The 51,512-nt window shown below is 39.4% G+C and overlaps 5 protein-coding genes across 9 annotated transcripts; all 5 read right to left on the bottom strand.

The window, feature by feature from the left end:
- Positions 1-1,635: 1,635 nt before the first annotated feature.
- LOC102233918 (mitogen-activated protein kinase 12-like) lies at positions 1,636-8,969 on the bottom strand. The gene is made up of 12 exons (XM_005803253.3): positions 8,716-8,969; positions 7,838-7,967; positions 7,036-7,094; positions 6,804-6,915; positions 6,690-6,719; positions 6,562-6,609; positions 5,772-5,886; positions 5,157-5,228; positions 4,946-5,025; positions 3,647-3,725; positions 3,370-3,543; positions 1,636-3,217 (listed from the first exon to the last, which is right to left on the bottom strand). Exons 1-12 carry the CDS (start codon positions 8,832-8,834, stop codon positions 3,150-3,152), a joined length of 1,086 nt encoding a protein of 361 aa, XP_005803310.1. The 5' UTR covers positions 8,835-8,969; the 3' UTR covers positions 1,636-3,149.
- Positions 8,970-10,905: 1,936 nt separating this feature from the next.
- On the bottom strand, positions 10,906-17,511 carry selenoo (selenoprotein O). Its single transcript, XM_014470326.2, has 9 exons — positions 16,823-17,511; positions 16,463-16,666; positions 16,200-16,377; positions 15,750-15,880; positions 14,635-14,912; positions 14,390-14,558; positions 12,450-12,635; positions 12,055-12,211; positions 10,906-11,965 (listed from the first exon to the last, which is right to left on the bottom strand). The coding sequence occupies exons 1-9, from the start codon at positions 17,374-17,376 to the stop codon at positions 11,741-11,743; spliced, it is 2,082 nt and encodes a 693-aa protein (XP_014325812.2). The 5' UTR covers positions 17,377-17,511; the 3' UTR covers positions 10,906-11,740.
- Positions 17,512-18,462: 951 nt separating this feature from the next.
- trabd (TraB domain containing) lies at positions 18,463-28,087 on the bottom strand. 2 transcript variants are annotated; one of them, XM_023344074.1, is made up of 10 exons: positions 27,980-28,087; positions 27,406-27,447; positions 27,125-27,191; positions 24,946-25,112; positions 24,468-24,608; positions 22,455-22,565; positions 22,072-22,211; positions 21,102-21,274; positions 20,531-20,627; positions 18,463-20,440 (listed from the first exon to the last, which is right to left on the bottom strand). In XM_023344074.1, exons 1-10 carry the CDS (start codon positions 28,070-28,072, stop codon positions 20,251-20,253), a joined length of 1,221 nt encoding a protein of 406 aa, XP_023199842.1. In that variant the 5' UTR covers positions 28,073-28,087; the 3' UTR covers positions 18,463-20,250. The 2 variants fall into 2 exon arrangements, with proteins under 2 accessions (XP_023199842.1, XP_005803311.1); XM_005803254.3 differs by lacking the exon at positions 27,980-28,087 and adding an exon at positions 27,949-27,972.
- Positions 28,088-28,984: 897 nt separating this feature from the next.
- panx2 (pannexin 2) lies at positions 28,985-39,958 on the bottom strand. 2 transcript variants are annotated; one of them, XM_005803255.2, is made up of 6 exons: positions 39,388-39,958; positions 36,098-36,747; positions 32,466-33,580; positions 32,024-32,159; positions 31,114-31,299; positions 28,985-31,016 (listed from the first exon to the last, which is right to left on the bottom strand). In XM_005803255.2, the coding sequence occupies exons 2-6, from the start codon at positions 36,324-36,326 to the stop codon at positions 30,703-30,705; spliced, it is 1,980 nt and encodes a 659-aa protein (XP_005803312.1). In that variant the 5' UTR covers positions 36,327-36,747; positions 39,388-39,958; the 3' UTR covers positions 28,985-30,702. The 2 variants fall into 2 exon arrangements, with proteins under 2 accessions (XP_005803312.1, XP_023199830.1); XM_023344062.1 differs by lacking the exon at positions 39,388-39,958 and adding an exon at positions 38,939-39,325.
- Positions 39,959-42,715: 2,757 nt separating this feature from the next.
- Positions 42,716-50,359, bottom strand: mlc1 (megalencephalic leukoencephalopathy with subcortical cysts 1). 3 transcript variants are annotated; one of them, XM_005803256.2, is made up of 12 exons: positions 50,094-50,359; positions 48,470-48,750; positions 45,893-45,982; positions 45,701-45,754; positions 45,493-45,594; positions 45,290-45,391; positions 45,125-45,190; positions 44,923-45,039; positions 44,765-44,821; positions 43,999-44,121; positions 43,672-43,833; positions 42,716-43,475 (listed from the first exon to the last, which is right to left on the bottom strand). In XM_005803256.2, exons 2-12 carry the CDS (start codon positions 48,725-48,727, stop codon positions 43,395-43,397), a joined length of 1,212 nt encoding a protein of 403 aa, XP_005803313.1. In that variant the 5' UTR covers positions 48,728-48,750; positions 50,094-50,359; the 3' UTR covers positions 42,716-43,394. The 3 variants fall into 3 exon arrangements, with proteins under 3 accessions (XP_005803313.1, XP_005803314.1, XP_023198867.1); XM_005803257.2 differs by having other exon boundaries at positions 42,716-43,472; XM_023343099.1 differs by lacking the exon at positions 42,716-43,475 and having other exon boundaries at positions 43,740-43,833; positions 43,920-44,121.
- Positions 50,360-51,512: the final 1,153 nt, after the last annotated feature.

The following is a 51,512-nucleotide window of genomic DNA, read 5'->3' as shown; positions in this document are numbered from 1 at the left end:
ATCAAGCAAACGAACAAAAGTATTCATCTTATTTTTAGGAACTCAACCAAATAAGTGTAAAAAGTCTCATCGTTCAAAAAGACACCTTCAGAAAACTTTACAAACTTATCAGCTTTAAAGTTTATGGGATGCAAAACAACAACAAAAAAGTATTTTCCTTGCTTCTTGGCATGTTTTTCTTAGAGCTTAAATCCACTGAACTGTACAAATAGACTGCAGGGTCAGCAAACAAGAGGCAGTCACTCCATTTGCTGTTGCAGTTGAAAGGTTGTGGGGTAAAGAAAATGTACTTTCCCCCTTGTTTATCTGTCTCCTGCAGGAAAAAAAAAGAACTCTGTGACTCTTTAGTGAACCAGCAGCACCCTGACCCCATGAATGCATGTGCCTGTGTGTATGCGGCGAGGACACAACAGCCACGATTTGATTTGGAAATGCTCACCCCCAGGAAGGAAGCTCATCCGCTGGGGAGCCATCTCTGGGAGTCAAGGCTCTGGAGGTCACTTGAGACAAGACTGCTAAATTCAACACCCAGCAGTGGAGAATCGCACAGAAGAATGAGCAGAATCTCAAAGCAAACAGGCATTCGGCAAGAATGTTTAAACATTCGTTTTTTGAGATCATCAATCATATTCAGCGGGAACAAACACGAGGTTGTCGGGGGTGCCTGGAGTACGATAAATCACTGCAACAGCTGCCATGGCAGCTCATCTCTGACCAATTTAATCACATAAAATAGAAAAATAAAACCGGACACAAAGAGATGAACACAAGTTCGCTCCGACGCTCACAGGGCCAAGACTGGCATGAAAATGCTGTGTAAATGTAATGGCTATTGTGATCAATATTTTATTCACGTAATTATCTTACTGACATTTAGATAAAAAATAAATCAGGGGCTTGAGATGCTAGTGGGACCAGAAAGAAAAGTCAAATAACCAGTGGAATCTCTTGAGATTCATTCTTTGGCATTTTTTCAGTACAAGGGTAAACTTACATGGAAGAAAATTCCCTCTTTGACAAGATATTTCAATCTGAAACGAGATGGACTAAGAACTTTCAGAATTCCTGGAGTGAACAGGATCTTGCTCGTTTTGATGCTGCCACCTAGTGTTAATTTGAATTAAGCTTAGATACATGTCAGAATATATTGTTTAGTTCAATAATGTTTAATAAGCTACCAATCAAATAAAAATTTCAGGGATTTGCAATAAAAAGTATAAACATTGCCGGTTTTCAGTGAGAACTACCTTGTGTGTAACAAATATGCACATTAATATGTTTTCTATGAAGAAAATTATACAAAAATGACATGTCCTTTTCTTATTTTGCTCTGTGTCCTTTAATTCATTTTGTCTACACAGTTTAAAGACATACAACTGCAAAAGCGAAAGCAGGAAAACTGTAAATCCGCCGTGTGTTGCTACGTAATAAACGTCAAGAGCTACAATATCCAGCTGACTCAAAGTTCAGTATGTCGTCACTGAACAGAGTTTATCATTGATTATCCAATTAATGGATTGATTAGATAATCAATCCATTGATTATTATTATTATCTAATAAGCAATCAGTTATTGATTATTGGATCAGTTATTGTGTCCTGTGTAATTGATTTGACAAAAGCAGCAGAATCAGGAATGTTTTACACTTTTTTTCCCTTTAATCAATAAGTGGATTATTGCGCATAACCTGGTGAAACAATTCTTGTTCTGCTCAGCACTATTTGTGTTTGGTTACTATCTGTAAGGCACCTGGTAGAAACAAGAAGGCCACTCATACAAATGCACAGGTGTGAAAAAAATCTAATCAAATGTTTGTTTGAAAAGATATTGGAAAAACTCATTGCTCATGGGGAAGGTAAATAAAACTAAATATTAAAAATATTACATTTTAAAATGTGGTCACTCAAATTAATTCTTACATTTGTAATGTTCTGGTTAATTTAATGAGTTTTAGAAACCAAACATATACAGTTAACATGAAAATAATGCTGCCCAGTTTAGTAGTAATGCATGACTGATGAGTGTATATCAAATAGTTCAATGCAGAGGAGCTTTCTGCAGGAATGGTGAGAGCCCTCTTCCTGATCCCCATAAACAACCTAACAAATAAAACATATTCATAATTACAAGAATGATTTTAACATTTTTATGAAAACCAAAAATCCCCTCTTGCTCATAAAAATTTGACAAACCCCAAACTATTAATACATCCAAAATCAGTGATCAAATTCAGTCCAGGCTTAACCAGATAAACCTGGTTTTGTGACTATTTACTACCAAAACAAATTAAAAATGCTCTTTTTGTGTTTTTTAACCCAAAGAAAGGCACAATAAAACGTTAAATTGCACTTTAAAGAACCTCCATTCACCTCTGAATGATGAATGTTTATGTTTGGATACAGAGTACTTTAGATTTCAAACTAGAGTTGATCAAATTCATTCCACATCACTTAGAAAAAACAAAACATGAAATAATACTTCACCTGGGGACTGATCCACACTGCCCATATATTTTTTAAAAACCACTGCAAGTTAAAAATGTATGATTTCTGTTTTAAGATTGTTAAATCTGTTCCATTCAATGCAATAATAATAATGACAATCATAACAGTAATAACACTAATAATAATACCTTTATGTATTTTTTTTAAATAACCTTTAATTTGTAAAGGTTTTGATAAAAAAAATCACAAGTAACCTACTGAAATGGAGCAGAAAGAAGAAAATGAATAGTACCAGATATGTCTGAAAACGTTTGATACACTTAGCTATCACTTAGCTATCAAGAACAACATAAATGCAACGGAATGCTTGAAAATGGCAACTATTTGCACAGAAATTCAAATATTTAATAAAAATTCATGTGCAGATGTTTCGTTGTCTATAAAGAGGAGATGTTCCTTAAATTTCCATCAGTCTGAACTGAAGACGCCTTCTGATATCTCAAACACTTCAGAGCTGTTGGTGAGGGCAACGATAACACGGAGCTCTGTAGGAGTGACACGCTTGGAGATATCTCTTTAACAAATTACTTTAGAAAATTCTAAAATCTGCATCTGCAGCAGGCCTGTTGGACGTGTACTAATCTAATTCTGAACTCTTTGTTCAGAATTAGTTTGTTTTGGTCCTCCGCTGTAGTTCACTCATCTTTAAAGTGGCGTTTCCTTTGCATCCAACATCGTACGCTGGAAGCTCAAGATTTCTGTGAAGGCACAACCTACAGAAAGAAGCACAGCAGAAATGTATTCAGTAAAACATCATAGGTCATGTAGAACACCCCATATCCACTCCATCAGTCTGAAATTACATCCTCTATGCTGATTTTATTGGCCTCCTAAAGTACTGATCAGTGATAGGCTTCATCCTTACGTTTCCACTGGTCCAAAGTCAACTCCTTGTCTTCATGCGAGTTGTCGTACGGTTGAGCCTCAGTCTCCTCTGCCGGTTCCCGAAATACAGCAAAGTAAGGCAACGACAGAGACTCCACAGCTGTCACTCTTTCCTCAGGATCTAGCAGAAGCATGCGCTCCAGCACTGCCAGGGCTATATATATAAAAAAAGGAAGAATGCAGAAATGGCTGAAAATAAGAACAAAGAAGGAAGCTTTATAAAATATATGTTTAATATACAAATAAGAAAACGGTACCTTGGGAACTAGCTGATGGAAACAATGTCTTAAGATCTTTCTTCTCTATTTTTTGGAGACTTTTGAGGTAACTTTTAGCCTAAAAGCAAATACTTGATGTTAATCCACACATACACATGATACTGTGCTCTATACATTTCTGTTGGTGTCATGGTGTTGAATTTAAGAGTTTATGAACGATATTCCAGAAGCCTGATTTAACCACCTCAAACCCAGTTGAGTTGGACCCAACTGGCTCTGAGTTTTAGCCACCCAGCTTTTGTTTTAATGAGAATTTGCAGGCTGTCCAGCTTTAACTTTATCCACCAAGTGCAATAGTCTGCTGCCTCTGGTGCTCAAACAGCCCCACGGTATGATGCTATCGTCATCATGCTTTACAATTGGCGCAGGAGCCACCAGGAGCTTTAAAAGACTCCTAAAAACATACTTGATCATATGGGCAGCAGCAAGTTTCAGTCCACCTTAAAGGCTCCATTGTGAAGCAGTGGCCTATTTTCTCAGGTCACGGCAATATGATGCTTTCTTCTTTGGGGATACTGGTGTTCCAGCAGTTTCCAGTTCTCAGCAGAAGCCTTTCTTGTTCATAATCTGCCTAATCAATTTGGATCAGATTCTTAAATCTTGAATACAGTTGGGCAACACAGCAGTACATTAATTTCAAACACACATCCAAACTTGTTTTGAAATGACTAAATCAGGTACAACTACAAGTGGTGGAGTCTGGAGTCAGGGTGAAGGTTTCAAATCAAAAATCAATGTACGGGGCGTGCTGTGGTGGCGCAGGGGGTTAGCACGCCCCACGTTTGGAGGCCTTAGTCCTTGACGCGGACGTCGCGGGTTCAACTCCCGGTCCCGACGACCTTTACCGCATGTCTTCCCCCCTCTCCTCACCCTTCTTCCTGTCTGCCTACTGTACAAAAAATACGAGCCACTAGCGCAGCAAAAACTCTTCGGAGAAAAAAAAAAGGAAAAAAAAATAAATAAATCAATGTACCAACCGTAAAGCACAATGGTGCAGGATCATGCTGTGGTGATGTTTTACCAGTGGTAATGGTGTAAGAAATAATGATAAAGGTTCTTTCTACAATATCACCATGGACATTTTTAATTCACTGAAGATGTTTGTTGTAAATTCATTTAACCTTTATGCTCCTGGTGACAGCAAGTAGACATTTAATCAGCATGATGGAGGTTAGAGAGAAAGTATTTGATAATCTCAGGATAAACTTATATGTATTCCAAACACATCTGCTACATCACATATTTATAAAGTCTCATTTTTTAAAAATCTGAACTCACATCCTCGGAATCTAGTTTTGATATGAATTCTTGACTCGGCGTTCCTGTGACCTTCATGATCTGATTCAGCTGGTCTAGATCTAAGGAGAAATATTAAGGTTCAAACACCAGAAAAATAGCAGATGAGTACAAGCTGATCCTGAAAATAAAATAGAAAATAAATCCTCTGCATAAACCCTGAGGATGAGATTGGTAAAAAAAAAAAGGATACGGTCACTGCCTTTGAAAAGGGGTTTTCCTTGCAGCATCTCTGCCATGATGCAGCCCACAGACCAAATATCCACTGTGAAACAGACAAAGCAGCACCGATAAAGACATAGCATGATAAAATCGAAGGTCATTGATCTGCAACTTGAAATGAAATGTATTTGAAAGAACATTTACAGTGCTGGCTGTTAAGGCAGCTCCACCTAGTGGATAAACAGTGTCTTGTAATTTGGTTTTCTGAGACTAATCTGAACTTCAAGTGTGTTCCGATTTCAAAATCATAGCAACAGCAGAATGATGACCTACTTCTAAACTAACCATCAAGATTTATACACTCAAGATTTATAAAATATTAATCGCGAGTCTTTTTTCATGCAGTAAATATTTTCTCCAAGTTCAGACTTTTAAAAACTTTTTTCACAGGAAAAAAAAAAGCTAATGTCATGTGACAGCAGAAACCCTGAGAAAGCGAAGGATTCACACACCAAAAAAACGAGTTCATGCCAAACATTGAAACAATAGAAGGATTGTTTTTTGTTTTTTTTTTGCTGATGAGAGTTACTGAGAACAGCACACTGATAAGAAATGGCAGTATTGGGACCTTTCTCCACAGATTTACCTGTCTGTGTGTAGTGCATCCAGTTGAGGATGACCTCCGGGGCTCTGTACCATCGGGTCACCACATAGCCTGTCATCTCAGTGTCCGCCTGCCGAGCTAAGCCAAAGTCCAAGATCTATCAGGACAATAAATGCAGACAATTGAAGAATTACTTGAACTGGGTATCATAAAACACATCTACAGATTTGGGTACCTCAGGTAGAAATGTGATAAAAGCCTCAAGGTAAATTCATCTTTTACAGCAGTACAAACAATAACAGACAGCGTCCTGACTAGTCCTATTGTAAATTAGATTTTTAATCTCAATGGATCTTTGTGTTAGAGGGGGAGAAAACCAGAGAAACGTATAAAGAATGCAGGACGATGGGCATGCTTGAGAAAATGCTCTCCAAGTGGAGGAGATTTGTAATGATTTTCATACATAGCTACTTTCCCTTTTCTACTGTCAAAAGCAACAATTGACAGTTAAAGTTGTGCAACAAAAACTTAACTGTAACCACAAGTGTTTACTTGTGTCCTCGTCCAGCTTAGAGTTTGCTAAACTTTTCTGGGACTTTAACCGGAGAAGCACGGCTTCGTCAGACAAACCCAAGATTGAGTTTTCAAGGACGCCTAGTATGAAACATAGGTATGTGGAAAAGCACCTTCTGCTCAGTGTTAAGCCTAGTGCAGAATCGATGGGCCTGTTTCTCTTCCAAAAGTCCGGAGAACATCGTTAGAGTGCATGGCAGCATAAACTCTATACAACAAGACCAGAAAACTTTAAATAAAAACCACCAAGAAACTGTACCTTGAGCTCGCAGTCTTGGTTGACGACAAGATTTCCTGGTTTGAGATCCTGAAATTGTTTACATAAAAAGCCATAAATTAGCAACTCAGAGGAAAGAAAGTCTCTGTCGTAATAGGTAACAAACCCACCCTGTGAATTATACCAGCAGAATGGATATACTGAAAGAAAGAAATAAGAGCATTAATTTAGTCAGCTGAAACATACAAAAGATGAACAAACAGCCTGTGTGAACCGTATCAGACCTTGAGTCCTTTCAGTGTCTGATAAACCAAACATTGGATTTTTTCTTCTGATAGTCTGGTCTTCTTCATCAGCTTCCCCAGATCAGTTCCCATGAATGGCATCACCAGACAGCTTGAAAGGTAAAAGCAGATTGTGATCATGTCAGATTCTACAGCACACTTTAGTACATGACCAAAGACGTTTACATTTCTTTGACGGCGCCAGGAAGAGAGGCCATAAATGAATGCTTACAAGTCTTTGAATCGGTCCAAAGAAAGGTCTGCAGTAAATACATCTAGAAGGCCAATCACCTGCATGAGAGCAGAAAATATTACACACTGGAGTCTTTCATTTTGCTAATTAGATATCAGTACGTATCTGCTATGATGAGAGCCGACCGGCCACTGATCTCAGTTTTTAATTCTGCATAAATGAAACTGACTACAGTTGCATCTCCGAAAGCTGGAATATGCAACTAATATAAAAAAGTGTTTTAAGCATTTATTTCTGTCAAAAGTGATGCTCATGTGATGTTTTAATGAAAACACAATTTTATGGAAAATTAACTAAAGACCACTAATATCCTTCATAAGAATAGAGCTCTTATATTATGGTGTACACATAATGAGGGAGACTTCTAAGGTTATCCAGCAGATAGTCACTGACAGGCGATCAGTGACCACCCCAGTCCACACCATGTGAATCTCCACAAAACTTTTAAATGATTCTCATCTACCACACCTTTTCCTTTCAGTAAACTTTCCTTTAGTATGCTTGGATACAACCCTCTTTGAACAGTCAGCTTCTTTAGCAATGACTTTTCGTTTCTTGCCCTTCATGTGGAAGGTGTCAGTCATTGCCTGCTGTTCAAATGTTAATTCAATAACTTAAAATTTCAGTTTCAAAAGTACTTTTTAAAAATTTTTTAAATCGTATGTGATATTCTATTTTTTCTGGACTTTCATCGGCTGAAACCCACACTTACAAAATCAGCTGAAATAAAAGGTTTGGGGAAAAATAAGCGAAAAGAGTAAAGAGTGATGTTGTGCCTCACATTTTCGTGTTTCATGTGTTTGAGCAGCTTCAGCTCCCTGAAGGCCCGCTTGGCGAACACCTCAGACTGGAAGGGTCTGTAGAGCTTCTTGATGGCCACTCTGGTTCCCGTCCTGGAGTCCAGCGCTGAGCTGCAGGAAGAAACGCAGCACAACAACATCACCTGACCACCTGCAGCGCTGCCAGTATGAGGAAATAGCAGCTAGGTCGGAACTTTGCTGTGATACGGGAACAAGACAGAACACCGCATGTTTGCGGGTGTATCAAAAAGGTTTTTTGGGGGTTTTTTTTACCCAGTCGCACCTGCGCACTCGCATGCCTGTCATCCACCTGTTTTTTGTTTTGTTTGTTTGCTTTTTAACTTGTATTTTCCAGACTCGTTCAGACGTTATTAAGTCGCATTCAATGATTCGGGCGGAGCCGTTTGGTGCCGCCCACGCAGTTGTAGTCATTGATAAGGGGGCCCCCACGCTGTGAGACGCACAAAATGTGCACGAAAGGCGGCTCTCTCTTTTGCTGCTGTAAACTTCACTGATTACAAGAAAGCGTTTCACCCACCGATGCTCTTCTCACATTCTAGCAGATTGCCCCGCTGGTTTCTAAGTGTTGTCTGAACGGCTCCTGCGGAGGTGTCGGCGAGCGCGTCTTCATCATCGTATGAGGAAGTGAAACAGCGTGTGTTTAACCAAGCGTGGACACTTTTTCTTTTGTTTGGCTGTAACACCGAGTGTGTGCTTGGACTGCACCATCTGTTCGCTGACGCTCTTTGTTTGATAGCCACGCATCTCTCTCCCTTATTCTCCCCCCTCACTCCCTGCCTGACTGCGTCCGCCGCCTTATAATAAAATATCTTCTTCCACTTCGCCGGAGTTCACTTACCACACAGTTCCGTACGCTCCGGTCCCCACCTGAATCAGGTCGCGGTACCGGTCCGGTACTTCCCACACGCTTTTGTTTATTTCTTGTCGGTAAAAGCCAGGTCTGACCCGCTTTGCCATGATGCGTGATGAATATCAGTTGGGACGTGTATCTCAAACACCTTCCCCTCTGATCCTGTTGTCTCTTCCGGAGCTACGCACTCATTGTCCCAGATTCCACCTATGTGCTCACTGCGCAGCACAGTTCAGGGCGCACCCTGAGGTCACCAAAAAAAAAAAAAAAAAAAAAAGAAAGAAAGAAAGAAAGAAAAAGCCACTCCCGACTTCTGCGGGAGGTCAATAATTAAAGGTGAAGGGCAGTGTTAGTTGGAAACTAGAAAAAAAACAAAACAAAAACAAACAAAAAAAACACGGCTTTAAATAGGATTCCTGGGTGCATGAGGACAGTCAGTCAGTAATTATTTGAAGACGTGCTGGGACATGAACGTCACAGACGCCCAAAGCGAGGCTGTAAAGAGATCCATCACTGACACGCAACCAGAAATAGAAGGAACTGGAAACCTTTTCATGATGTTGTGTATTGTCAGCTTAGTCTGCCAACAAAAGAGAGTAACTATTTACACTGCCTTGCAAAAAAAAAAAAATCTTTCACTCCTCTTTTACATTTTGCCACAGCTACAAACTTCAAAGTATCTAGCTGGATGCTTCCAACACAAAATATTACATTACAAGTCACATTACTGGAGTTTGTTTCATATCAGATCTGAAACATGCTGTCTGCTTTCACTTGTAAGTGGCATAGAAAATCAGCTTTTAGTTCTGGACATTGACATTTCTAACACATATTTATGTGACATGATAGAAATGATTCCTTCTGGTCCTGAAAGGCAGATATCCAGCCCAGGCTAAAGCTTTTGGGTTTTCTTCCAACTGATTTTTGGTGTATTCATCTCCCCATCAACTCCCACAAGCTTCCTGCTGGTCCCCAATGAAGAAAACAACCCCACATCATGATGCTGCCAACACCATGTTTGGATGTTGTGTTTTGTGCAGCGCTGTTTTTCTGTCACATATGACAGTTTGCATGCAGGCCATAAAGCTAAATGTGGACATATCTGACCAGAGAGTCTTCTTTGTGTTTGCTTTGTCCCTTCGTGTTTTCCCAATATTTCAACACGACGACTTTCTTCTTTTCAGTTTTCATCAAAAGCCATGTTTGTGTCATGCCCAGCTATAGCCATCTACTGATACTCTGCAGCTCCCCAAAAGTTTCAAAGGGATTCTTGGCTGCTGCTCCTTGGCTGTGATGTCAGCGTAGATGTTTGTTCACGTCTTGGTAGGTTTGTGGTTGTACCAGTTCCAAAATTGAAACAAACCCTGATCCATATTTACACACACACAGCAGAACACAAAATATCAAAACATAATTTAAAACAGGATGAGAAAATGAAATGGAAATAATACAAATGTGAAATTACTCGATAAACTCTGAAAAAGTGATTCATTAATAAGCAAACCCACTATATCCTTAAATGTACGAGTGTTGAGCCAACTCAGTAGACTGCTATAAACTGCTGCTTACAGGAACATTCAGCTGTTCTGCTGCGTATTTAAAAGTGCTTTAAATTTCCTAATGCTCACAGAAACATTTCACTGTTATCCCCACCCCGGGCTTTTTCAAGAGAGAGATTTCATTGTATGCAATAATCAAGTTCTGCTTACTACATCGTCAGTAGGGTGGCCACAGATGGGAAGTAACCAGAATATGCAATGTGCTTTAAACAACGCATGCATGGCAGTTGTTTCATCTGAATATGTCACCATCATTCATTTGCTTTGTAATTAAATGATTAAGTTATTTAATCCTTTTTGAACGGTTTAAATACAGCAATATTTATCCAAATGTCCTGCTTGGTTTAACAAATCAAAACACTCACTAGTATTAAATCTCATATTATGTTCCCCACCTAATTGACCACATGCTCTGTTTGGGGGTCTGGGATTTAACGTGGCTCTGTGGCACCTTTAACGCTCGGGTGACTGGCAAAGGCTGTCCTGGATTTTTATTTAGAGGCATCAGATTAGAGGGAGAATACATATTTGTGCCACATTTTTCATAACTGCAATGAGATGCAAGAGAAGAAAAAAGTTAAATTCAAAGTAAAAATCCAAAATCAACACATTCTGCTGAAAAGTCTGTTTAATAGCAAAAACAAAAAAGGTTACAATTGAAAAAACGACTTTTTTTTCTCGACATTTTATAGATATATTTACCTGAAAGTTACAGCAATTGCAATATTTTTCTAAAAATACATTTTCAACACGAGCAGATACATCCAGATTTGTCATTCCTCATTCAAACCTACCTGTAAAAATAGAATAATAAAAGAAAATGATGGTCCGAACCTCAGAGAGAGGCGCGATCACAGTGAGGAGGATCAAAAGCATTTACTGAACTCATTGTGCGTGTTTGTGTGTGGAGGTTTTAGCATTTCTCTCGACTGCAGTCACTCCCTTTCAAACTGACAGTCCTCATAATATTTGGTGCACTCTGGAAGTGACAACCCACAGTCTGTCAGAGGCAGGCATGTCAATACGGGACTTGTTGCCTGAATCATCATAAATAGCAGAAGTGACACTGAACAGACAGGGTGGAGGAGAGCCAAGCTGAGTTTCTGTAAACCTGTTTCTTCTGCAACCTGCACATTACGTCAGAGCCATGACTTTACTCAACGCAGTTTTTGTCATCTTCATTAATGAAAGTCTAAAAATAAATCCCAAACTGTTTAAATTTGGAAATCTTAGGCAATGGAAGAAGAGAGTCACCTCGCATCCTCCCGTCTGTTTTGTGTCATCAGGCTAATCTGTGAAGAGCCACTTCTCTTAACTCCCTCACTGCTGCCTTGCCAAAAGCTAAAAAGAAAGTTGGACAGTGAGCCAAAGAGAGGATGTAAAAGGTAAAAGAGAGTGATCAACACTTTCCAGCTTTCTTGTTCTTTTAGGCAGGGCAGCAATTAAGGAAGCGTTTAAGAAGATCAGGTGACGCAGATTTGGCGTGCCCATGCTGGGGGCTTGCTGTCATACGGCACAGGGCTCATGTCTGTTGATGATGAGGAGGTTCCCTGCTGTGGCTCCTCTCCTTCATCCCTCTCCCCCTGTGCAGTCCTCCTGTGTGAACCCACCCAAGTAGGAAGCTCCAGCCCTGGCTGAGAAGAAAACGGTTTCTCCAGAACCTTGAGGACCCGTTGGACCTGCAGCCCAATGAATTGATCACAGAGAGACATTGAAGGAATGCGGAACATTCTAAAGTCACACTAGATTGTGAAAAATGAATCCTGACCTCAGAAAAGTCCCCACTCTCAGCAGCCTCTATTGCATTCTGGGCAATGTAGTTTCTGAGCACTACGCGAGGGTTGGTGCCGTCCATCACTCTCGCCCTCTCCTCCTGCACGACCTGAATGTCGCTCTGACCCTCCAGCTCGCGGGCCAGACGTTTCCTGTGCAGTGATGATAAGACGGAAACACTCAGTTACAGTAATGGGACGCTATCCGCCTGAAAACAACATTTCCTCCCTGTCTGTCCGCCCCCTTTATCAGTCAGACTTCCACCCATCACTTGCCACGAGAAAAAAAAAACAACAAAAAAAACTAAACTCCCCCACTGTGTCCTTGCACAGCCTTTTTCTCACAGCAAGCCATTTTCCTGTCGAGTCTCTCTCAGGTAAAGCGTCTCACCTGTAGAGGGCGATCCAGGAGATCCACTCCTGAGCCTGCCTGGCTCTCAGCTCGTCCTGACTCGTCTCCAGCAGGACCTTCAGTTTGCTCATTCTGTCCAACTGTCTCGCGATGGTCGCCCTGTCTGAGATCATCTCAAACAGAGCGGGGTTGCTCTGAGCCATGGAGAGCAGCATTGACAATTCACTGTCAACCAGACAAATAAAAATGAGTCACAACAGGGCAGAAAGTCTGAATGCTGATATACAGAAAGAAAGAAATAATCATCCGTGCAAAATCATAGATTCTCTATAAGGTTCAGGTCAGTTCAGTTTATTGGCCAGTCAAACAAAGTGACATCATGATCATTAAACATCAGAACCTTTGGCAGTATTGGTAGATTCATTTTTCATCAGAAATCCTGATGAAAAATGAAGTGAGTATATAAACAAAACAGAAGGAAGCATGAAGTGCTCTAATACTTCGCTGGTAGTCAGCTGCATTGACTGTTATGCAGGGAAAACCCAGTGGACCAATACCAGTAGATTATATGGCTTCACAAATCATCACTGACTGTGGAAACTTCAAACTGGTCTTCAAGCTACTTGGATTGGCTTCAAACTTTGACTAATATTCCTGTTTGTATGTAACAATGTCACACTGTAAACCAGCTCACACAATACATATTTGCGTTTATTATTTTTTAAGCCTAATAATTATCCCTGTAAAAATATAATAATTAAAATGGAAAGTTTGTTACTTCTGCAGCTTGTTGTTTTTAATATTTTTTTCTTCCACTCACCTTTCCATTACCTAAAGAGCCAACAATGAGCTTCAGTGGCTTATTGCCCCTGAGTAGGGTTTCACTGGTTGTCTTTTTTTGCAGCAATAAGATAAGATTTATGTTAAAAAAATATTTTATTATTGCCTGTGCATAATAATAATAATCATCATTTTTCATTTCAAATCTACAGAAGAACTGATTTTTTTATTAGCTGCATACCACAATCACCTAAATTAGCAGAAACAAACACTTGAATTTTAATTTTACTACACCTTCTGGAATTAAAAATATACAATACAAGACAATACTTCCCAGAACTTCTTACTGGTGGAACTTCCTCAGTTCCAGCAGTAAGAAATACATACCGTAATATATCACCACTGCCCTCTTGAGTCAGAAATGTGAACTACATTAAATTAAGTAAATGCATAGATAGTTATAAAACTAGTACTTTTGCCTTTTAATCAGGTCTTTGGAGTACTAGCTATGACAACTATGCCTAAATAGTAGAGCTAAGAGACAATGGCACCTCGATGTTAGCTCATAGTTTAACTATATTGAATTCTGTCAAAAGACTCTATCATATGCAATATTTTTAAACTGGGAGTACCAGGGTTTCAACCTCTCCCCTGAAGTCCCGAAAGAGGGTAAAAAGACCTGAGTCCAAACTGACGATTCTGATGGCTCAAATTAGCATCCCTTTTTCAATTGTAAACGTGGCCATTGACCGTCAGGCCAGAAAGGAGGAGTGGAAAATCATGCAAAACTGGTTATAGCTAAAATAACCAAATATAGCTAAAATCCTTCAGGTCGGTCGACCCGTCTCTGGGCTCCAAAGGTAGAAATGTTAACATAGGACCCTTCTCTGGTACTCACAGTAATATAATTCGCATTTAGAATAATTTAGCAATTCTTTTAAAAAATCTAGCATTTTTCTTCTTCACATTTTAAACAGGGTATATTACTGTCCTTGCAGAACATGATGGATAAATTTCCAAACAAAATTTGTTGATAATGTAATTGAGAACTATCTTTTAACAAGCAAAAACAGTTTTCCTCAGACTCTTAGTTTTAATCAGCTACATATATTCATCTCAAAATGCACGCAATTCTGCTGAACACGCCATTTTTAATCTAATTATTACTATTATCCTTGTTTGTTATCTGTATATCTCACCGTGGATCCATTGTGGGTGTGTTGGCTGACTTTAGCTCCTCTAAAGAAGCACACTGCTCCAGGAGGAGTTCTGAGGCTTTCTTAACGATTTCCTCGTCTCGCTCCGTTTCTCCCTCTGATGGACAGGAAATCTGAGCTAAGTTACGGAAGGTGTTCGTGAAGTCAGCGCCTGCAGGAAAGAAATGGAAAATTAGTCAATCAATACTCATTTGATTTAATGCAAACATCCCACGCTGCAGGCCAACCTGTGTCGTGCATTGTACGCAGCAGCTCGGTGATCAGGATCTCGTCCTCGGGTTCCTCCTTTCTCAGCAAACCCAGTTTCTTCCTCATGTTCTCCAGGTAAAAGCGGTTGAAGTGATCCAGGTATTCATCCGTCACAGCCTTTGCTCGATCTGGTGGCAACTCTGGAGCCAGAGCCTCTGCCAGCTTCACCAGGTTCCACCTGCAGATGGCCGGCTGGGCCTTGTACGAATATCGCCCAGAGTTGTCTGACGCATTGCAAATGAAATCTGGATCAAACCTGAAATGGATATGGAAAGCTTTTACCAACCTACGCAGACTCATTGTGATTGCTTATTTATTTGCTTTTAGTGATAGAGTTACAATGAGTCACAGAGCACAGACAGTGAAATTTAGAAGTAAGAGGACAGGAGATTGGCAAGAAGTTTAAGAGTCAACATTTTACTGAGCTGCAAGAGCCTGGAAAGCCACTGTCATAGTCCAAAATGCTGTGAGTTTAACAACATGGACAGAGACCAAGGAAGAAGTCCCTGCTTCAAATTCAACACCTCTCCGAACAGCTAATAATTTCTAGTCGCTGACATGTACAGGCCAACGCCTTCTGGGGAAATGTTTATTGTCAAATTGGACTAAGATTAAGTTAATTTCTCAAGGGATCAAGGTGGAATTTTCACATCTAGGAACACTGAAAAAATTGTCAGAAAGTGGTTAAAAAGAGCAAAAGATCCCTCATAAAACTGGTTTTGGGAAGGATAAACAAGCTAACAGCAGCTCTGGATTAGATCTAACTTCAAGACAACTGAAAGTTTATGAACTAAACATTAAGGTTTATTTATTTAGATTAGCGTTAGTTTCATATACTGACAGTAAAGTCAGAAGCTTGTCGATGGGGACAAAAAGCGAGTGGCTTGTTCCTTTTAACCATATTAATTCAAATATTACTGGGGCTTGTCTATATAGTTGTCAACCACTGCAGATGAGCAAAAACCAACAATAAACCGAGACCTCTGTGCATCCACTTGCTAATATGTACATGTCTCAACAGCCCATTATATTATTTTCTAAATAACCATAAAGTCAATCATTCCACATGAACATTGCAACCTCTATGCCTCACCTGTCCATGAAGCCATACGGACCATAGTCCAGAGTGAGTCCCAAAACACTCATATTGTCGGTGTTCAGAACTCCGTGACAGAATCCAACACACTGCCACTGAGCCACGAGTCGAGCTGTACGGGACATCACCTAAAATTAGAGAGACAAGAGGAAGACATCTCCAAATATATGAAAAACTTAAAACACAGGTTTTAGACATAATGTGACCTTATGTTAAGCAGGTATGGACAACTCAAACACATGAATAAAGCTAAATACTTGTTAGATAAAGCAAACAGAAAGGTGAACCAATTCAACAAAATAAACACCACATGTAATTCTGGAACATTATTGCAGTACATCCCAACTAAAGTAGTACCTTCCAGCTAACTTAGTTTTTATGTGCCAATAAACCATCCTTTACCATCTGAAATCAGCATGTTTACAACAAGTCACTGTAAACTCTTACCTCTCTAAAGAAAGCCACATTTCTCTCCAGCCGGTCTGGATGATCCCGCTGGATTTCAGGGTAAAACATTTCAATGACATAATCCAACATCTGACCTCGGATCTCTTCCCGTCCGTAACTGGGACCCTGACGCCCCGTGAACTCGTCAGCCGGTTTGAAGATCTCAAAGGAACCGAACCTGTGCAGAAAAAGAAAGACTCAGTGAAAACATCAGGATGGTGTCAGACATCTGAGATATATGACACAGGAAAGTCACTGCTTACCTGAGGAAGGTGGGAGCGATGCGGAGGACCACTGAGCATTTCTCGTAACAGGGATTCCCGCTGTAGTAGATGTCCCTTATAACCTTGCTGTCAGAGGTGACCACGGAGCCTGCTCTGGTGGTGGGGATACCGAGGAAGAACATCGCCTCACTGCAAAGGAATTCTCTTACACTGGATCGCAGGACTTTTCGGCCATCAGCTTTCCTGTGGGGGGATGTACTTCATGTTAATGTTGGATGACAGAAGAACACAAAGCAGTTTGGAAAGCAATACAATATTTTTATTCCTTCAATTACTTTCCTTTCACTCAAAAAGTACAGCCATAAAAACGACGAAGACGAACTCTGTCAATCCTGTCACCTGGAATATGGGGTCAGTCCCGCTCCTTTCACCTGAATCTCCCACCGCCCGCTCGGATTTTCCCGGAGCAGCTCTGGATTTTGTCCCGGTGGAACCGTCACCTCTCCAAGGTAACAGGCGGCCCCGTCCCCCAGCTGCCCGGCAAACTGGCCGAACTGGTGACCGCAGTAGCAGTGAGCCGCGGGCTCGGATCCAGGCATGACTTTAGACCCGCTCAGGTACTCCGGGCCGAGAGGGTCGTTCATAACCTCTTCTCCGGCAAGCCCCAGCAACGCTAGGGCTTCGCCCGAAACGGCCACGAACCGAGGGTTGCTCAGCGGCTCAGGATTAACTCGAGAGAAACACGCTCCTTTCACTATGCGGACCCCCGGCTCGTCGGACGGGTCCAGGGGAAGTTTCTTAAGGGCGACGTTATCAAAGTCGAGTCGTTCCAGAGCGGAGCGACCCACGGCCAGACCCATCTCGTCCATCCTGACTGTGCAGAGGACTCTGAAGACTGTCACACGGGGCAGGAAGAGGCGCGACACTCCCAGCCGGGGTCCTAAATAAGCCATATAAACCAGGCCATCGGTCTGTTAGTGTCCTGTGGCGCAGTCTGAACTGTTTAGGCTAATCACGCTTTCATAATCCTACGAGCGACAGCGGATGTTTGGGAGGCTTCGTGTTGTTGCACCTTCAAATGCTCGACTTGAAACAGCAAAGGCGGAACTCTAAAGTGGGGAGAATAACAACGGGGGACGGGTGTCAATCTGGTGGGCTATTATTAAAGATATTTATTTAACAGAATACATGTCTTAAAGCTGTAAATGATCGATTTTCATTCGTGAGAGTGGCATTTTTAAACGACCGATTACTGCTTAGTACGGAGCCTCATAGGGGACATGGTGAAATATATAATAAATAAATAAATAATGAAAAACGTTTTACTTTCGGTTAATTCAGTGCACTGAAGCACATTTTAATTGTTCCAGATAGATACATGAGAATAGATTGCAAAAACGAAAAAAAAAAAAAAAAAAAAAAAACTTGAGAAACACAGAAATTCCCTCTTGTACATGTATAAACTATTTTAAATCATCCACAGCCACTGTAGAAAAACTAGTCCATAGCATATATTGGTTCCCAACCCTGGTCCTCAAAACCCGCGCCCTGCATGTTTTAGGTGTCTTCTTGATGCCACACACGTAAATAACTAAATAACAGGCTTCAGTAGCACTGCAGCATGCAGAGAGGAGGTCATGCAATCATTTAAATTAGATGCGCTGAAACAGACCTGCGACCTGTCCAGGGTGTATCCCGCCTCTCGCCCAGAACGTTAGCTGGAGATAGGCACCAGCAGCCCTCTCGACCCCACTAGGGGACAAGGGTGTTAGAAATCACCAATGGATGGATGAAACAAGACATAGACAAACAAGACATATCTAAAACATGTAGGGCTGGGGGGTCTGAGGACCAAGAGAGAACGCAGCTCTAAGGAGAACTAGTGGATGAAAACACATGACAAACAGACGATGGGAAAAGTTTGAGCCACAGGTCTAAAATGACCAAATTGTAAGAGAAGTTTAGTTCAGTATTATGTTAAAGATTGACATTATCCTATAATCTAAAGACACATACCAATCACAGAACAAGACAGACGCTAAAGCAAAAATAGTTTACTTTTACTATTATAGAAGAGTCAGTGTTTGGTACGTTTACAGTGACAAAACAAGTCAAGGGTGCAGGCTAATCAGTTAATACGACCAATACAGCCATTCATACTCTCTTCTCGAGTTCTCAGGCATACAGCAAATTATATATTTTTTGTTGAATGTACTCGGATACAAATCTGAAAACAACATATCTGGCCTGCAACAACTTCAGTTTTTTAATGCATTTCTTCAAAACGTTTTAATCAATCGGAAGACTGGTTATCTGAATAAGCTCAGACGGTAAATAGCTGGCACTGGTTTTAATTATATTTTTTAAAAAATAAATGTACATTACACTCTTCATCAATTCATTGGACCCATTTGTATGTTATAATAAATTATGTTCAGTAACTCATTTCACGTCCCTTATTTTGATTTACAATTAAAAGCAAAAATACTTAAGTCACTTAAATTACCTGGATACCTACAATAGATTTTAAATCATGCATTTATGTTGACAGAACTTACTGTACTATACTTTGACACCCTCCTTTTTGATCCAGGGTTGTCTTTTTTGTTATACATGCAGTAACAGAACACAATATGGATACACATGTGTTGGTGATAGGCTTTAGCAGAAGAGGCAATCAGAGGGTCAAAGGCAGCAGTGATAAAGCAAGGCTAAATTTCCAGGTTACAGATTTTGTTCAGCAGTCCAAATAAAACAGATTTATAAATGCACAAACCATTATGGTCACACTTTACTCTGAGGGAAACAAATCAACTTTCATTTCTATCTAGTTCCACAATTTCACAATAAATATGAATGCATATTTTAGGACAGCCAATGCACTGACTGTCAGCTGATTAAAAATATGGTACACTTAACACATGATGGCTGGGTCCATCATATTAAAGGGTAAAATAAAACATAAAATGTTCTCACCCCACTGTTTTGTGAGGCACCGTGAGGCCTCCTGAGCATCAGTGTTCCATGAAAATGTTGCAGTTTTGGTAAAATTTCAACGTCATCATAAACGTCATGTCCTCTCATTACAAAATAGTAAGATGTTCAAACTGTTGATAATTGCACTAATCATTCATTAGATGAAGATAACAAAAATTGGATTTCATAGTAGCCCTTCCAGCTGAAACATGAGGCACTTGGCTGTAAAGTTCATAGCAAAGAGCAATCACCAGAGTTTCTTCTGCTAATCCTGAATGTGAGGAATGAGCACCATGCAAATATAGTTGAAATTATTTTGTCAAAAATCATGATCAACTTTCTAGTTCAGACACACAGTGAAATTAATCTAATCTGTTTATATTTAAATACCACTATAAGTTACGTCCTCTTTTAAAGTGCTGGACCAATTACCAAGAATCTGCCCGGTACTCAGAAAATGGCTTCTTTCAAAAACAAAAAAAAAAAAGTGTCCTATTATGTCCAGGAAAATTATTCAATTTGATTCCTAGGATGATTAGCAAAATAAAGCCGTGTGTAAATAAATTTCAGGAACAACAGGGATATGTTACTCTAATAGGAGCACATTTATGCAAAGTATAATTGCAAGAAATGCAGGATTAGAGTACAGTTGTGGTTTCTTTGGCAGTACAGTCCCACTGTGCCTATAGGGACATCAATAGGAGGTGAAAGGTTCTTGACCCCAGAGAGGTCCTCATCAGTTCCCAGGTGTGAGCTGGTGCACCCATTCGTCCAGCCTCACCTCCTGCTTTTAAGGCCATCGGTGATAAATGCATCTTTTTTTAAAAATCAAATCTTGTGTGAAAGACGGCTTAGAGAGGTCCAGCGGGGTCAGGCGACTGGAGCCGAAGAGTCTCAATCAAAGACTGGACAGCTGGTAATGTCAGCAGGGTACGACCTAAACCTCCTCCGACTCGATAACAGGCATAACCCAGCATTCCCATCAAGACGCCCTTCACAACAGTGCGTAGCATCCAGCTGAGTTGTGAGGGTGGTGCAACACTGAAGGAGAGAGAAAAAGCAGAAACAAAAATATTTGTTTCGTCCTGCGACGACTTTTTTTTGTATTCAATTACCGGGTAGAAAACCTACGTCATGATTTCTTGAACGTTGAGCTCCATATCCCAGTTGCGTTCAATGCCAGGGACATGACCCATTCCTACAACTCCAACAACAACAGCAGGCACTTCTATTGGAAAAGGAATGTCACATTTTGTTATTTATATCGCTTAAAGAAACATAGTGCCATTTTATAGCACAATCAAGTAATTATATTACCTTTAGTCGTTCTCAAAATGCTGCAAATAACAAACGTGACTTAAAGGAAATTTGACTCAGCAATTTAATGACTTAAAATTTGTGACTCTTTATAAAGCTCCTGTCTATTTTACATAATCCTGCCCCTTTAAAATCTCAAATTATTAATATGTATAACAAAGATATTAACCGAGGTGAGAACTTTGAAAATCCGCAAAAGTGGTGTTGTCCAATCTGACTGAGCAGGAGCTCTTATGAAAAGAGGAGTGAGTCTAAACTCACTCCTCTTTTCAATATATGTTTAGACTGTATAAACATATATTCAGTTTATACAATTACATGATATGATTAGTTCACTGACAGATATCTCTGTAATGGCAAATTAAGGAAAAAATGCAATACACACTCTGGCCATTGGATGGCGACTCCACACAGTGTGTTGCCTGGCGGAGTTTGTGTGTGAGGTAGATATCCCTTTCAGCCACAATGGTTTGATGGAGAGCAGGAAACTCGCCGATCATCTCAGACATGGTTTGCTCCAGCAGGTCCTTCTGTTTACACTTCTCTACGTCTTCTTTACTGAAACATCGCGCACACAATATATAACGCTTAGCTAGAGATAATGAAGTAAAAAAAAAAAACAAGTGTTTGAAGTGCAAATGTAATGTTTCAGGGGGTATTCTACAGTGGATAAACTTTGTGAAAATGACTTGAACCAAAACAACAACAAAAAAAACCTGTAAATGTTCATTAAAAGGATTTACAGTTTGATTCTTTGAGACAAACTTTTGTTTTTTTATGTTTTGCACAAACTTGTTTTGTCTCAAAACATTTTAATTGGGAGACCAAAGCATGTCTCAGCTGAATTATTAAAGACATGCTTTTAAATATTACTTAATTTTAGGTTCCCAGGAGAGGCTAACCTAACTATCAGAAGCTTAACAATAGAAACAAAATCAGTTTAAATTGGCGCTTTGAATAATGCACTTTCAATCAGATACACCATACATGGGCTTCTTAAAAACACTAGCAGATTTACTGGAAGTTCTGATCTAAACACAAACAGATATCAAAGATTCTTAAATGTTCACTGCAATCTTTGTAATTAATAACTGATCCTGTGATTTGCACCAAATTCAGCAGGTGTCATAATTTAATGTTCCCTCAATGTTTTGCTTTTGCCCACTAGATCCATTCAATAAAAATCAAGCCACCATGCCATCAGCATGACTAGTGAGACATCAACATCGAGGTAAAGATGGAGGATTTTTTGTTCATTTCTTAAGCTGCAATTTGATGCGGTTTTCAACCAAGCATCCAATTTCATCGTAGATAAAAAAAAAAAAAAAAGAACGGTTCATTAGGGGAGTTTGTACCTGATTGGATCTGACAAAAAGCAAAGACCCCAGGCCAGACGGGCCTTCTGCCATAAACTGAGGGCAGCTATGGTCCTCTTTAAAGTCACTGGGATTGGCCTGTCCCCAAGGTGAAATTTACAGAATGGAACTCGTCCCGCCTGTGAGGAAAGAAATACTTTCAGATTACCAAAATACATCGAGAGTACATAATTAAAACAACTAGGCCTATATTTCCAATAGGCCTAGGATAAAGCCTGTTTAAGGTAACTGCTCTTTGTGAGACATGGAGGAGGAACTGCAGTTCTAGATGACACACCTCCAAGTCAGAAATGACAAAATTGTGTGTGGCATAGGTTTGGCACGACACTCATTTGTGCAACACAAGTTTCTGAGTGACTTACCTCAATATAAGCCTCTCGAAATTCTCCTCCAGGTGCCATTCCCAGTTGCTCAGTGATGTGAGCAGAAACTTTGAGCAGGAGAATCTGCATCAGGCCGGACATAAGCCCATTCTGAGAGAGAGACAAAGAAGAAACATTTCAACTGCAATACAAAACACATAAACACAAAAACTGGTTGTTGAACTGAAGTGCAGCCAGAAGTTGTGGTTTGACAAATCATATCCCAACTCTCTTGCGCAACTGAGGTTCTCGGTTGCCTAAATACTTTTGGGAATCCAGGTGTTATTCCAGACAGCAATCTCAAATTGGGCAAACAGATAAGTACAGTCATTAACTCAAGCTTTTTTCCACCCCCAAACAATGACTCATTGCTGAAGTGAAGCCATATCTCCCTTGTAAAAAGGACCCCGAGAAGGTTGTCCATGCTTTTATTACTTCTTGTCTGCAGTTGTTTATATGTTGGGCTAGATCAATCATCTCTGCAGCTTGTGCAAATAATTCAAAACATTGCAGCTCATCTTTTAACCAGCACAAAGAAGCATGAAGATATAACTCCAGTCTTAAAATGTCTCTATTAACTTCCTTTTTGTATTAGTATTTATTTTTTACATTTTATTGCTCACGTTAAAAGTTTTAAATTTCTTTTAAATAATGTAATATTTAATTGGAAGGATAATCAGACAGATACTATTATTTTGTCACAGGAGCATAACATCAGAAATCATAATTCATCAATTTAAAACACTACATACAAGTTATATTCACACAGCAGGTCTTGATGCTCAGTTCAATTTTGCTTTTTTCTTTTGTGTGGTCGTTCATTCTACTAATTCAATGTGACCCCAATGAGACTTCTGTGTTGTCCCACAGCAGCGTGCCGTTTAATATCTGAAGTAACATCAGATGCTGCCATCTATGGATTTTAGAGTTATTGAGTGATGGGAGCCCACAGTATTGCCACAATGGAAGCTAGTAAAAAAGCACACAAAAAAACACACTTCTAATAGCGTGTGAAGCATTTGACTGCAATTATGTTTGGATGTGTAATCTGAACCAGGAGCGGTGGGATGTGATGCGCTTCACTAACAGACTTCTTTTATAATAATAATCCCCCCCCCCAGTGTTTACGTCCAGATTTACCTTATCTGGCTTCTTCTGGTGCAGAATTATGAGACGTGCCTCATATCAATAACGTAAAAACCAGATAAAATGCGACATGACCGTTCTGGCTGCAGACGTTTTGAAAACTATAAAACTAAATGTACCCGATTTAGTTCCACATATGGAAGCTGCACAAATAGGATATTTTTTCTTTGGAAGATGAAAAGATCAGAATTAGACCATTCAGATTGCCATGAAAAATTTAAATAAAAAATCTGATTTGTGTGAATGTAGCTCCAGATAGAGGCTGCAAAATACTTGTGACAAAAGCCATTTTAAACAAACTCCATACACCTAAACAACATATTTGTGTGTTAGAGTGTTCCAAAGTACAATCCTTAATCCAACTCATTGTGGAGGCCAAGACTTGAAAAGTGATTATTATAAGCCCACTCCATCTAATCTGATGGAACATTACCTATTTTACAATGTAAAATGGTTATAGATGCACAAAGCTGGCAAAAATATACCTCAGAAGATCTGCAGGTGTAACTGGTGAAAGGTGGTTGTGCAATGTATTGGATCAGGGCAGATGCACACATTATGCATATCATACATTTTGGATGTTTATTCGTAAAAATGTCTTAGAAACATGTATCGTTTTCCACTCACTACACAATTATTCACTGCTTTTTATTTACCGCATAAAATCTACATTTGCTTACTTCATCTGTGATATTTAATTCTCCATTAATAATAGCTCAATGCAGCAATCCTTTTTACTGTGAAATATCACAACACCACCATTTTTCTTGTGTTCTGATTCTGCTACAAACTTGCTGTACAAGTTTATATTTATATCACCACCACTTTTCCAAATCAGATTTGATCAGGTCTGTCTGAAAGCCTAACCTGCTTGATGGCTTGCTGAACCTTCTCCAGGTTGATGTCTTTGGCTTCCCTCAGCAGCGTGTTCTCATCCATACGTAACATTGACACCCTGTACTGGCAAAGCTCCACCACCACCACGTCTGGCTGCACAGCACGGATTGTCTGGACGAGGGGCAGAAACGGAGTTGAATGGGATGGATAAGACATTGGGTGCACAATAACATCAAAATGTGAGAAAGACAAGTGGAAAACACCCAATAAGTAAAATGAATGAAGAAAGTTTCAGGGACAAGAAATGAAGACCAGATGATACTTGACTAAATGAACTCACCAACCCAATTATCACTGACACCAAGAGGGAAAGTCATTATCACTTAGCCTCTGTTAATTACGCACATTATTTTACTGCCATTTCACGGAGTACCACATTTTTAAGAAGATGAGAGCAACTCTACATTCTGCCAATTCTACATTCCTCGTCTTTGCCTGTTCAGCTTACCGTCGTCACATCATTTTTGCTGTCCTCGCTGAAATGGGCAGTGCCCACCAAGTACAGGATGCTCCCGTCAGGAGCAGTGAGACGGGTCACCGTCTCTGGGAGCTCAGGGGAGTCCTGGCGGAGCTGGGCTCGGAACTGCCACAGCATCTCCAACGTTTCACCATCCGCTGGACAGCAGAGGTGGTTAATGAAGCCAGTATTAAAATAGTAAAACTGTTATGTTAAAATCTATCAAAACCACTCCTACCAACACCTTTACTTTAGACATTCCCTAGGTAAGATGAAGTTCTGTTTGGAAATAATTATACATAGTCACCAGAGAGCAAGATTTCATGACGGTGGCTGCATAAATGTTTTAAGGAACATGTATGCAGAAAACCTTTTCTTAATCACTACACACAGAGATGCAGCTCCACAAATATTGGAAATTGTGGACAAAATTTAACACTTATTACAGAAAGTGGAACTTGTGGATTTATTACCCACAGAGTGAAGCATTTCAAGTTTTTTGAGTATTGTGAACAAAATAAATATTGAAAGCAAATAATGTCACACCCTCAAAACACCTGCAAAGGTTTCCGAACCCTCTAAAAAGTCTCTCATGCTCGATCAGTAGGACACAATCAAGGGGAAGACTGCTGACTGGAGAGATGTCCAGTGATTGGCATCTTCCACAAGTACACTAAACCACAAAAGATCATTGAACAATGATATTTTGTGGTTGTACAAAGACAATGATCTTTTGTGCGTTTCTTTAGTATAATTCTGTATCCTAGCTGCTGTCCTTAATTGATAAGCTAGCTGCCCTGCACCTCAATAAAATCACAGGCTGATCAACTCTATGCCACACCACACTGATGCAATAATTTGTGCAATTGGAGACCTAATAAAGTACTGAATGAACATACTTTTCCAAAGCCTGGCAATTTTGTTTAAAATATTTCTCTTTAATTCATTGAATGCAATACTCTACTTTCCCCAGACACAAAGTTTTGAATTTTCATTATCTATAATCATGAAAATTATAAATTGAGGGATGGAATATTTCACTCTATGTGTAATGAATCTATATAACACCCAGGTTTCAGTTTTTGAAATGAGTGTCAAAAATATCAAACTTTTTATGATATTCACATAATTTTAGATGTACCTATTGCTGAGTTGCAGACACGTGACTCGGATGACGCGCGAAATTCAAATGGAGGTCCGGAAGTGGACTTCTCTGCATTCAAAATGGATCACAACGAGTACGCGGCTAATGCCCTAAATAGGCTGAAACAGACGAGGCATCTCGAAAAAAAATACACGTATATTTAAGATATGATCCGATTTGTCTCGGTAAAAAAGACTTCTCTTATAATTTTCAGGATTTATCCAGCGTCGAGGCCATCCACATAACTATTTAGTGCTGCACCGTTCATATTATACGACGAGCCAGAAGAAAGTTTTCAAAAGCCTGGATAATACAATTATTTAGTTTCAGGTTGGGTAAGGCATTTAGGATCAAAAGAAACATTAAATAACTGTCGACTTGTTTCTGCCGGGTGAGTAGTGAGTTGTGCTATTTTAAGTAATTAGTCTACTACGGTAACAATGCTATCGCTAACAACAAGTTACGAAGCTGGAGCATAAAAATAATATATCTTAACATGTGAATGGTTGTCCATCTGGAAATACGATTTAAACGATGTGATCGCTACCTGTTAGAAAGCGTGCTCTGCAAACGCTGACATTGTTAGTTACCGCACCTTCCGCTTCTAGCTGTAGATTGTTGATCCACTTTTCGCCTCTATTTTCAGTAATTATTATTATTATTTTTAATTTAACTCCCATGTGACCAACTACCTTCGAAACACGAAAATAACGTCGATCTTTCTCTCTATTAGAACGGTTGGAACATGACACGTACTAATCTGAAACCCAACAATATTGCTCAAGATTACATTGTTTTTGTTTAATTTTTTTATTTTTAAAAACATTATGTAACAGACCAAAAGTATTTGTTGCAGTAAACTGAGAAACTGATGCAGGCGACTTCAAAACTTTTTGAATTAAAATGTTGCCTAGCAAAGTGTTAACTCAGCACACAATCCAGATCATTTACCAGTTGTCAAACAGTGCAATTGTGAACACATGTTTTTGTTTCAATTTGACAATGACGTAAAAACCAAAAGCATACCCATTCCTGGTGCTATACAAGGTGGCTTGTCTCCTGAAGCATTCTCTGTCGGACCAACTGACCCGTCCTGTGAGACAACCAAACAGCAAGGCATCATCAACGTCTGATGTCTTGTTCAGCTCTGCTCGAGATTAAGAGATAACTAAGTCTAGCGGATCAATAGAGACTAGAGAAGATTTTCCAAAAAATTTTAACTAAAGGTACATCAGCGTGAAACTTAACAGTGTCACTCAATCTATCGTCACACAAGCTTGTTTTTTTTTTTTTTTTCTTCTTCTCACCTCTGATTTGTTGTCTTCGTCCATGTTTGGAGAAAACGAAAACTGCGTGCGACATGGAGAATAAGAGGAGTGAGACTGTGAACAGTGAGGCGTTCACTGACAGTTGGACACGCACCGACTGCTGACGTTGCCTTATGCGTACGTAACACGACAACTACCGGCTTGGCTAAAGGTGGCTAACAGTTACAACGCAGAAAATGTTGCTGTGAAAAGTGGCGACTGTCGCTAAAAGAATAAATCAAACGTACAGCGAGATCTCCCAAAGATGTCATCGCTATGAAAACGAAGAGAAATCTATGAGAAAATAACCTGTCAAAAATGCGTTTTCGAATATTTTTTTTTATAAATACATTTTGCTGTACCAAGTGTAAACACTTTCCTTACAAAAAACTTCACGGTTTTGCTAGCTTCCTGCGAATAAGGCTAACTCGGGCTAACATAAGCTAGCCAATTCAACCAAAAATTGGTACTGTATGTATTTTAAACCAAAATAAATGTCCAATATAACCAGTTGCTGTATCATGTAGGACTTCACGAACTCACCAAAAATGTTGCAGAACAAAATGTTACTTACAAAGCCAGCGCGTCTGTCCCACTGCTGTTTGCTAGTGTAACAGAGCAACACTCGGTTGGTTAATACTGACAGCCGCGGTGCATTCTGGTACATGTAGGCACATGCAACCACATCAAGTTTTTTAGAAAGAAAATGTTTTATTCGTGTTTTCACTAAGACATTTCACAAGGTACAGTCAAATTCTGGACTCTGCGTGTGCAGTAGCTTTTCACACAGTCAGAGGTTTCTCTTTGTCAGCTGTAGGCTAATGTGAAAATCAACACAGAACATGAGTTTTAAGCAGAGTCATTAACAACTCACTAGTGCTTCTAGTCGTAAAGTGCTTGTGGATGCATTTAGTGTGCTTGAGTATTATCATGAGGCAGCCTTAGGAGTATAATGTTGAGCTGAAGTGGAAAGTTGTAAGCCACAGTGTGTCTCTTCAATGCCCCAAGAGAATGAGTGAGTTTTGCATGTATAGATGAATACTGGAGGCCCTTTACGCCAGTAGTGATATCTTCTGCAACAATGTCATGCTGATGTGTTAATAAGTATTACACTTCCTTTATTGAAGTTCCTGTTATCAGATGTGCAAGAAAGTTTGTGACTAGCACGTGTGACACATTTTTATTATTTTTTTTGTGGAAAAAGGTATGCTTGCTATTTTTCTACAAGTATTATAAATATATATTCTAACTACTTGTGATTTAATTTACAGAAAGAATTTTGGATTGTGTCAGAGCATCAGACAGCATACAAGCTTACTCATTTTTGCAATAAACCGTTCAAAAAGGAACAGTTGAACATGTTGCGGATCATTTTGTTCACATTACATCACACCACCTCAACAAGTTCAGCTTCATTTATCAAACTGAGCTGATTCCTGTTTTTCATAGGCCACCAGCTCTTCCCCTCAGTTTATTAACAACACATAGTGCCTCACTAAAGTATTCATATATTTTTTTTTTTACAATTTTATCTAGTTAGAATCACAAACTTCAGTGGGTTTATTGGGATTTTATGTGATTGACCAACACAAAGTCATGTATAATTTTCAAATGAAATGGAAAAAGTCTACATGTTTCTTTTTTTTTTATCCTAAAAATCAAAGTGTGGCCTTTTTAAACCAAGAAATGCACCAGACACAAGAGGGGACAGGAATGTGGCGGGGAATAAAAAGAAGGGTTAGGTTAAATAATATACTTTACAAACTTACAACCAGGCACTTTTTAATCCATAATCTGAGAATAAGAAAAAAGTATGGTGCATTTGAAAATCTGACAGGACGAGTAAGGATTAATTGGGCAGACATTAATCAGTCAAGAGGCGAAAAGGCACATAGTTGCGCTGAAAGAGCTGCAGACATTTACTGCTCGGGTGGGAGAATCTGTCAGTAGGTCAACTATAAATCATGCACAAATCTGGTTGATGGGAACATGAATTTTGCTCAATAAAAGTTAATACGAGTAGACGACCTGTCAAAGGCTGAAAAGATTTTAGACTGGGACAGAAGTTAACCTTACAGCAGGAAATCAACAAGAAACATACAGCTACAGTTTTAGCATATTGCTTCAAATCAAATCATATTCCTAAGTTACATTGGTGATGATCAAAGTCCTGACCGACAGTAACTTCATTTAAGAAATGGTGACAAGTCATGGGAATTAATGTCTTCAGGTGGTCTGTCCAATTCCACTCAATTTGAGCTATTTTGCAAAGAATAATGGGCAAAAATTTAAAATCTCTTGATGGTCAAAGTAATAGCTAATAAAGTGACTGCAGCGAAAGGTGGTTCTATAAAGTATTGACTTCAGAGTCTGAATACCAATTCACGAAACACTTTTTATGTTAGATTAGAAAAATATTGAAATCAGGTATCCATTTCCTTCTACTTATGTGCATTTCGTTGCATTCTGCATTCTATTCTACCACAAAAATTGGAATGAAGCAAATAAAATTAGCAAAAAAAGTTTAAAGGGTATGAATACTTTTGCAAGGCACTATACCTCTATCGTTACCATTTACAGTCTTAATCATATAAGTCGTCCTGCTGTTATAAAGGATGTGCACATACAGTGAAGTATCAATGGCGATGTTGAAATGAAAATGATAAGCCATGGAACTATTTTAGATTTGAAACACCCAACATATACCAACACTTTTTGTAAAGTATAATGCTCAAAGCGCATATATTATTGCCACATATATATTGTGATCATTTGCATATTAAGTGTGCAGATCTCAACAGCTGTATTGCATGAGCTACATTTCTACTTGGCTAGAGGGATAAAGGGACAAAGTGTTAATATGTTTTAACTACATACTGTTTTTTTAAGCTGTAATGCAGTCTTTCTAGGTAATATGGATTTGTAAGGTGTCTCTCATTTTTATATTAAAAAGCTTATTAATTTTTCTTTCACCTTGTACCTTTTTTTAGCATCGCTGTTTTACCCTGCTCTTTAGCACCCTGTTGAATAATATATCACTGCTGGTTTCATTGGTGGGTGATCAGCTGAACACAGTCATCCTGAGGCATGAAGGTGACATCATTTCCTATGACAAAAACACATATGTTATCATCATTTTTCCCTCTTTTTCCTACAACCACACTTTGTGCTGTTGAATTTCATCCTGTCAGTCGACACAATCCACCAATCACAGAAGTTGCGATGAGGAGAAGGACAATTTTTGGAAAAGGAGATTGTAGCGATCATGATCATATGCTTAGAAATCGGATACATTTTTCAACATTCTCCAGCAGCAATTAGCTCCCCAGGTCTTTCTTCAAGCCTGCCTCTTCTGTTTTCTGCGTCCTCTTCTTCTTCAAAAAGAGTGTGATGAATGCTCAGGAGCTGGTGTGTGGGGGCTTTGGTCAGCAGTGGTGGCTCAGGGTTCTCCGTTGGGGGCAGAAGCAATATTTGTGCAGGGGAGGACTTGGGACTAAGCGCATCCTCACTAGAGGGAGGGTTTGGGCTCACCCCATTCACGTATGTAGTGGAGGGCAGAGTTGCTGTGGAAAAGGCAGAAGTGGTCGATACTGGGGAGCTAACCTTGGTTTCTGAAAAGACATGCGACATACATTGAGTAGCAGATTCAAAGAGTTATAAGAAAAGGCTCTGTATTAAGAATGAATTTGAAACTATAGTAAAGCCCACCTGTCATTGCACAAGACACATGAACAATAGTGTGAGTGCCTTCAAGGTAAACTGTGTCCAGATTGTGCTCTGGTGGCAGCGGTTCAACGACTGAGGCCTCCACCTTGGGCTTGCGATTTGTCAGCATGTATGGATGGACGTCCAGGGAGAAGTTTCGTGCGTGCTTTTTCTCCATCCCACTGATGTCTGTAAATGAGAAAATAAGCTCTCTGACTTAAAAAGAAACCTAATGTGATTGTTTGAAAGCTAGGTGTACAGTGGAGCGTTAGAAAAATATTTTTGTTTCAGCACCATTATTCTCAAAAGCATTTTCTCGTTTAGTTTTTTTTCCTGTTTTTTCATCGCGGGTGTCTTAAAGAGACCTGAGCTCAAATGTGTTTGTATCTAATAGATGGAAACACATGTAAACAAACTTATGAACAAATGAATAGTAGTAGCATGAACTTAGTCTGTTTAAACATGTAAACACCTGCAACATTTTAAAGAATTCAGTCATTTTAATCAGTACATATTAAATGGTTTTAGGTTTTAAGCACATAGCAACTTATTTAGCAGCTGACACATGAAAGTCAACAGTCTTACATGGATATCATGTTCTTCTGTTTTTTCCGTTTGTTAAAGAGAATAAGGTCTCTGTGTAACATAATATTTATGCTCAATGAAAATAGAAAGTCATGGATTAAAAATTGCTAAAATAGCTAACTTAAAAATTTGAAGTAGAACTAAAACTTAAAATATTTTCACCCTTCTGTGGGATATTATGCTACAGCAGGAAAATAATAACCTAAGGGTACTAATGTACCTTTACTTTACCTCAGTAAAGGTATGTACTTTTTACTTACCTTTACTGAGGATGCTGAGAGCTATAGGTCTAACTTACCATGTCAGGCACACAGATATTTCAGTATACCTTTAGCTGAAGGATATTGTGTGCCTTTACTGTCCAGCAGTGGTGCTATGAGGCTGTCTGCCATGGTTTTGCGTCTCAGTGGTTTGGGCTTTTCAGGCTTGGTGTTATTTTCCAAGCGGGTCAGCGTGAGTGGTTCCTTCATGACAAACATTGTAGTATTCTGTTATTTTTATGGAGGGTTAAACATTTACATTTCAAGAACCAAAAACAGCAGCATTTTAGCCCCTCAGATGGAGTTCTATATGTGAGGGTATTCAAAGTATTCTCAGCTGGTAACACTTTGATCTGTACTCCTTTGCAATGTAGTTATTACACTTTTAATTCTGCATCGGTGGTTTTCAAGATAGTTGCATTACAGTTCTGCTGGAATGATTTTGTGGTGAAAATGTAATGAATGCTCAAATGTAAGGAAAAACAGTGTTTGTGAAAGATGTTGACTTACTTTGAACGACTGAGGAAGAGGGTTTGAGCTCGGTATCCATTTCATCTTTTTCCGGGGCCGTTTGATGACGAGTGGCTCCATGGCCATGTCTCCCACCCCGAGATCCGAAGGATCCATGTTGGGATCAATGGTCTGTATCCCAGACTCCCTCACAGTGGGTGTAGCATCGTGGTTGGACTGTGCAAGTGCAGCCAACAGCTGCCTGACAACATTGTCATACATCAGATCACTCTCGTTGGTGATGAAATCCAGTCTGTTCAGTGACTTAATGTGATCCCTGTTCTCATTGCAGAACATAGCCAGAATGTTGATGTCACAGAACGGAGACTTCTGCCACCGTCGCTTTGTTTTGATTCCGACTTTATTCAGCTTGTCGAACACAAAGTTAGACTTACGCACCACAAACAGATGCAGCAAATTAAGTAGGATGATGAAGTTCATGGTACACAGCAGCGCTAAGTCCACCACTGCCATGATGCGCTGCAGCTGCACAGCGGGGAGCTTGCAGTTGACTCTAAGCTTCAACTCTGGGTAGCTGCTGGTATCTGGAGGCTCGCCTAGTGCACAGGTGAACTCATTCTGCCTTTGGCGGGCATAGTATGCACTCAGGTAGGAAATGGGGATAGAGCTGAGGCACATGATAGCCAGATGGCGAGCCAGGTAAATCTTAGCTAAAAAGTTACTTTGGCCTCGTCTCTCCAAATATTTTTCAAAAAGATTTTGCTCAGGGCTCTTTTCCTTCTCTGCATTTTCTATAATCTCCCTCCTTTCCCGCTCAGTTATGCCAGGTCCTTTGGACTGAATCTGCTTCTCGATCTTTGGGGCTCTGCCCTCAGCGGCTCGATGGTAGCAGTTATCAATCTCTTGAAGCAGGAAATTGAGCTCTGAGGTGAGTCGAGTAGAGGCAAGGAACTCCCAACCCAAAGCAGGAATGTACATAATCCCCGCAAAGGCCAGCAGGGCGTAGGGCAGGAACTTATGTTCAAATAGCGAGGGCCAAAGATGAGGCTGCACATTAGGAATAGCATCACGAAGCTCTGTCCAGCAGTAGCCTCTGGCATAAAGTGCCTGGTCTCGGGTGAAGTTGTGTGGTGTGTAACAGTATATAGACTCCTCTGAAAAGAGCACAGAAAAAAACGTGGGTCAAATATTTGTTTTAGTACTGCTAAATTATTTTATTTAAATGAACTGAAAAAGAGTAGCTACAATATCAATGTGCATTCAAATTAGTGTCATATCAAAATACAATGTGTTATATATATATTTCCTTTGCAGCTATGTGTAATTTAAAAAAAAATTAAAAATACTGAATATTTCATCCTTCCTTCATCTTGTTGAAATATTTTGTGTCATTCATTTGCTTATTGTATCTTTCACCAAAGTCATTCTTCTTTCTGACATAAGAACATTCTGTCAATTTCAAATAGAGGAACTAAGAGTGTGATTCCTATCAAACCTTATCTCTGTGCTGCATTTACCGTATGGTGCAACTTAAAGTTTCAGTCAGTTTCTGTTTGACTTTGGAACTCCTTGGTGATATTAAACATTATCGAAACTTCAATAGATTTTTTAACAAGTAAAATATAATCATTTTCTGAAAATTGATAAAAAATAATTTTATACACCATCATTTATTCTATTATTTTATAATATATAATTGTATCATAGAATTGTACCAGGCATACCACCAGTCTTTGTGCTGAATTGTTTAAGAAATGTTTTACCGTTTGAACTCTCACATTGTTTCGCTGCTCCAGTTAAAATCCCAGCTGGTTAAACACTGTAGCTGAAAACCTGACTCAGCAACAAGCATTTCCATCAGCAATAGGGTTCAATCTGCATTTCAGCAAAACTCCTTCCTCACTCTCTTTCCCATATTTTTGCAATTCCGCAACTATAAACTATAGTTTTTTTCTTTTATCACAAAAACAAAATGGCAATCTCCTGAAAAGTATTAAACCCTGTGGAACTTTTTTTTACGTCTTCCCAGACCTCTCATGTTACAACAACGTTTAATGTATTTAAGGAGGATCTTATGTCTTAAATCAACACAAAATAGTGCATAATTGGTAAGAAAATATGTATTCAGATCCCTTACTTTGATATCTGTATATTAAATCCAGGGCTGATTACCCAATTAGTAAATAGGATAATTATTTGCTAAATCCATCCGTCCAATTTCTTACATGCTTATCCCTAGTGTGGTCGCAAGGGGTTCTGGTGCCTATCTCCAGCAGTCGTATTTGCTAAATATTGTTAGTAAATAATATTTGTTGATATTTACTCTATTAGTAAGTAGAGTATTCCTGTATGTAATTTAAGTATAATTATAGCTGCCCTGTGTTCCTTCTTAATGAACAAACAGAATCCATAAATCCAAGGAACACAGTAGATAGGTCAGTCAAAAAGCTGTAGAGTAGTTCAGAACAGGGTTATGGGTTAAAAAAACAATATCCCGTTTGAACATTTGATGCTGTACTTTCCAATCCGAGGTTTCAAAAAATGGAAAGACATGGCACAACTGCAAGCCTACGAAGAAATGACGGTTCATCTAAAATGACAGGCTGGGAAGGGAAGTCATTAATCAGCGAGGCAACCAAGAGGCCTTTGGTTACTATGGGGGAGTTGAACAGAGAAGAAAGCATCTGTTGAAAGAAGACCATGCAGTCATAACTGTAGTTTGCTAAAAGCAATGTGGAGGAAAAGAAAATGAGGGTAAAGGTGGTCTGATGAAAGCAGACTGCTTTTCTTTATACCCAAAATGCCATGTGTTGTGGAAAAGTTAATACTGCACATTCCCCTGAAAACAACATCCCTCTGGTAGAAGATGGTGTGGGAAGAATCATGCAGTGTCATGTTTGAGTGTTGGTAAAACATCCAATTGGCGGAATAATTGAGGTAAAAATAAACAATGAAAAATGAGGAGATTAAACACTGAGGCAAAGGTGGAGAAGGACAAATAAACCAGATTAGCTACTCAGAGGAGAGGTGAAAGATAGTAGGAGATCAATAGAAGGCAATACTGTAAGAAAACTTCTTACAGGCTTCAAGAAGCTTGAAAATGTGCTAGATATTTGCCTAAAGCAACAACTTTAACTATATATCCAGAGCTAAGGGGCTATTTATTCAGACTGATTGAGCCTAAACTCTTCCGCAAAGGGGAAATGGACAGAACATTTAGTTGCAATGTTAAAGGCTGGTGGTGACATACCAGAAAAGTCTGTAAATGCAAAGTTTCATAATGTTTGTTCAATATTTGTTCAATATGTTCTCCCACAAAACCCAGAGACCCTCACAGAACTGCTATATTTATACTACGATTAAGTTACATACAGATGGATTATGAAGAGTTGGTTTCTTAAGGCAACTGGTTGCGCTGGATTTTATTGTGGGGTGTCATTGTGAAGGGGACTATAACATATAATGGCCACACTTTCAGATTTTTTTTATTATTATTTTGAAAAATATATGTTTTCTCCATCTTCTATGCACTAGCTTTGATCTGTCACATAAAATCCAATCAAAACGTATTGAAGTTTGTTGCTGAAAACTACCTATGAATGTTCTGCAAGTATGTTAATCTCTGTTGTTGCTTTAGCGCCAAGCGACCCTGCAGTGGCTGAACCACCCACCTGCAAAGTTTCTTGTGAAGACAAGGGTGACCAGCAGGATGGGGATGATGACCGTCCCTATAGTAACGACCCGATCAAAGGGCAGCTCCAGTTTGAGCTGCACCATGAGGCCAGCCAGTGCCCCACCCTTCTCATCCTGAGAGGAGCCCGGCAGGATGAGTTCCTTCAGCTTCTCGCCCGCGAGCAACGCTGTGGCCATGTCTAAGTTTTGATCGAGGATGTTCTGCATGCGGAAACAGAAGGCTGCGCTCTACAGCTCCCCTATGCGAACGAGGCGAGACCGGACGCTCCCTCTTGTGGTTAGGTACTTGCCAAGATGCTGCGAAGCAAACATACACACAAAAATGTGTGGCCGCTGTAAGCCGTGGTCAACATATGTGAGAAAGTGGTGATTCGTAATGTTTGCTCAACTTTTACAAAAGAGGAGACATAAGGGTCAGAAGCACAACTCTCAGTCAATGTGTCCCTCGTGCATCCCTTTGTTTTGTCCCGTCTCCACAGAGTCTGGCTGCAGTCCACAAGCTCTGTATGTGGCAGCTTGAGGAATGACCTGAGTTTAGGAGGAGCTCTTGTGCTCCACAGGGAGAGTAATTGTAGGCTGAAGAGTGGTTATGTGAGCCTTGGAAAGAAGAAGCTTTCCCAGTCCAATCCTGGAAAACAAATCAGAAGTTAGGAGCTGCAAAATAGTAGCTATTACAACTTTAGAGTACATATACAGTAACTGTATCTTTAATGCTTCTCTTTGATTCGTGGCTAATCTTGTGGGAAAATGTTATCTTTCGTATTTGTAAAAGTACTTTTCGTACTTTGTAAAAGTACGTCTGGTCCTTGAATGGTCTTATATTTCACCACAAATATCCAACTATTTCATTGGGATTTTATGAACACAAAGAAGGGCATAGTGGTAACGCAGAAGAACACAATACTTAGCAATATTTTATTTAAAGGCCTATAGGTTCAGTGTTTGTTTTCAGACTGAAATTGTTGCCCTACTAAAATTAAATTGAGGCTGTTTGAGAACATACATTTTTAAGACCCTCATTTCAATTTAGGTTTATTTATTGATTTTGGTCACATACAATAATGTTTTTTATGCTAAACTTCTATATTTTTGCTTTGGATTTATGTTAAAGGCCATTGCCCTGCTGGAAGGTGAGCCTTGCCTCAGTTGTTTCCTCTCTAGAAGGTTCTTTTCAAGGATTGACCTGCACTTAGCTACATCAATATTCACATCAACTCTGAGCTTGCAGCTTTCCTGTCTGTACTGAAGAAAAGCATCCCCACTGCTTAATGTTGCTAGCATCCATGTGTCTCATAATGGCGATGGCATGAATTAGGATAACATAGAGTGAGTTTTCCATTTAAAAAAAAAAAGACATTCATTTTTAAAAAGTTAACTTTCAGCCTAATCTGACCACAGCACACTGCAAACAGGACTGAATTTAGTTTTGTTACTTTTCATAAAGAGCACATTTAAAGAGTCATAACTAATGTTTGTCCTGCTAACAGATTCTCCCACCTGAGCTGTGCATCTCTTCAGCTTCCCTTCAGAGTTACAACCTCCTTAGTTGCTTTTTGGAATAATACGATCTCAAAATGTGAAAAAAGCGCAGTTTTTCAAGGCACTGCATTTGTACATTGTTGTCCTATTTTAGCAAGAATGAGTTTCAAGAAACTTGAAACTGACTCACACAAATGTGTTAATTTTTTTTCTTAAATACAATGGCAAAAAAATTTTCTACCCCTACACGAGGAGCTCTGTGGGAAAGAACAAAAAAGTTTAAGTGATCCCAGATTCCTTGTGCTATCCAATGTTCTCTAGCTTTCATGTGCATTCATAAAACTTTGAATTTATGCTTATCCAGCACCATAATTTTGCAGGGGTATGACCGCCTGCAGCAGGCTTGTTGAACAGGAAGGTTATGGGAAGGTCCTCTGTGGGGAGTGTGAATGAATCACTCATTTACCATCAACTAATCTTATCCTCTCATGCCCTCTGTTCCACTTTTACTAACCAAAAAAAACACATTTCCATCTCTCCTCCTCTCACTCTTGTTAAATCCTAACAAATCCTTCAAAAGCATATCCCTTGTATATCAAGACTAGAACGTAATACTTAACATCATACAAAGATAAATTTTGAGTTGAACCTTCAGTAGTCCAAAGAGTAATTAGTGTGCTCCAGACAGCTTTAAAAGAGAACATGACTAGAGGGATCATGAGCGAAAGAATCCTTAGAAGCATTATTAGGGACCGCTATTCAGTGTTCAGGCTGACATGGGGTAATTACTGATCCTCAAATAGAGAACAAGATGTCCCTTTTGGGATAGCAACCTTCCAATTTCACCCTCACATATGACAACTTTAAAGGATGATCAGAAGAGAGGCAAAGTTTACATAATTTAGATTTAAAGGAGCAGGGTCACATTTTAGAAGCCGTCTGTCTACCACTGGCGCTGCTCCAGCCTGACAGATTTTTGCCCCTCAGTTGGGCCATGCTACCGGTGTTTACACAGGGAATCCCACATCTTTGACTACTACAACATCCCGCTTGGCTCTGACCAGTGCAGCTGTCTGTGAAGAGGCAGAGTTAGACTTCAGGACAACAGCTCAGGGAGGGGAGCTCTTATCCACCCATTCCTTCATTCATTATTAATTGGATGAGGAAGGGACAAGGAAGAACTTCCAGGGCGGAATATTCTCTAACATTAAAGAAACGCTTCTGATTAGACTGCTTAAAGATCAGTTCAAGATCACTAAATCAGTGCTGTGGCAGTTTCCACACTTTTAATTGGTAGCATAAAAGTGCACAAAAACGGGAGAATTTCACGAAAAGATCACCATGTCCTAGTCAGCGCATCGGGCTGGGATCCTAACTGCTGTCTCCGAAAGGGGTCCATCAGTCCAGGGCTTCACCTCTGCTGAGACATTGCATTGCAGTCAATTACAGCCGCCTGTGGACGACGAGCCGCTTCAGCACCTGAGCGGCGGACAGCTCCCGGAAAACCGGAGACAAGCTGCTCAACGTCAAGCGTACATCGATTCGGTGTGCATGCCAGGAAGCGAAAGTGTATCTTGCGTGTGAAGCTCAGAGTGCACACGAGACGAGAGGAGACGCTCTGCGATGCTCTGCACCTGAATCTGTCTCTCTCCACCTGTCCGTACTGTCCGCACGTACTGTCTGCATTTTGCTGCTGTGAAGCGAACTGCTAAAATTTGCGGTGGCAGCGAGGACGAGAGAAATAATAATAATAATAATAATAATAAAAATAAATAAATAAATAACTCACCGAGTCCAGCTGCGTCTTCCCGGCGCGGTAAGAGTTAATCTGCAGTGCGGGCGAGAAGCTACAGCTTGTATCCGAGCTCACCGGTTTGTTCCGCCTTTTCTGCCCCCCCACCTCCCTCCCTCTGGTGACTCCAACCCTCTTCTCTTCATCTCCCCTCCCTGCGTCTTCCTCGGAAACAAGGGAAGAGATAACAAATTAAAGCTTCTGCGGCTCTTTGTATCAGCTCTGTGAGTGTTTGAGGCGGAATTACGAGCGCCCTGTGGTTTGTTGACAGGCTTGCGGGAAAATCGGCCACACTTCATCCTCTGCAAATCGATATTATATTTAAAAAAAAAAATATTGCTGTAAATATTAGAGATTTGCTAAAGCGATGCAAATTAAGCACGTTTAAGAGCTGGATTCTGTACAACACAAGCATTTAGTGCGCCACTTGGATCATTATTGACTCTCTAAGTACAAGCTGTGCGGCTCAACTCCGCAACCAAACCGCACGACAATGACAGTGTCTTCTTGCCTTACAGAGGTTTCTCCAGCATGCCTGTCATCGCAGAATGTGGGACTGTGGACACATGCACGCAAGGGACTGGAAAAGATGCGTGTCATTCAAATCTTATGGGTGTGGCGAGCATCTTCACCCATCTTCTGTTAATAGATGAGTCACTAACAGGTGGCTCAAGTTTCCTGTTTAGAAGAAGCGCTTTGAAAATTACACAAGCCGAGCAGTGAGAGTTGGAGTTCTGGGAAGAAGATTTCATCTCGACAGTGATAATAATTAGATGTTTTAATATATAAGGAGGGGTTTTACCTGTGCTTTTCCTGATGATACAAGTTCAAGGATTTCTAAAACTATCTTAACTAAGTTTAAAGTTATCTTAGGGTTTTACTGTAGATATTCACTAGTCGTCTTGTGTGGTTTTCTAACATATTTGAACATACGTTTAATATTTACTGTCATAATCCTGAACATATTGGGTTTATTTAAAATAATTTCTGTAAATGAAATAAAATGTGTAGTTTCTGGTGAAGCGCGTTGGGACATCTCCACATTCATTCCCAATTAAAATAGCTAAAATCAAACATCAGTATTTCTCCTACAGGGCATAGATGAGAAAGTCATTATGCTGCATTTTGAAGGAGCTTCACGTGTAGATATTTAGGGTCTGAAATGGTAAATAAATGCATTCATTAATTCCCATCAACACTTATAGGTCTCACTCATAAATCAAATCAAATATTGCACTGGACACATGAGCAGTGGATATGTCTAATGGTGCTTTCTTACTTTTTTTTTCCGCCTCAGAAAGATTTTTGGCTCGCTGCTGGGATCATTTTGCTCCTGTCTCACTGTCTGTGTGTCAAAGTGGGGCTCACCCATCAGACTGAATCTGCCAGCCCCTCCAAGCCAGTTTCTGCCGGCAAGGGAACCCGCTCCTTACCACGCACTGCTTCCAAATATAGACTCCTTCCCTCTGTTTCATCCCTCCTCCTTCCTGATACTTATGTTGCCTACAACAAGCAAGCTGCAAGATGTAGTTCCCTATCAGCAAGAAACACAAATATATAAAATCAAACACAATGCTTTTTAGCAAAATTTCACGACCTAAAAAATCTATTTCAGTTTGCAGTGTAAATGTTTGGGCCTCTTCATGAATGCTAATTTAGATCTTGAAATAAGAAATAAGCTGATTTCAATTTTTTTCTCATATATAACATTTCAGTAAGATGTTGTTGTTTTGTGTTATATGTATATATTTATATTTGTATATTAAAACCATGAAAAGGAAATATACAACACAATATTTTTGAAGTGTTAAAGCTTATTGAGCTTGTCACTGGAAAGGGCAGAAGATGCAAATGTCACTCTTCAAACCTTATCCTGACAAACAGCAGTCACAGACGCCTCCAGACCTCCTCCTAGAGCTCTGAAAGTAAAAGCAACTTGATGCCCATTATCAAGGCCGGAAAGACTGTAAGAAGATAGCACAGGTTTTTCAGGCAGACTGTAATGTCATTAAGAAACTGAGGTTACCCGTAATGGTGGAAGCCGAGCTCGGCTTTCAAAACCACACAAAATAAATTGCAACAACAACAACAAAAAACTCTCACTGTGAAAAGAGGAGGCTGACTGAAAGAAGGGCTCGTCCTCAATGCTCTTTGTATTTACTCAAGTTGTCTTTATCCAAAATAATTTTTTTTGACGATTTGATATTTTTAAGTTTGACCCAAAAAGAAAAACAAAACAAAACAAATACACACAAAAAACAGAAGAAATCTGTAAGAGGTCAAACACTTTTTAGACCAGAGTTGGCTCTGTGAAAAGAATAACGTCCTGACAAACAATGGCCTAGGCCTCGAGATATTGCTTCAGTATTACTCCACCATTTGCTTCCTTATGATGTCATCTATTTTGACAAGTGCACCAGTCCTTCCTGCAGCAAAACACTCACACAACACGACACGATGCAGCCACAGCTCTCACTCTTTTTTCCTTCAAAAATGTAAAAATTATCATTATAGCTAAACACTTTCCTCTAGTTTCATCAGTCCACAAAAAATGTCTCCAAAGATTAAGGCCTTAATGTTAAACTGCAATAAACTTCAAACTGACAGTTTATGTTTCTAAGAGTAATGGATTCTGCCTTACCTGGCAGACTTTAAGCCCTTGTTGGTACAATACTAGCCTGGCCATTGCCTTCCTGCGAAATTGTGCTTGATTCAAATCTCGCTTCGCTGCCCATTCCAGGCTTTCTCCTGTTCCCTTGGATTCCTCTGGTAGAATTTCTACTGGGCCAGTCAGTGTACAAAAGGAGAAGTTGTGAACAACAATGCAACTTTTCTATGCTGTTTTAAAATTGTAGTCTGCCTGTAGTTTTAGCAATTACAGAGGATGAAGTTCAGTAGCAATTGTTTCTCAATAACTCTTTTCCTCATATCTTAGATGATTTCTTTAGATTTTTTTCATGATGTCACTCAGGGAAGCAGTGTGTTTGAAGTGTTACATTAAAATACATCCACAGGTGTGTATTTCTGTGCAGGTTAATCAGATAGTTAAAAATACATATCTGAGCTTCCCTAAATAGACTAAAGACAAATTAATCTTAAGTGTGTGTAATGTTTTGGTTTCAAAGAGATAATACAAATAATCTCTTTATTATTAGTCTGTCATTAAACAAAATCATATTCTTGGCAGAAAAAGTTTAGCTCAAATAAAGACAGCCGGAAAAAAAATGTTTTTTTTGTTGTTGTTTTTTTGACAGTTTAAACAACAGAAGGCATTTGCAGACATTTAGTCATAACAGAATGATTAAAGTAGCACCAAATTACCTCATAATTTCCAAACAAGTTTTATTTGAAAAAAACATTTCAGCCCTTTCTCTTTGCATCACATCTTTGTGTCTGCAATAACAGATCAGCTACTTTGTAATAAAAACGTTGCAACATCTCAAACCACAAGGACAAAGAAGAACAAAATCTGCTAAGATATACTATGAGTCATTATTCTAAATACGGAAATCAGTAAACATCATTATAAATATATATATCACATTACAGAAGAACTTTTGAAATCATTCTTTCAACTGAGGAAAAAAAATTTTTTTTGTATGCATCAAAGTGTAATTTCAAACGTCTAATGATGAGCTATATGTGGAATCAAGCCACAGAACCATTTACCTCAGGTGATTATTATACATTCTTAACAATAAAGATTTTTAAAATTAGGTTTTCTGATAAAATACTCTCTAAAAATAGTTACAATTAATTAATGGTACAAAAAAATATCCCTAAAACAGAAAAAATGGCCACAACATTTTTATGCAAATGAAAAAGAAGAAAAGCAACAACAAAGCTCTTAAAAACTTTCTTATTAGTCTTTCGTTCTTTATTTTCAGCTCCACTTTCCTGGGTCATTTCTTTTGTTTTTCTCATCCTTATGGGGTTTTCTTCATCGTTCCCTTCTCTGATTTTTCCTTCTGCAAGGCAAACCTCTGTAGACAAGACAAGATTTCTCACTGGGCCATTTGGACCAAAACTGCCTTCCAGGCTCTGTCTTTGTCGTAATCCTGCAGCGTCCCATTGGGGGTTTGCTGCTGGTGCATCATAACACAAAGGAGAAGCACAGAGATTAAAAGAATAAAGTGAAAAATAACCTCTTCATTAATCACGTTGACTTAATGTACAGTAGATTGTCAGTTAACTTTTATGGTGTCAGGAGGACAATTTAAAAAGAAACAGAAATAAAACTGGATGTGACCTTTGACCTTTTGTGTCCACAGCCTCTCATACCTCATGGTAATGAGTTGCAGTCTGTAAGCTGTCCTCACACTCTGGAGCCCCCATGCGGAGCAGACTCTTGTATGTTGCACAGTGCACCACAGTGGCTGAAGTAAGTACTGCCTGCACCAGCAGCAGCACCATCAGAATCAACAGCAGGATGTCATAGGATTGCTGGGAGACACACACACACGCAGACACACGCACGCATAAAAAAAACCCCAGATGATTTTATAAAGTTTCTCAAGCTGTTTTCAAACCTTTGCTAATTTGTTTCACAGTCAGCGTGAGTTCAGGACTGATGCGTTCTAGCTCTGCAGATTTCTTAGTTAAGTTCACCTTGGCTGTAGGCACGTCGTGCAGAAAAATATCAATAAAACTGATCACACTGCTAGAAAGAAAACCCGAGGCTGAAAAGAGGAGGGGAGACGTCACGCTGCTGATGGCAATCAGCACCTCCACCTGAGATGACACAGAGAGGAAAAACACAGGAAATACGACAAAGAAGTGAAAAGTACAGGAAATAAGAGGAGGCAGACCAGAAGTATAAACCCATCATTACATTCAACATGATGATAGACTGAAGAAAATAGCACAGAATTGTGAAAACTGAAACTTTTGGAATTTAAATTAATGTCAGAACATAAAAAATAGTTTAACTGATCAAATCCTTTCTTTATTCTGGAAACCTTTGTTCACCTGCTATGGTTTCTTCAGTTTTCAATAAAACTGTCCCATTTGCTGAAATAAAGTTATTAATTTAATGACAAAAATGATAAGCTTGATTCTACCAGGCAAGTAAATAGTTTTGTAACTATTTACAAAATAGTATTAATTACAGGATGAACCACAACTGGGCTGAAAGTTCAATGGGATCAACTGAATTTGACCATGTATGTAAATTGGACTGAACTTGGACTGATTTGAATTAAATTTCAGGAAAACAATTAATCAGTTTATCTTGTAAATTGAGGTGACCAGATTTAACTTAAATTAACTGAATTAAGAATGATAAAAGTCAATTTCCCTTATTGTTTCCTTCTTCTTTTTAATAATAAACTTATTTTTGTAATTGTGCAAGAGCAAAAAATAGTCTTGTACACACCAGACATTTGTTGGGATATTCTGACACAACATGACTGGCAATTGCACTTGGAAAACACTGCAAAGGACAAGAAGCAAGCATTAATTCACATCTGGCTTTCTTTGAAATGAAATTCTAAGCTTTAATTTGTATCAGTGCAAAAGGGCTAGAAAACCTACAGCTACAAGGATCCAGAAAAATGTGACAGACAAGTATGGACCAGGAAGCAGAGCGTCCATGTTGAGGGCGATAATCCCTCCGAACACGGCAGAGATTCCCACAATGACTTCAATAACCTGTGATAACCATTTGTAGCAATTAAACAACAGCTAGTAAACGAAATGCAATGTCATTTGCAACAAAAGTGAAAACCATACTCACAGAATATGCTTTAAGGAGTCGAGTAGGGAACACCGCAGGTTTTACTACCACAGGTCTGTCATAGGACTGTAAGGTGCAGAGACAGATTGAGAGGGGTTAGGATGGAGGCAACGAAGAAGAGGGCTAAGTATTATGTAGGAAAAGAACAAAAGCAATCAGTCACACCTTTCTGTGGCAGCAGCAGTCGTCTGCAGAGCGGGCCGACAGTATGACAGTGGTGGCCATCAACACCTCCAGCACAATCATCAAGATCAGGTTAAAGTTTATCTTAAAACAATAAGAGGAGTGTGAAAAGGGACGGAAATACAAATGCTGGCAAAGAAGAAGAAAATGTTCTTTAGAAACAACAACACTGAGGATGGAGTTACATTGACAGCAGAAGGATTCAAGACCAGTTTACAGCCAAACCAGACAAGACAGGTTGTCGTCACGGCAAATGTCGACACGTAGACGACCTGGAAGTCTGACACCTGCATCCGCAATAAAGAATTATTATTGTTGCAATTTTTAAAAAAATCTAAGCTATATCTTTTTAAATGAAAAGACATAGCTCTTGTGCATTCAGCCTTTACTCACTGCAACACGTCGTTTCTTGGCAATAGCAAAGCTTGCTATTGCTGCAGGGATACCCTGTGAGGATTAAGCAAATTATATCTATGAAGATAATTTCTAAAATGAAAATAAGACATTTTACCATAAAAATGCCTTATTCAAACGTTAATGTTAATAAACTCAGTAAAGGTGACAGAGTCAACGATGGCCACTCACTGAGCCTGCAGCACAGCGCAAGTAGTCCATGGCAACAGGAAAGACATTTCCCAGGTACAGGGAGAAACCAGATGTGATGAGCAGACTCCCCTGAAGATTTATAAACACATACACATAGAGGGGCATATATATATACAGTATATATAGAAATCAATATTGTACCAATCAACATAGCAATATGATAGAAATGTGATTGATTTGGGTTTTGAAGGATTCATTTGGATCTTCATTGTGAAATTATAGCACCTTGAAGATGGGTTCTGTCTACCCTAATGAAAACTATTTCAAATAATGAACGCTACTGAAGCAAATAACTTTAATGAACATGGATAAAACACAAAAATAAGAATTGCATGTGTACATTTACATTTAAGGTGAATTTCCCCAAATCCAGACAGAGTCTAAATTAAATGTACAGTCTCAAAAATATGCATACAGCTATGATGTTTGGCTAAGAGTTAAAATATGATGTTAAAATTCCCTTAGCAAGTTGCAGTTTGCTGGATTACAGACTTTTCCGAGCATCGACAAGTTTCAGGTATCATGCTGACACAGTGCATACCAGATTATTAGACAGCAGTAGTAAAGTTTGTTTAAATTGCCTGATTTCCTATCAACTTTTCACTAAAGTTGAATTGCAGACTCTCCAAAAGCTTAACGTAAGAGGCAAAATGTACGGTCCATCTGCAAAATGCTGAGGGTTCTTTAATGGATTATTGTTCAAGCTCCAAAATATGAGGGATTGGAGAAAATCTACAAAAAATTCAAATGTTTGTATTAATTCTTGGTTCTGAAACTCATCTAGGATGAATCTGTTTTATTTTCATTTCACTTTGAGAAAAATGCTGTTAAAATGTATCAATAGAAGCCCTAATGTAAAACGACATTCATGGTGATGATGAGTGTGTTCTTCTGACCAGTGTTGTATAGTAACGAAGTAAAAATACTTCACTACTTTACTTAAGTATATTTTGGAGTACTTCATACTTTCCTGGAGTATGAAAATTTTTGATGACTTTCACTTTTACTTCACGATATTTCCGAACTTAATTGCGTACTTTTACTCCGATACATTTTCAATGTGTGGTTTAGTTACTCGTTACAAAAAAGCGAGAGAGAGAAACGAAGTGTTTTGATCCCACCTACTGATTAGCAAGCAGGCTACCGAACAAAGTCCGTAGCCTACTTGCCTGGGCTTGTTCATCACCACCAATAGGATACACCTGTTTCGCTTCTCCCATTAAACACAAAGCAAGACTCGCAATCAGGAACAGCCACATGGAGGAGGAGACGGAGACCACAACGACTACAACTACGTCGGACACGGCTCCAGGGGAACCACCAGCTGGTGATAGGGTGACCAGACGTCCTCTTTTTCCCGGACATGTCCTACTTTTCAGACCTAAAAAGATGTCCGGGGGGAATTTAAAAATTGTCCGGGATTTTGGTCAATTGCCTCAAAACACATTACATAGCTTACAGTGCATTGTAGGGCACTGCGCACGGCGCCGCGTGTGACGTAATCCCTGAGCCGCGTCAGTGGGCAGCATCCCCCCCCCCCCCCCCCCCCCCCCCCCCCCCCCCCCCCCCCCCGCTCCACACTTTTCTGGGTTTTTTTTTTTTGCATAATGACCAGTTGTGTGCACCACCTATTGACTGATTCACTGATTTGTGAAGTAGAGTAATCGTAACAGCTCTTTTTCTTCATGTTGGCCGCATTTTCTGTACTATTTATTTTTCTCATTTTCAGCACTGACCTTACTTGAAGGGAAAACTTAAGGCTTACAAAAACTTTGTATTTTCTGTCCTGGAGGGTTTACTAAGAAGCTGGTTCAGTTGTAAAGCAGGTTAAGTTAACCTTGTGCTATAGGTAAAGCACCTAATTTTCTTAACTAAATGATGCCTGCAGGTATATCTATTAGCAGGTTTAATTTTGCCTGCACTAGGTTGTGTACATTATTTTAAGTGTATTTGACAAGTTTACCAAAATATAAAAAATGTCATTCAACCTGCATTTGCTTTGTTTTACTTTTTACTTGTACTTTTCATTACATTACTTGAGTACATCCATTTTTACAGTACTTTCCATACTTAAGTACAAGAAGTTTCAGATACTTTAAGACTTTTACTCAAGTAACATTTCAGTCAGTGACTTCGACTTTTACCAAAGTCATATTTTGGAGAGGTACTTGTACTTTTACTTGACTCTGAGATTTCAGTACTTTATACAACACTGCTTCTGACCAGCACTTCAAATTTAGTTTCAGATAAAAGATTCCTTAAAAATTTTTAAAACATAAAACTAACTTGGAGAGATTAAAACAGCCCTGAACTGAGATCCTGGGCAAGAAAAAAACTTACTTAGTTTATTATTGACCACATTTCCTCACTTGTAAAGTAGAAGCACAAAACAAGAATTTTGTTGCCAAATTTCACTCAAAACTCATAAACTGGGATGTTCGTTCCTTAAGGGAATAACTCAGTCCCAACTTTATAAGTTGTTGTGATTTGGACTGGACTGGTAAACTCTTCATTGTGCTCCTCTTTTCCTCCTTTCCTGACCACATCTCCTCTCACCCCTATGAGGACACTGTAGAGCCAGGCCCTGTAGCTGAAGCAGGGATGCTTTAGAGGCTCCGGCTGGGCCAGCTGCAGGTCACTGGCCCTCACGTCCACTGTATAGCTGTCACGCTCTGGCCTCTCCCTCTCCCCCCGGTCTGGCCTTCTCTCCAGACTCCTGTCGCCCCTCCGCCCCAATGTCCCATTGCTCCTCTCCAGTGTGGACGTGCGGCTGTAGGTGAACTCTTCTCTACCAGACAGGTCTTCACGCTGCATCTTTTGAAAGAACTGTGGACCAACTTTAGGGAGAGAGCAGAAAACAATGAAAAACAAAGCAACTGCAACTCACAGTGTCTTGCAAAAGTCGTTACATCTCTTCAACGTTTATATACTTGTCCACGTTTCCACCACTGAAGTGCACAGTTTTGAGGTAAAAGGGAAAATGCTTTTCAAGAGCTTCAACAACTATGAATCTGAAAAGTGTGGTGTAAATTTAGATAGCCAATCCTTTTTGCTGAGTCTTTATTGGAAAATAGCTCAAGCTTAGTTAGATTTGAAGATGTTAAAAATCTGAGAGAGATTCTTAATTGGACTTTTGTCTGGACTTTGACTGGGCTGTTCTAATGCACAGAAATGCGTTGAGGCATTAGATGTATGTTTGGGGTCATTGTCCTGATGCATCCCCCTTCACAACATCCTGTATGAACTTATATTTAGTCCCACATACATTCCCATAATTTCAAACCAGCTTTCCTGTCCTAGTTAAAAGCATCACCATGGCATTATTTTGCCTCCACTTTGTTTTAAAGTTGAACTGGTATCTTCAGGATGATGTTCTGTGTTAGTTTTCTAAAACATTACATTTTAAATGAAGCAAGATTTGTAGTTGTTCTGTAAACAGATTGCATTATCTGAACTCTGGACCTCCGCAGTTCCTCCAGAGTCACTTTTTAATGTTTCTGTGATTTAATCTCTTGTTGTTTTCTTGTCTGGCCTGTTAGTTTAGGTATGTGTAAGAAAGTTTGCAATTGTGCCTTGTCTATTCATTTTTAGACAGGGATTGTTGGATATTCAAAGCTTGTGTTAATGTTGTTTTAAGTTTCTCTAAACTTCTTTCCTGAACTATTTGTTTTGTTCCTTGGCCTTCATGATGCTGCTTGTTCACAAATTTCCTGTAACAAAGCACTGAGGCCTTTACATAATAGCTGGATGAGGCAATTAGTCTAAATTACTTAATTTAGGGATATTAGACTAGAAAAGACTGGATACAGAGTAACCACTGTTTTCTATGTATTCTTAAGCTTCCACTTTATAGAAATTTAATACTTTGCATAAGTCTGTGACATAATTTCCCAATAAGATACATTCAGGTTAACAATTGTAAAATATCAAAACATGGACAAGTTCAAGGGATATAATTACCTTTGAAAAGAAGTGTATATCCTTATGTCAGTAACTCTAAACTTTTTCGCTGTCAAATGTAGTTTTACTTGAAGCATTCCAGCATTGAGTTTCAGAAAAAAAGTACATAAAATGTTAAACACACTAACTTTCAGTACACTATAAATTATTGAAAACTAGACAAACAACAGCCCTACTTTTATGTACAAGGATGACAAAATATTTCTCTCTTTATGCTTACCTGTTGTGAATTCGTCCAGCAGAAGTATCTCCTATCAAAACATCACATAAAACGCGGCTTATTTATCTCTGTGGCCTTTCCTGCCTCATCTTCCTCCCACACACATTTACTCCTTCTTTAAGTTCACTCCCTGTTTCTCTGTTCTCTCTCTCTCTTTCTTTTTTTCCTCTGTCACTACAATGCTTCTCAGAACCAGTTCTAAAAAGTTTTTGGTGCCCTTCAAAGCGCGGAGCTAAAACACATGGCTGTTGTGTTGCCAGCCTACTTTGTGCCAAAGGGAGAGCGCTTGTGCATGACAACAAGGGGGAGGATGAAGGGGCTCGCGCTGGGGGCAGAGTTAGTAGGGCAGACACCCCTGTTTTATCCCTCCTCCTCTTTGCTCCTGCACACAAATACACACTCAAATATGTGCACGGCAGCCCACTTAGAAAATTGAACAATGGGGCCTTCAGAACCAAACAATTCAGAATGTTTTCACATCAGCAAAATAAGAGTTTCAAATAAATCTCTTTGGGGACAGTTTGTAGTTGTCCTCTTGCATTAATTTCAGTCTCAACTTCCCCTGATGTTACTTAAGTGCTTCACTCACAGTTCACAGCTCGGTAAATTAAGATGCCCAGCAGCGCTTTACAAAAGCATTTCCACGGCTGCATCACATGCTCTCCTGTCTGGCGGAGCTAATCCAATGATGGATCCTTTTTCTTCTTCATAAAAATGAAATTTAGGAATAAAAACCTGCCAGTGAGGACACTCTTTGAGTGAATGTTAATGGTGTCTACATGCGGACATGTCCCTGGATGTTGCACCCCAGGATTCCAGTCACTCTTTAGTGCAGCACAGCATTCCCAGCTTCATATTGTTCTCAACCAGCTGCAACCATGGTGACGCCTTAACAACTGTCCCTCAATTACAAACACCGCACACACTCAAAGGGAGACATGCACTTTGCAACAGTCTCCAGAAACATTGGATGGGATCTGTGAAACTGGCTGACGGAAACAATTCAGCATTCGGATACTAATGCAATCAGTGAAAAGCGTAAACAAGTGAGTTCAAAATCATAGAGGGAAATAAATCCAGCATTTCAGACGGTGGTACTGCCACACTGGCAAATGTTGAAGTTGGTATCTAATGGGTTCACTTTTCACAGTCTCAAGCAGATATGCTGCTTTCAAAACGGAAAAGAAATTAATTGATGCACCATGTGTACAGGACAGTTGAATAGTTATTTTAACCATTTCCTTCACCTAAACTTAATCACAACTACATTAATTGGTGTGGAAAGTCTGAAGTGATTTACTTTTGGGTTACAAAGGCAGCTCAGTTTTGCGACTCACACACATAGAAACAGAATCCCGAAACCAGTAATATACTTTGACTAGCCTTTGGTAGCAACAATGCTAACTTTTTTTTATGTCC

This window comes from Xiphophorus maculatus, chromosome 2, assembly GCF_002775205.1.
Source record: "Xiphophorus maculatus strain JP 163 A chromosome 2, X_maculatus-5.0-male, whole genome shotgun sequence".
NCBI classification, from domain to species: domain Eukaryota; kingdom Metazoa; phylum Chordata; class Actinopteri; order Cyprinodontiformes; family Poeciliidae; genus Xiphophorus; species Xiphophorus maculatus.
The sequence above is the reverse complement of the archived record's forward strand: the minus strand, read 5'-3'. Positions and strand labels throughout refer to the sequence as shown.

Bases quoted from the DNA above. Each gene is read 5' to 3' on its own strand.
- panx2 (XM_005803255.2), bottom strand. From the start codon at position 36,326: ATGCAGAACATCCTCGATCAAAACTTAGACATGGCCACAGCGTTGCTC. The intron at 33,581-36,097 runs GTGGGTGGTTCA...TGCTCTTTTCAG, and splicing joins CTTCACAAGAAACTTTGCAG to AGGAGTCTATATACTGTTAC. The intron at 31,300-32,023 runs GTATACTGAAAT...TCTCATTTACAG, and splicing joins ACAATATCCTTCAGCTAAAG to ACATCAGTGGGATGGAGAAA.
- trabd (XM_023344074.1), bottom strand. From the start codon at position 28,072: ATGTACCAGAATGCACCGCGGCTGTCAGTATTAACCAACCGAGTGTTG. The intron at 27,448-27,979 runs GTAAGTAACATT...TGTCGCACGCAG, and splicing joins GGGACAGACGCGCTGGCTTT to TTTTCGTTTTCTCCAAACAT. The intron at 22,566-24,467 runs GTTAGGCTTTCA...TCTCTCTCTCAG, and splicing joins TTCAGCAAGCCATCAAGCAG to AATGGGCTTATGTCCGGCCT.
- mlc1 (XM_005803256.2), bottom strand. From the start codon at position 48,727: ATGCAGCGTGAAGACCTGTCTGGTAGAGAAGAGTTCACCTACAGCCGC. The intron at 45,392-45,492 runs GTAACTCCATCC...TATTGTTTTAAG, and splicing joins TGAATCCTTCTGCTGTCAAT to ATAAACTTTAACCTGATCTT. The intron at 43,834-43,998 runs GTGAACTTAACT...TGTGTCTCCCAG, and splicing joins ACGACGTGCCTACAGCCAAG to CAATCCTATGACATCCTGCT.
- LOC102233918 (XM_005803253.3), bottom strand. From the start codon at position 8,834: ATGGCAAAGCGGGTCAGACCTGGCTTTTACCGACAAGAAATAAACAAA. The intron at 7,968-8,715 runs GTAAGTGAACTC...TTCTTCCTGCAG, and splicing joins GGAGCGTACGGAACTGTGTG to CTCAGCGCTGGACTCCAGGA. The intron at 5,887-6,561 runs GTACAGTTTCTT...TTGTCCTGATAG, and splicing joins ACCAAGACTGCGAGCTCAAG to ATCTTGGACTTTGGCTTAGC.